The sequence below is a fragment of the Motacilla alba genome, chromosome 1 (genome assembly GCF_015832195.1).
Source record: "Motacilla alba alba isolate MOTALB_02 chromosome 1, Motacilla_alba_V1.0_pri, whole genome shotgun sequence".
Classification (NCBI taxonomy): Eukaryota; Metazoa; Chordata; class Aves; order Passeriformes; family Motacillidae; genus Motacilla; species Motacilla alba.
The window spans coordinates 27,071,127-27,143,215 of NC_052016.1; positions in this window are offsets into that span (position 1 = coordinate 27,071,127).

Sequence of the window (72,089 nt, forward strand, 5' to 3'; positions counted from 1 at the left end):
AGGAACCTGCCAGTGTCCTGCTACCTGGTGGGGGTTTCTGCCCTTGATTAGACAATATCATGTCTGTGCTTCCAAGAGATTGCCAGGAGACTGTTTGCCTACTGAAGTGGTACCTGAAAAGGATTTCCACAGGCCAGTCAGCAGAGTAGGGGGTAGCTAATGTAAGGGGAGGAGAGAGGGAAAGTAGGCTTCAGACTGTTGAGCCTCTGCCTTGTCTGGCTTAATCAGGCAAGTCTGCCAAAGAGCCCATTTTGCAACACCTGGAACTGGCAGTTCTTCCAGGCATGCCTTGTGTTGGTCATCTACCATCTCTTTTTGTCCCTGCATCCCCAGTATCCTTGTGCCAAGCCCTGTGTGTCTGTCAGTGGTAGTCTGCCTCTCTTATCCATCTGCAAGGTGAGACAGACATTTCAAGTGCAAGCTGTGTGCTTGACTCCTGTGAGACACTCCAGTTTTAAAACCCCTTTTGGCAGCTTCAACAACATCCTCCTAAAGAGTTTATTAGGTGCTGAAAGATGGTGGCATTTGTGAAGCTGCTTTTAAAATGTTTACTCACAGCAGCATAGGTGCCTCTGCTTGTTATTATCATCCAGCCCTCAAAATGGAAAATGTCAGTAGCATCTGCTTGATGGACTTATCTGCCTGATTCTGTGCCTAAAGTAACAAGCAGCAGATTTAAATGGAATTTAAGTGGTGCACAAGTAAAACACAGCAAGATCACTAATATTTGAAAGGATTCCTATTCAGTTACCTAGAGAATTAGAGCCTTCTGATATGGGGAGAAAGAGGAATTTGCTGTGCGCACCTCCACCCACACCAAGTCCTTTCGAAGGAAGAAGGCATGTGTGCCAGTGTATTTGGGCAGCTTGGAGTAGGGACAGTGTATTTACTCCATGCTGGGTTGCCCTCTGGCAAACAGCCCTGAAGAAGCAGTGCATGGCAGAGCTGTGGCGTGGTGAGGCCCCTTCTCGTCACAAGGTGTGATTGCCTGCTGCTGTTGGATGATATCTTCCTCCTTTTCAAAACAGTCTATCAGAAGGACTGAAGGACTGGAACTGGCTGCACCCTGCTCTGCCACCTCCTTTCCACCAGGTGTAGCTCAGGACTCCCATCCTCCCTCTCTGCTTCTGCAGCCAGGGTCTGCACACATTCCTCAGATATGTGTTCAACCATACTAGCTTAAAAGTAGGGTGGGAAGAGGATGCTATAAATTTATTCCACCCTTCTTTATAATAAAAGCTAGGAAAGGCATAGAAGATCTCATTAGCTCATTTCTACTGAGCTCATTTCTACTGTTTAGTGAAGGATGTAAACTCAGATAGAAAGTATGTCAGCTGATATGAAGCACACCTCCTGACACTGAGTTTCCTCTTAACAAGGCTGACTAAGAGGAACTGACAGCTATGCCAGAAGTATGCTCACTCTTTACATTAACTGAGAAGTATTTACAGGAAGAGGGGAGTTGTATAAATAACCTGGGAAAAGTAGTAATCTTTTTGTTTGTTTCTACTAAGTATAAGTCATATTTTCTCCTCTTTATGATTTTTTTTTAATTCACATGAAAAAACTGACATTTGCAGGGACTTTTTTTTTTTTGCTGAGGGAATGAACACGTAAGATATTGCCTGCGTTGGATCTATGAGTGCTACTGAATAGCCTGAAAGTTATTTTGTTGTATGAGGCAGAGAATTTCTTCACAAAATGCTGTTTCATAAATCCAGTTAACAGCCAGCTAAGTTACTCTCATGTGGCATGAAGATTCGGTTTGGGGTTTGCTAGCTGAAGCAAGTTAGGAAAGCTTGGATATTTTTAAAGGACATGAAAGGAAGTAGAAGATTACTGCATTGCTTAAAATCCTAATTGATTTTACAAGACTGAATACCTTTTTTTCTGTTTAAAGATAAGTGTAATGTGTGGAAAGTCACAAAGGAAATACAGTGATAAGGAGCCATTTTTACAAGATGGGCTCTTTTATTTCCTCTGCTGAAAAGAGAGCTGAGCAATACTATTTACAATATTATAATTGGTATTCCTGTGTTATTTTAAAGAGCTTTAAAGGATGAAAGCTGATCTGCTAGAGAAAAGTATTGCAATTGCAAAATGGGACATACATGCCTTAGCTTTGCAGAGAAGAATTTGCCTTTGTATTTTTGTTAAAGGCATTAAATAGTCTACATCTATGCTGGACACAGCATTAGATTTAAGGCAGTAATTTTCAGGCCTTGATCACACCATCTAGTGTATAGTTCCCAGTCCATGTAAAGCAAAAGTGAGATTGTCAGAGAATTGGCACAAGCCCAAGGGCTTTATATTTCTCCAGGGGGTCCATCAGCAAGGGGTAAGGGAGGCACAGTTTATACATCAGTTTTCCATCTGGAAACATGGTGGTGTTGACTGCAGGAAAGTCTCAAGCTAATTTTTCATCCAGAGAAAAGACTGCACCATGGTCCCATATTTGCAATCTTGTGCTCTAACTGATAAGTGGCTGTGGTGGCCTGAAGGAGACCCTTTGTGAGAGCCCTTCTGGGAACCAGCTGGTGCCCTGAGAAAGCAGCAGAAAATGGGAGGTGTGCCTGAGGCAGAGGGAACCAGTGGGTTTGGCAGCTTACCAGGATGGCTGTGATACTGAACACAAGGAGCAGCTTTGCTTTCCAACCTGTCCTTGGCCAAACTCTGCATGTACAGGGCCACTGCACAGTGGTTTTAGCACTTTTCCCATGTGCACTGAGGTATCCAAGGCAGTTGCTGCCTTTCTTGCAGGACTCACTGTGCCCCTGAGCAGCTCTGCTCAAGGAGGCCGCTGCTGGGGCCACCAGTGTGAGGTGCTCCTGTGCTCTCCCAGGGTTGTGTGTTGTTTTTTTTTCCTTTCCCTCTATAACCTTAAATACTCCAGAAGGGTGGAGCACCTCTCCTGCCAAGACAGGCCTAGAGAGGTGGAATTGTTCTGCCTGGAAAAGAGAAGACTCTGGGGAGACCTTAAAAAGCCTTTCAGTACCTGAAGGGACCTACGGGAGAGCTGGAGAGGGACTTTTTACAAGGTCATAAAATGATAAAACAAAGGGCAGTGGTTTTAAACTAAAAGGCAAGATTTACATAAGATGTTAGGAGGAAATTCTTTACTGTGAGGGTGGTGAAGCTCTGGAACAGTAGACGGCACAGATTACACTGTCATTACACTATCATTACACTGTCAATGCCCCAACCCTGGAAGTGTTCAAGGCCAGGATGGGGCTTTGAGCAGCCTGGTCAGGTGGCAGATGTCCCTGCCCGTGGCTGGGGTTGGAAGTGATCTCTAAGATCCTTTTCCATGATTCTATTAAACATAAGTTATTGTCAGGCTCTGTTCTATATATAAAATTACAGCAAAGCTGCAAAGAAAAGAGAGGGAGTAGAATAAAGGAGTCAGAATACTAGAAAATATGGACCTCAAAACTGCCTGGGAGGTCCTTTAGTTAACACATTCTATGCTTTCTGTTACCTCATGGTTAGGAACTGGAAGTTTTGATGGAGTACCTTATAAATTAGATAACTGTTTCATGTGTAATGGAGAGAAATTTAGATCTAAAAATAAGTGACTGACTGAGTAGCTAGAAACTGTTGAGCTATGGGCTGAAAGGACTTCTGAAAAGTAATACATAATTAAGTCTTCTTTCTCTGACATGTTCCAGTCCTTTTCCCGTAGACACTTGCATGTTTAAATGATAAACTGTAAAATATGCTTCATTCTGTAACTCAGCCTTATTTTTTTCTCATTCAGCAAAAGCAGTAAAAATATTGATTAAAAATGCTGATTAGCATACTGCTATGATTACGATCTGCAGGTTCCTAAACGTGGGGAAGGAAGCCATTTTCTCATTTATATCTACAAACAAAAATGAAAACTTCTGTTTCAAATTGTAGTTTGAATTACTTGTCATTATGTTTCTATTTTTTTCTCTTGCCTTTGAGATCTGTTCTCTTTATGAATTATCAAGTAAAAGGAACTTGGTGTAGCTGCATCATCTAAAGCACTTATCTTATGAAAAAGAATCAAACCATGACTGACTAAAGATACTTTAACTTATAAAATAGAACTGTGTGGGGAGAAAAAAAGACATGGTACTTAGATATTAACTTCCACCATTGCTTCTTTCTGTACACTAGTCTTCTTTTTTTATCCACTGATTACAGAAGTTTAATATTTTAAAGCAAATACGGAAATTTTAAAGACAAACCTGTCAAGTTCAACAGTTGGAGGTCTGGAATTTGATTCCAAAAATACTGATATTTGTTTAAAATTCCAGCAATTTATAGGCTTTTTTTACACCAGCACCCACACTGTGCCATAAGAAAAATCTTTGGTTTAAGATCTTCAAAATGGTACTTAAAGTCTGTGGCATTTCAGCTGGTAATTGCCCTTTGAGGTAAACTAGTTGATCAAATTGGTGAGGGAACCCTAAGATTCTAAAGATGATGTTTTTATGAAGGTCCAATTACAGCTCTGATTCACTCCTGTTCTCAAAGAAAATTTTGTTAAAGTCTGTTTTTGTCATCTGACAACAAATCAAAGCATACAACAACAGACATTTCCAGAACATAAGTAAGGTGGAACAGACCAGTCCCAGGTACTGATGAAAGACCTGGATTAACAGAAATAGGCACGTCATCAGTAATGCAAAGCCTTACATTCTCAGGATATACAAACATGTTTGCCTCATGGCATTAGAACCCTGACCTTAAAAAAATCTTTCCCTGGGATTTAGCATTACATAAGTAAGAAAATTATTAAGGCCTTTGAGGGGCGTGCACTGGTGTAGGCAGGAATAACAGAAGTGAAATCTGTGGAGCTACCTGAACAGAAAATTGGTATGAGAACTGGGGCATAGGATCCTGAGGGTATGTCTGTACCACTAAGGAGAAGTGCACACGGAGGGAGAGCCTGCACTCTTGTTGTCCCTGCTGCTTTGTTAGCCAGCTCATCCCCTGGCTCCCCATCGAACTATTCCAAATATTTGTTTCCAAGACAAATCTGCTGCAGAAAGGGCAGCTTTCTGCCCCTGGGGATCGAGATCTGTTCTTGGCTGGGTTTTATTTAGTCATATCAACATAACCTGAATGACCAGTGCATTCAATTATATGCTCTTATTTATCTCTTGCCAAGGAAGCACTCAAATTCCTACCTAGCTTTAGGCACAGAATTCAGTGCTCCTGAAGCTTTTTGCATGCAAAGTAAAAGTGCATTCAAGTAACCTGGAGTCAAGATATGTATGTTTTAATGTATAGATGTATTTTACGTATGTAATGTATGTTTGAAGTGCTACTCAAGTTGTGATATTCTTTTAATGAAGGCAGAAGCCAGAGGTCTTAAACATTTAAAGCAAAGCAGATGTTATTTTGCTAAACGAAGACCATTGTTTACACTTTCTCTGAAGTATTTAACATTACTGGTATAAAAAGAAAGATACCACAATATATGGATCCTGGTTTGTTTGGGTAGAAAATTCCTTGGCTGCTAAGAAACCTGTCCCGCTGCCTTGCAGACTTAAGGATCATAGTGTTTAATGAAAGTTCACCAGTGGGACTGTGGTGAGCTGAGCACACAGGATAATTTTTAGAGATTGCTACACACACCTTTCCAACACACAGTAGTCCTACACATGGTATTTTCTAAAGCTGCTTCCTTTTTAACTTTCTGGAGACACAGGAGTGAATCTTAAGGAAGGTCACATGTAAGACAGAGGACACATGTAAGACAGAGGACAAGACCCAGACAAGGCTGGGAGCTCCTGCTACATTAAGTCACTAGAGGCTGTGGAAAGGAGACAAAACTCACAAATTCAGAATGAATATTTAAATTAATCTCAACTTGACTCATTAAAAATGTTTACAGTCTGGTTTCCAATGACAGTGGGGTTTGGAACCACTTTAATTTTTTTTTTAAGCTTAAAAAAGGTCTTACATGTATGCAGCTATTTACAATAATTTGTTCATTTTGTTAAGTCTTGAAAAAGTTGTAAGCCTACTATATAGGGATTGTATTTGAGAACCTAAAGAGGATGTCCATTTTTTTTAAATCCTGAACTATAGCAAAAGGTGATGTGTATATAAATCATAATTAACACGGTTTTGAGCAGTGGAGTAATGCAACTGATAGTGGGTCAGAATATTCTCCTTTTTCCCTCTAACCAGGTTATTTTTACTTCTTTGGAGGATTGTGTTTATTTTTTTTTTCCCTGAACTCCAAAAATATTATCAACTAACATATAATTTGGCAACAATACTAATTTTAGTTTTGATATCCTTGAAGATCTTGGAAAAAGACAGAAATCATCTAAAATTTTGAGGGACATTTTGGTAGATATATGTATTTAAAAACACATAAGTTTATGCTTCAGGTGAAACATTATTAAAAATCTACCCCTATGACAGAAGTAACAGTAAAAGTAGGAATATTTTGGATTCAAGGAAACTGTACTAAATTCATTGTTTTTCCACTTGGATGGATCAAAGTTGAAAGATAGCAAGATAAAGAATGCCCTGCCAGTACACGATCCCGCTGCAGAGTGGGGCATCAGGAGGCATTCCAGCAGCAAGCGGATGATGGAATAGTCGCATGAAATCCAGAGGGAGAGAGGGTGGCAGACTCTGTCTTGACACCGCAGCCCGTCTTCCCAGTGCAACACTAGACACAGAGGTGGTATGTGACTACACTCCTAACACCTCACTGTTAAAAGAGAAGTCTAGAAACTTCCTTGTTCACTATTACAGTGGCTCTTGGCAGGAACAATGTCCTAGGTTATCAGATTTGTTTGAGTTAGCCATGATTGTGCTGATTTAAATCCCTGAGGGGAATTTCCCCCCCCAACCTGACACAAGGATGTGTTACAGAGAGGCTACAGGACAAAATCATGCAAACAAATTCCTAACATATTATTCTGCTCTCCTTTGTATGGTGGTAAATCAGGAGATCTAGTGATGTCTTTTCATTCCTTGAACACAGGACCTGGGGTTCTCTCCTCACATGCAGTTGAACAGCATTACTGGGTAAACTACATGAGCATAAGATCTCTATGAGCATGTCATAAGTCACAGGATGCTTGGAGTTGGGAGGGACCTTAAGGATCATGTAGTTACAGCACCCGTGCCATGGGCAGGGATGCCACCCACTAGACCAGGCTGCTCAGAGCCCCCTCCAGTGGGGCTTCCCCTTGAACACTTCCAGGAATGGAGCATCCACAGGTTTTCTGGGCAATCTGTGTCAGCCTCTCACCCTGTATACAGTCATATTTAGGGCATGTGTTGCCATGTAAAACCAGCGAAACATCTCCTCAATGCCACTACAGCCTCGAGAAGGTGGAGGAAGGCCTCCTTTCCATCCAAAACGTACATGTGGTGAGGCATTACCTTTTATCTTATGTTTCCCGTGTGTAGGCTTTTTGTCCGCAGTTCTGATCGTTGTCAGGGCACTGCTTCTCCCCTTGGGTCTGTTGGCTGGTGTGGGGTGGGCAAGGTGCTTTTGCAGCGGGTGGTGGCTGCAGCCCTGGGGCAAGGGTGCTCTGGGAGCCCCAGTGCCCGGTGACACCGTCCTGGGGCTGGGTGCCACGGCTGCTGCCAGGCTGGGCCAACCAAGCACAGAAACCAGACTGCAGGCTCGAATTGCACTTCTGGGATGCTTGTGCAAGAATGGGCATGGAAACACCCAAGCCTGTAAGCTCACAATGAAACCAGGTAGGAAGACTCCTGTGCCATTTTTTTACAGTATCCTGGGGGAAAATGACGTTTAGAGGCTTCTGGGGCATTCACTGTGTCCTGACATTTTCTGTACTCCACAGATTTACAACATTCTGTAAAAATGAATTATTTAAATCAATCTTCCCCAAAGTTACTTGAAGAATTTCTCTCTTTAAATATTTGAAGAACAGTCTAGAGCCTTTATCTAGCAAAAAAACCCCAAACCATAAATTGAGATATTTCCTTGCCCATCAATAAAAAAAATAATTTAAAAAAAGATAAATAAAGGATTCTGTGAAATCCAAATCACAATTTTGCAAATGCTGGTAGGACAGCAACCTTGAAACCAAGATGCACAATAACATCTGGTTTTCACGAATCCCTCTGTAAAATGGGAGAAAAGGAGAGGATGGGGAAAATCCGAGTGCTGGAGTGACTCTTTCTTCCTGCATGCAGCTGAGGGTTGTAAAAATTTGTCAGGTGCCTCTGACAGGCAAACATTTACAGTTTTATAACCTCAGTATTTGCAACATTTAAGGCATTTCCTGTCTTAAGTATTGGGAAGTACAAGTAAATATTGCCTGTTTGGAGGTTAACTGCTCTGCTTAGTAGGCTTTTCATGGTCAGAACCAAAGAGCAGGAAAACCACAAAAATCCCAAAGCTGCTGTCACATTTTTAATTCATTAGTAACAACTCATACCTATTCCCAGAGCTACCTTTAATAGTGGGGCTTTTCTGAACCACAGGGGGTTTTGTTCATATGTGGAGAATCTGAGGCCGGTAAGACAGTCCTGGCTTGATGCTGAATCGTTCAGAACAAAATTTCTCCAAGTCTTCCTTTTATAAGGAAAAGGGGAAGCTCATTTGTTTTGTTCCCTTTTTTCCCCTTTGTTTCAAAAACTATGCTGAATTTCCCCACACTACTTCATATGCAAATTTTGTAGATATCTCTGAACCTTTGCATTTCCCATCTTGGGCTGGCAGCCTAGACAGCCTGCTGGAAAGCAGGGAGGGTGTGAAAATGGGTGGGCTTAGAGCAGAGGCTGGAGTACGTCTCTTCAACTGCTCCATTGAAGCCGGCAGAGCTTGATCGATTTAAGGCCAGTTTGGCTCATGATTGAATTTTTTATGTCTTCAGAGCCAACATTGTGCATAGCACATGAAGCAAAACAGAGTACAGTTTCTGCTTTTCATCTCAATCTATTTCTTGCTCTTCCAGAATTAAGAGATAATGAAAAGCATGTACATATGTGCCTGCACACACATACACACCCAAATCATTTTCTTATAAAATTATCAATGCTTTTTTTGCACACTCAGGAGTTCTGGATAGTTCAGATAAAGCTTCAGAGAAGTGTATTGAGATTTAGATACTTATTTTAACCAGCCAAAACTTGGATTTTTCCCATGTCTCAGGGAAAGCTTTCCCTAGGGAAGCCTGCTTAGGGGGCAGCATCCATGCAGGGAACTAACTGGGTTCAGAGCTGTGGCTGTGAAGCATCCATTACTTTGGGGAAGAAAGCTCACCATATGGCTGTTTTGTTTCCAGTAGCTATAATGTAATTGAATCAATTGCCCTCACATGATGTGGGTGTACTAACTGCACATACATCATTTCTTTCTGGGTTTTGAGGCTTGTAAAGAGTGGAGGGTAAGGCCTGTGAGGATAAATCAGTCTAGTTTGTCTTCAAGAAAAATGGGTTTAAATCTGACCTGTGGTACAGGCACAAATCAATTCAGTGCTTCTGACAGTCCCACGTGGATACTTTCCTCATTTGGAAATTATCCTCTGATGAAGGTTGCTGTCAGTCTTTACACAGTAAGGCTACAAACAGCAGATCTCTTCTGAAGTGAAGGTCATCAGTAAATAACATGCAAAATTCAAATACAGCTAACCTAAGCTAGGTAAAGGGATAGCAGCAATCCTCATGATACTGCCAGAAAGTAAATCATGAGGTGAGAAGAGGGGAAAGAGAAGAGGAGAATGCCAAAGGCAGATTTCTCATGATGCTGAGATGTCCAGCAACTAAGGCAGTGGGCTGTGCCTGTCTCCCATTTTCCCATTGCAGCAGGACCCAGGTAAGGTCAGTGTCTAAACCTAATGTGCCCTAGTTTTCCCAGTCCTGCACTGCTTCATCTCAGCTTCTCTCAGTAAGATAACAGGGGTTTGTGGGGTTTTTTGTTTTGTCTCTGCTCTCCTCCAGCTCTGTACCAAGAGCTGGGGTAAAAGCATTGCACTGATCTCTCTGGCCAGGCATCGATACTGCTGCCTGCTTTGTGTCTGCTTCAAGCTCTGTGAATCTTTCCAACAAAACCAAAGTGAATTTCACTGCTTTTCATTCATTGAAAAGACAAAATTTAGACCTGCAGAGAAACAAGGCCAAATCCCAAGAAAAGATGGGACAGCTTTTGGAGAGTGAAGAAATGAAATGTCTAAACATGTCTTATCTAAGCTAACCACCTGGGCCTTGGGCATTAGGCAGCATGGGATGAGTTTCTTCCTGCAGGTGCGCTTTTACTGGGGTAGGAGAATGTGTCTTCTGGCATTGCCCATTTCTTTATATTTACAATTCATCCTGGATGACTGGCTTCACAAACTGCCAGCTAAACAGTTGGGCTAGTTGCATATATCTTGTGGTTGCTGATAAAGGGGGTGTTCTTTGAAGTCGAATCATGATTTCATGGGATTTTTGTTCTAAAGGTGAAGAAAGAAATCTGGGCTTAAATTTTCATATCCCCTTCTTTAGCATTTAAGGGACTCCAAATTTGGAGTGGACCTTTTTAGAGCTGGAGACCATTTGTCAGCAATTCATCACATTGCCAGAGAGTTTGGAAAGTGTTTTTCAGATTTTTCAGCTATTTTTGTGACCAAAGGATTGTTTTCTGCAGAATGTGTCCTGAAGCAGAAACTGAAAATCTGTACTTTCAGTACTATTATTGAGTCTGTCCTGCCTTTTAATTTATTGACATTCTTGCTTTCCTAGATGAGATCTGGAAAAAACCCATCTTATTTTTCTCAACTCTTCTATGAGCCTGGCTCTTCAAATACACTTCTTCCATTTCTTGCTTCTTTCTTGCCCTGGTTAATTCCTTTCAGACCTTTGAGTTTTGTAGCCCAACAGCAGCAATTTGCCAACTGGCAAATATCTGTACAGCACAGAAGTCCTTACAGAAAAAAAAAAGTTGAAGGTCATTGTGGAGAGGAGACAGCATTTCTGGAGAGATGGGATTGAAATACCAGCATATGGACAACCTCTGGCTTGGAACACAGCTGATGCTGCAAAGCTGCTGAGTAGGAAAAGACAGAAGCAGGGGAAGACAGAGTCAGACCCTCTGCAAGCTTGTGGGAGGCTAAATTCCAAGGTCATACATTACTTCAGGTCAAGCTAATTTAGGTTGTGCCTTCTTGGTAAATTTATGCCTTCACACCATTTCTTATGTTTATTTCTCCATTTCACTTTCCACCAAATTGAATTTTTTTCTATTTCTGCTTCTTGGAAACTTAATTTTCTGCCATCTAATACCATTTTAGTGCAATCCCTGTACAGACACATTAGGTCAGAACAGAATTACACAGATGCCAGACACAAAACCTGTATCAAAAAATTCCATTCTAGCTGGTTGTGGACAAAATACGTTGATTTAAGGAAACAGAAAAGAAGTCCAGTACCAACTTATGGCAGTGAATGGTGTGTTATTACTAAAAATTGCACACTGCAAAATTTTCTGATTTTGTGCAATGTGTTGGTTGCTTTTTTTTTTTTAACAAAAGGCAGCATTTTCCTTTGAAACACCTTCCCTTTTCTTCATCTCTTCTGTCCTCTTTTTTGTCCGGTGTAGCTCAGACTGTATCTCCTCTAATAGGCCTCAAACCCATCCCCAGTCTCACTTCAAGACACTCACCTGAAGTGTCATTGTTCACAGTCACTTATTTGACGCTGCACTCTAATTCATCTTTTCTCGTTTGTTCCCTACCTATTGATAAGGAGTAGAACAAGGAATGGCTTCTTTCCCAAGAACAGGCAAATAATACTTCAAAATCAGGCCTGCGTGTCTTCAAAAGTCTTTTCTGGCCAGGGATCTTTGATGTGCCCCAGGGTATTGATTGCAGACTTGCAGTGTAGAGTTTTCTTAGAGGGGTGAAATAAAAAGATGGATTAGTTATTTTTTGGGGTTCTGAGTGTTAATTGGCTCCCTTAAAACATCATCTAGTTTAACTTTGCTCAGTAGTATAGCACTAAAGTGCAGGAATTTTTGAAGGTACTCTGCTAAGTTGACTGTGATTCTAGAAAATTAATTGAAATGAGGAAAATAAGACATACAAAAAAAATTAAAAATCACAAATTTCCAGCTGTTCTTTACAGACAAAGTTACAAAGATTAATTCACCTGATAGGGAAGGAAGTATCCCACTGAATAATGGGTTTCTTTGTCTCAAGCATCAGGTTTGGCAACCACTTCCTTTGGAAAGCCTCACACTTCTAAAGCTGCAAGAAAGAATTTTAAAACTATTGAAATATATTGAGCAAATATGTGGGGGTTTTATGTACATTTCAGTGCGTTTATAGACATTCTAGATGGTTTTATAGATGTTATAAACTTTTGGAAACATAGTTTTAAAGCAAAACACAAACATTCCCATTCTCTGCTCTTTATTACTTGTGGCTCATGTTTGGCTTTTGTCTTCACGTACAGCAGTTCCTTTGACATTGATCATCCCAGGATCATTTAACATTCTGTGTAATTGTTTTCTAAATGTTTGTATTTATCCCATTCGTAATCCTGTGCTAGAAACCCTTGTCCATACTAGGTTATATTCTAATATTGATTTTATTTCCCTTCTTTCTGGTCTTAGTTACAAATTACACCGTCCTTTTTGCTTGGAATGTTTTAGGGTGATTGATTACTGAATGAATCAAGTGCACCCACAAGCTGATGCTTGATTTAATCCCCTTAGTGCAGGGATTTCAGAGCACACAAGCTGAAATTATAGCACCCTCTGGAAATAAAGGGCAGTGGATGTTTTTCCTGGATGTCGGCGAGCTGTGCCTCTGAGTTCCCGACTTGGGCTCAAGTATCCTTTGATGGAACAGAGCTAAACTACAGTTTCTGTCATGTCAGAGGATTTCTGTGGCTGTCAGAAGAGAATGAGGTGCTTGTTTGCAACTCTGTGGGAAGGAAGGAAGGAAGGAAGGAAGGAAGGAAGGAAGGAAGGAAGGAAGGAAGGAAGGAAGGAAGGAAGGAAGGAAGGAAGGAAGGAAGGAAGGAAGGAAGGAAGGAAGGAAGGAAGGAAGGAAGTGTCGGAAGGAAGGAAGGAAGGAAGGAAGGAAGGAAGGAAGGAAGGAAGGAAGGAAGGAAGGAAGGAAGGAAGGAAGGAAGGAAGGAAGGAAGGAAGGAAGGAAGGAAGGAAGGAAGGAAGGAAGGAAGGAAGGAAGGAAGGAAGGAAGGAAGGAAGGAAGGAAGGAAGGAAGGAAGGCACATGTATATGAAACAGTGACTTGGGATCAGTTCGAAAAACATGTTGCTCCAATTCTCGCCGAATTATCCTCTGGAGTCCGTTCCCCAAAGAAAACTCTGCTTGCTTTTATGCAAAGGAAGTTATTGTGACCCTGACATTGCAAACAGCGCATTTGGAAGAACTCAGTCTGCTTCCAACCTTTGTTGTGAGGTAGGGGACAAAAACACTGAGTGTGTGCTGAGGAGGACTAGATCAGACACACAGGGATATGCAGCTGTCTCTGAACCTGAGCTCACAGGGAGGCTCGGATGCAGAGGCAAGAATTATCTGGGGAATCCATTACTGTGGTTTCTGTGCTGCAGCATGTGAAAGTAGAAGACCGCAAACAGAACAGCTTGTGGGGACTTGTTGCTGATACCCCTTTCCTTCCTGTGGCTTGGCAGACTCTTAAAAATGTCATGTAATGTGCATGCCTTTTCCTAGCCTTTGGCTTGTTGCAACCACACTGTACTGAACCTTCAGTTGCAAGTGTCATAATTACCTCCATCTCCTCCTGCTGCTGCAAATGAGCAGAAAGGAAAAGTTCATTATTCAATTATCTGAATTTTGGAGAAAACCAGAGCTGTGATAGTCTCCTGTTTCCTGGAGATTTAAAATATGTCTCCTTTCTTCGGAAGCAGATGCAGCCACAGCTTAAACAGAGAGTGGGGAGAAAAAGGAGGGGGAGAGCAGTGGGTACACACACTTGACCTAGCATCTTGCAAAATGCTAGGACAGAGAAAGGCCTGAAACTACCTTATTGTGAAAATAATATTTCTCACAAAAATCTGATGTATGGATATATGGGCGAGAGAAAGATCTTAGGAAATAAAACATCTCTGAAGAGCTTTCATCTTGTTACACCTGATGACCTGCCTTTGGGACTGGTTTTATGCATTTTACTTGCCAAAGCCTCTTGAACTTGGTGTCTTGGGAAGCTCAGCTTATTTTACCGGTTCTGTGAGTACTTTATACAACCATTTCCCAGACCATTTCTCTCCTCCCAGCTGCTTTCTCTACCATTTGGCTTTGATGCTGTATTCCCACCTTTCCTTTGGTGGCCACTGTTGTGCTCCAGCCTTGTTGTAATGTCCTAGCCTGCTTTGGTACCTTCACAGCATCCCAAGGATGCATTTACGGTGGAGGGTTTTTAGAAGAAGTTGGAAAACTACAGCTAAAAATTCAAATGGGCAGTCTCAATGAAGAAGTTAGGAAGAATTAGGATATTTATGTATCTCTATTAAAGAAGAATGTACTAAAGCACTTCAGTGGGATTTCTGGTTTTAGAGTAATATTTAAGGCCACAGTCCAGCACACTGTGACTGGAGGCAATGACAAGTACATTTATCGATATTAACAGCAACAAACCAAAGTAAAATACAGTGATTACTATTTAGTTCAAGTTTTAATGCAGCAAAATGCATAAATTAAGCATGTGGTTAAGCCCTGTAGGGCTTCAGCCAGTGCTAAAATAGGCACGTTTTAGTGATGGGTTGAATTGATGGCTGTAATAGATACCTGCAGATACCAAATTCTGCTTTTTTGTCTCTCACTGTGTTTCTGTAGAGTCTAAATCCCCTTTATATTACATGCCAAAAGAATTGGATTAGGCTACACAGGTAATTACAGAGAAGTTGTAGAGAAAATTCTCTTTTTTCATCCAATCATTCTATTGTTACTGAAATAGGAAGATATACAGTGCACTATGATCTGAGAAAACATTATATGCCTTAATACTTTATATGGCCAAAGGAACAAACTTCAAATCTAAATACAAGAAAAACAAGGAGCTATTAGAGAGAGTGCCGTGGAGGCAACAAAGATGATTTGGGGTCTGGAGGACCTCTCTTATGAGGAGACTGTGAGAGCTGGGCCTGTTTAGTCCAGAGATAGGAAGGCTGGGAGGGGATGTCATCAGTGCATATAAACATCTCAAAGGCATTTGTCAAGAAGGTGGTGACAGACTAATGTCAGTGGTGCCCAGTGACAGGAGAAGGAGCAATGGCCATAAACTAAAACACAAAGTTTCACCTCAATATGAGGCTGGCTGAATACTGGAACAGGCTGCTCAGGCAGGTTGTGGAGTCTTCCTTTCTGGAGACATTCCATACCTGCTTGAACAGCTTCCTGTGTCACCTATTCTAGGTGACCCTGCCTTGGCAGGGACAATTGCCAGATCCAACTTTAACAATTCTGTGTTTCTGAATCTTATTTTCGTAATTTTCAATCTCTCCAGTTCCTAAGTTTATCTTATATTCATAGAACAATATGAGAGAATGAAAGTAACTAATTTAAATTGCATAAATATGCATAGCTATTAACTAGAAGACTTTTTGGGGATAGGGATAAAATATCAGCCTTAAATTTCAAACATTTCATAAGTGTACAGTAGTGAGTTCATATAGGGTTTATTTTTCTTAGTTAAAATTCTTCAAATCTTTTATATTCTCTGTATCAAATAGATCACTACATCTTTAATTCTTAATTATTTGCACTAAAGAAAGAAATCCCACTTAACAGTTGAGAAAATATTTAAACAGCTTTTTTTTGTTGTTGTTGTTTTTATTATAAATGAAGCAAAACATGGTGTATGATGTATAAGGTAATCACTGATGTGTACATGGAGGTCCAAATAAGAATAAGAGAAATGTGCTTTCTCTGATCTTTGCAAATTTGTATACCATTTTTGCATCATTTTATGAATGGTTTGGGAATCCAGATAGCTTTAGTTACATGAATTTATTTGCAGAGTCATGCCATTACCAAATGGTAGCTGCATTTCTTTATTTTTACAGAAGAATGTAGGTCTGTTAGACCTAACATGAATACCAATTTCTCATTCCTGAAGTCATAAGCAGAAGCTTTTGAAGTTGGTGAGGATGGGATCCTTACCTGAAGTCTGTGGTGAGACAGGAGAGCTTTTTCAGTTCAGATATTCTTGGAGGAAGAGAAGCTGTTTGCTTCCCTGGGGAAGCAGAGGAGTCTGAACTGAATGGGAGTAGGACAGAAAAGTGGAACTTTATTTTTTTCAAGTGAAATCTATTGGTAGAGATATCTTAAGGAGACTGTGGTAGAAATATTTTTTGGGGGACGTAGCTTAGTTCTAAGGTATTTAACATATTTAAGTTAGATTTGCTGAGAGTCTGAGATGAGTGGAACATCAGCGAAACTTCTGGGAAGTTTTCCAAGATACACCGCGATTGTTCAGCCAGCTTTCTTTGTTTCCTTCAGAAGTGAATGATCTCTCCATCTTGTATGTATCCTCATCAGCAGGACAGGATTTCCTGTTTAACCTGCTGTGTAACCATTTCTATGGTACCTGACATTCCCTCTCCTTGGCACAAACCTTTCCTGTGTAAAATGCAGAGCACAGGAGTGGGTCACAGGGAATCATTTCCAGATGTGACAGAGGATCCCACATTGACTTGGAGTGGCTGTGATGATGTAATTAAAAGTGCTTGCTGTACAACAGGATGTCAGAAAGAGACTCACACATACAAAAAAAATAAATTAAAAGTTTGGAGATGAAACTATGTGAAATTTGATCTGTGGACAGTGAGAGCAAGTGGGTGTTTTGACATAAATTCAGGTTTCCAAAGAAACATGGGTATCCTCTGAGAAAAAGCCTGTGCTTATGCATTTGGATTTCTGTGCTTTCCTAGTTCTGCATAAATGAGGTGTCAGTTTATCTGGGGAAGAGAAGAAGAGAAAATGCTAGAAAGGGGTTAACTGTGAGAGCTTCAGGCTGTGTCCTCCCAGTGCCTCCTACAACAGCACCTGTGCAATATGGGGAGAGGCTTCCCACTGCTGCTTGACTTGAGGTGTGGGAAGACACGTAAAGGTGTGCCTCCAGCAAGCCAAGAAAGTGGTGGGCATTCTCCCTCTTCATAGCACTGCATCCCACTGTGCAGTTTGGGACATGTCCCAGCAGAGCAAAGGCTGCTAGAGGAAAGGGATTTCCACATTCTCACCGAGATTGCACCTACTCATGGAAACAACCAGTGTCCAAATAAAGTTCTGTAACCTATTATGAAGCTGTGTGGGGGTTTGTGTTGAAACACCCTCCTCACAAGAGGTCTGAAGCACAAACTATGAGTGTTCTTGAAGACCTGTTACTCAACAGGCTTTGCTATGATGTATGATGACTCCCTGGCATAGAATGTGTGGGGCAGACTTGCCCATGTGGGATAACACAGCCCCCTTTTCTTGCCCTGAAGACTGGTGCCCAGGAGCAGAAGGCAGCTTTACTAAAAAAACATTCCTTGCTGTGGGACATCCTTGTAAGTACTGAAATATTCTATATAGATTTAAGCCACAGGGAGCCTGACACATCTTTTGCTACCCAGAGCATGGGGGGCAGCCAGGGGAGTCCTCTGGGATGATTTTCTCCTTCTCACTGCTTCCAGTAGTGTGTGCTGGTGTGTGTGACCTGCAGTTAATGCCCCTCCCCAGGGGACAGCAGGAGAGGCAGGATGACACTGGGTAAAGCTGCCACATAGCAGAGAAGTGCTCTGGCATAGCACTGGCAGTGAGTGACTTGCTGGCCTGGAGACAAGGGAGAGTGGAAAAGGCAGGGGACTGGCAGGAAGGGAACAGAGTGGTAAGTGTCATGCAGCAAGGAAGAGACTTGACAGATCTGTGCTGGCATTTTGTGTTTATAAGCCATACTGTGACTGATGAGCTCCACAATAAAATCCTTACTGACTGCAGAGGCTGCAGAAATGACCCTTTTTGTTGGGGGGAAGAAAGAACAAACAAAAGAGGTAGGGGATGAACTTGTATTTCTCAACTTTTCATCTGAGAAATGTCTCCAATGCATTCTTATGAAAGAAAAAGCTCTCCATCACTCAGTGCTGCACTGGATCACCATGACACAGAGTGAAGGTGACCAGTGCAGGAAGAGCCATTCAGCATTTCCAAGCCCCAAGGAATTTCTCTATGTGCCATTTTCTGTGTAAGGCCAGAGAGGAAGGGAAGGTGGGGTCAGAGCACAGAACACAGTCTCATTTCCAACAAGATGCAAGGATGGCCTCTACCAGTTTTATCATGATGGGCTTTAAATTGGGGAGTAGCTCTGGGATCTCACTTCTCATTATTAGCAGTGATAGATAGTTCCTACTCGCAGGGGAATTTCTGAGAGAAATTAAATTTGTGTTTGTTCAAGCAAGTACCAGAGAGGGAGGTGTTACTGCCATGCTGGAGAAGACACCTTAACCTCCATCTTCGCCGCCATCCTGCAGCGGAACCAGCTGCTCCACTCCCAAATGCAGGGGGCATTCTGAGGACCAGTGCTGGGATTCAGGGAGGCATCCTGAGGAACCAGTGAAAGAGTAGCAGTTCCTCTGAGCAGTTTATCTGTCTCCCAGTCACTACCCTGGAGGCAAAATACCCTTCCTCTGACTCCAGGGCAGAGCTAAGTTACACTAATGCCTTTGGTCTGCCATCAGAAGGGAAAGAACTGTGTCAACACAGAAAATGCTATTTGCTGACAGGTTGTTAGAGACAAAAGAGATGCAGTCAAGAGCAAGAATAAAAATAGAAGTTCTCAAGTAAAAAGATGTGAGAAAAGAGAGAAGATTGATTGTTTAAGTCACAAAAGACAGAAAAATGAAGGAAAAAGTAAAAAGACTATTAAATCAAATATGCCTGCCCTTTAGAATAGCATTGATAAAGACTGTGGTTGTGAAGTGTAAAGGTTGAGACACATCTGAGGTTCTCATCTGATAATTTATGGTTAGAGAATAAATAGATCGTTTAGTTGATGCAGATATTGTTTCTAGACCAGCAGATATTAGAGAGCTGGAAGGAACACTTCACTAGAAACATGAAGCAGGTGTCTGAAGACATTCCAGCTATGGAAAAAAAAAAAAAAAGTGCTTCTGTTTATTGCTTTGCTTTGCTTGCTTCCCTGTCCCCTCCTGCTTGCTGCAGAGAAGTCAGCTCAAAATTAAGGAATGCAATACACATTTTGTGTTCCCTGTTATAACTGGCAATATGAGAAAAAATACTTTAATGATGTCTTAGATTTCTAATAAAGATGCATGTTAGGCTTTATAGTATAAGTGCAAAAAAATATTTAGGGGTTTTCCTTCTTCAAATACAGCAGGTCAGCCTGGGTCAGAGAAGAGTGAGTGCAATTAAAAGAGGGCAAAAATTGTCAGAAAACCCTGGATAGAGACAGAAGTAACCAAGAAAATGATGATTATGCTGAATGAGTGGACTCCTCTATATAGATATATCAATGCTGTAAATTGTGTCAGCCTGTGCAGTGGCCCAGCCTCTTGGTAGCTGCATCTGTTTCTTTTCTATCAGCTGCAGAATCAAGTGCAGTCATCAAGAAACAGACACATGCACTGTCATTTCCAGAGTGCATTGTACCATACTGGCTGGAGCCCACCAAAATACCTGGATCATTCCCTCATTGTCCCAGAGTTCCCTAAATCTCTCCAGTTTTTTGCCTGCCACTTTTCAAGTCTGTACTTTTCAAGTACCTGCTCTCTAAATCAAACCCAACTTTTCCTTGGATTGCTTTTTTTTTTTTTTTACTGAAGTGTTTTCTTTGAGGCCTATTCTAGGCAATTCCTTCATCCCATCAAATAGAGAGAAAAATGCAAACCTCAGAGTATAATTTACAAAGACAGACTCTTGAATCCTTCTCTAAGCTCTTTTGCTTGAAGCCTATAATTGTATTCTCTAGAAAGCCAAACTGATTTTGTTCACCCTGGAGAGCATTGTGTTGTAAAAAATCAAATCAGCAGTTGATAATGGGAATAAATTTCTTTACCTGATGTAGAAGAGATTTATACTATGTAATGTATGTGATTACTATGAAATTATGTATTTATAATATGGGAATTCAGAGCCTTCAATGAGACACTTTCATTACAGTTTTTCCAGACTCTCTCAATTGTTTTGGAGAAGGTATTGGACACGTTACTCTTTTAGCCAGGGTCCCAGCATCACTGAAAGAAACAGACTGTAATTAAATGGAAATGTGTACCCCTTTTTGTCATCACTGAGGACCCTGGGGTGGTGTTGGGGATTCTGCACCAGCTTGTCTTTACAAACTCATAGAGGAAAGCCTGATGGATATGTAAAACACATGACCTAGTGAACTGAACTGGTCTATTATCCGGATACACCAGTGATTTCCTATGTGGCAACATTTGCATGTAATTACACCTCTCTTAATTGGTACTATGGTTTCTCACCTTCATACATCTCTGAGAAGGACAGGGAAACACTCTAACCTCTACAAGTGTTTGGTGTTATTGATAAAGGCAGAGCCTCTGCACTCCTGAGTTATGGGCTCTTCCCTAAGGCCCTGAGCAGTAGGTGATGCTCATATCTCTGTCTGACCAGCACTGCACTGAAGGGTGCTATAGCTCAGTGATGCACATGGGCACCCTTCTGCATTGAAGGATTAAGTGTTTGCTACAATTTATACAAGTTTTGATCCAAAGAAGCAGAAGTGTGTATGTATAAAACCTGTATTAGTTTGCAAATTCATGCACACGTGTGTGTTTAAGACAGAGAAGTGATGAATAGCACACCCTTCTTCCTTGGATGACTCTAAGGATTTTCTGTATGATCTTCTAGAGTGACTGTGAACTTTCACATTTCAGAGTTGGGATTTACATGGTGGTCAGTGGCTTTTACTTCTTAGTCCTCTGGATTTTCTTTTCTCTTTTCATTAGATGGCAGACCCTCTGTTCTCTTTCCTTTATGTTCACCTACAAATAGCAGGGCTAACAGCCAGAAATTGCCTGAAACTGACTTGGGTCTTCCTGAACTAGTAAAAAAAAACCCCAATGTATTGGCTAATCACCACTAAAGTATATTTTTTTTTGCCATTCTTTGAGGCCTAAAAGTAAGCTGACTCCTCAGCACAGGATATTTCTCCTAGCACATAAACTTCTTACTTGATCTTAGCTCTGACCAATTTGGTGTGACAGATATTTTTTGTAGGGAAAAACCCTGGCTTCCTGGATTTTATGAAGTTGGGCCAATTTCATTGAAAATATCTCCCAAAGGAAATTTTTCTCCCTGAATTCTTTCTTTCGGCTATGAATCGTTCACCTCTGGGAGCCCATTTTCCCCAATGTTGGAAATTCCGGCATCTTTCAAGTTATTTCATGCTTTTGAAAGTAGCAACTCCCCTTACTTCACTCTGCTTCTAGGACTTACCCTGTGAAATTCCTGGAGGCTTCCTCCATTGTGTCATTGTTGTCCTGTCACAAGGGAGTTCTCAGCTGCTGTGTTATCCTGCTTTGAGTTATTATGTGCTTTCCAGTATGAACTGGTTTGTGTCTCAGGGAAATAGTACAAGACCTCTAGAGAAAAGAGTAACCTGCTCAAGGCATGCTGCCAAAGTCAGTTGCCTTTATTTCCAAATAAATAAGAAAAGGAAAAAAAACAAACCCAAAGCCACTGTGGAGAAACCACAAGCCAGTCAGTTCTGAACTGTGTGAGAAAGAGAACTACAATTTCAGAGGGGGATGGAGTAACACCCTGACTACTGATTGCAGCTTCTTTCAGCATGGGAGGAAGGTGTTACTTGTCATTCAATCATATGTGACAACTGGAAAATATATGTTGCAATATCAACTATTTTGTGATGAAAAACTTGTGACTGAATAATATCTCCTGGTGATACAAGCCAGGTACCAAGAAGTTCCCTTTATGTATTTGTGCTCTGAGGTCAACATGTTTGGGTTTTTTCATCCTTGAACTTCTTTACCACTTTCAGTACTGACAGATATATTTTTCTGCTCAAATCTTTGTCCTCCTACAGCCTTTTCCCACAATATGCCTTTCCTCCTCTCCATTCCTCCTCTTCCGTGGCCTTACCTCTTGCTCTCCTCTGGAATCTCAACAGCCCTTCACCCGCATCCACTTCATGATATCCTAGTATTGGAGCATCTCAGACCTCTATGACAGTACATTTCAAATTACTTTCCCACTTCTGCCTCTCTCCCTAATGTCTGCCTTTCTAGATACTCTGCCTTTCTAGCTACTATTTGCAGTCACTTCATTGTGGCAAAAAACCTGTTCCTTATTCATAATCCTCACCCATGCTCTTTAGATGCATTACCTTGATGTTTCCCCTCCCTTTAACTCTACACCTTCAGGACACTGCTAAATCCTAATCCCCATTCTTTTACAACTAAAATTTGCCTTTCTACTCCCTACTCCCCACTCTACTTCCAAAACCCACTGTTTCAGTCTGGTGTTTCTCAGAGTAAGGTTTTGTTTAAGCAATACTTTTTTTCTAGAAACATAGAACAATGTGATTGGTGTGACTCTTGTGGAACCCCAAAAGAACCTTCGGATTACTAATTAGGAGGAAATTGTAATAAAATAAAATATAAAACAGAAAACTGTTTTATTTGAACACAAATTAAATTTAATCCAGCATTAGAAAAAATCCCACAATGTAATTTTGGAATTCTTCTGTATAACACAGAGTCTTGGAATAGTTATAACCCCATTCCCAATAATAAACTGTGCAACAGATGGATGCACCATAAGAAAGAATGGGGAAGTTGCTTTTTTTCATTCACACTAGCTCAGTTTGAACTGTGCCCCAAGGCCTCAGTTCCTACGCCAGCAGATGTGTAGGTCACTGCCAGATAGCTCTGGGTCTGGTTGCTTGTTGCATTGTGCCATATGTCAGCTGCTGTGCCTGTGCAAAAGCTGATGTAGGCTTTTGCTCTCTCTTAATGCCTCCAAGGTAGTTCTCCCCTTATGCCAACTATGTTTAGCTGCATTTTCACTGTTGAGCTTTGCAAAATTGAGCTGAAGAGAATGAAAAAAAAAGAAAAAAGAGAGTGGTAGTCAAGTCAAATGGGAAGTAGTAAGCAGCAAGGAAAATATCACTGTCTCCTATTATGTACAAATGCAGATGAAGGCTCTGAGGCTGCTGTAGAAAAAGGAGTGAAATTAATGCCTCGGGATTATGCTAAAGGCCAGCAGTGCAGCATGCCTATGGATGCTGTTCTGAGCTTCCCAGAGAGACGTATCTCTGATAGTCACCTCTGCTTCGTACTTTCAAGGTCAGTTGTTTGGTCTTGGGATGCGGTTTAAAGCAGAACATGAGGCAAGGTTTGCCAGTGAACCAGGTTAAGGTGGGAACTGCGATGTACTTGGCTCTGAAAGGGACTTGAACATTCCTGGGGCTGGGAGATATGACGAAGAGGGAAAAGCAGCAGTTCACTGAGTCATTACTCCTTGGAAAATGCTTGGTTAGGAGAAGGCAATCCCCACTCTGCTTGCTAATGTGTTGTCAGTGCATTATTACAGACTGGGAAACTCAAAAAGGAAATGACTTCTAAAGCTGTGGCTGTGCTCCTCACATGCAATCTGCATTTGCTTTCAGCAGATCTTTTGGATTTATTTTTCTACTCTGCCAAAAGGGGGTTTATTTCCCTCATTATGTTTTATGAATTCCTCAAATCCCAGCAAGAATCCCAGCAATAGCCAGGAAATAACAATGGTCCTGCAACCCACTGATGCAAAAACAGTGAGCTGCATGGCTGTGTGCCCCACGTTGCCCGCAACCCAAAGAAACCAATTCCTGTTCCCACTTATGCAGCTCTGGCTGCATATCCCCTTTTGTAAACCACACCAGCTCTCTCTTACAACTGCAATTGTTAAGGATATTTCTATTCTTGCAGTCCAAAATAAGTCCTCTACCTCCTGCAGATATCCCCTTGCGTAGATCTGTACATCCTCCTCCATTAATTCAGTTTTATTATCTGCATTCATCCACAACTTTCAAAAGCCTGATGGTAAACTCACTTTTCCTCCCACCTACTCACACAGCTAGGTGCTCCTAGAGAGGGAAAAATTTAGATTGGCAACTGCTTCCTGAAATGCTTCCTATTATTTTGCTTATCTTCGTGCAAGTGTGTTCAGAGCAAATGTTCAGTACGGAGTAGATAATGTAGTTACCGATAATGGATACTTGATGCTGGGGGACTTGCAGTGATTTACCTCCATCAAATTAAATCAGAACAGGTGTTGCCAGCTCAGTTCCAAACCAGAAGGTGAGCAGGTGCCACTAAGTTGCATCTGGCAGTGGGAGCAAACAAATCTCAGCCAGAGAATTGTTGAATGAGATGGTTTTTAATTTAGGTACACAACCTAAGCAATTAGAAGCAGCTTTTCCAAGGGTTCTTCTGCACACCCCTCTGAACCTCTTTAAGAAACAGTGGCAGAGGGACACTGCCAGAAAACAGTATTTGGACAAAGCAGCATTGCAAATATTGCCTCTGCCACTTGAGGCATTTTCTCTCTCTTTAGTAGGGAGACATTAATATGCTTCAAAGTAAGTTTCCTCATGTTGGAAAGGCTGAGGAGGGCAGACCACTGGGGCAGAGAAGGGAGAACACTGATAAGTTGCAGTGATTCTCCAAATTGTAGGATGTGGGTCTGTTTCTACACTGCAAACAGCCTCCTGTAAGAATGAAACTTTATTGCAGAAATGGAGCATGTTACTTAGGAATGCTCTGACACTGTCACAGCCTGTGGGTGGTTCAGGGCTAGATCTGAAATGAGACATGTTTCTTCCTCAGAATACCTTGGGCCATTACTTTGGTAATGAGCACAGTGTCTCCATATTTGGCTAAAATCAGTGTTCTTGAAAGCATGGATTAAGTCCTCTCCCAGCTGTATGTAAAAACGTTTCTGACTAAGACTTTTTCAACCAAACAGTGCTCATCCAGGGCAGTAAATCACACAAACAATGTTAATCACTTTTCATCATGTTAATGGCCTTAAATCGCCTCAGAAATTGCTTCACTTAATTTTATTTCACTGGGGCTCTGCAAGGGGGTCTAGCTGCAAGTAACCACTCTCAGAATCAAGACTGAATTACTACAAATAACACAGTAAACATAAGAAGGCAGATCCTCAGATCATATAAAGCCATGCAGTCCTGCTGATGTCTGTGATGTTCTGGTGATTGATACAAGCAGGGCTGGTTGATACACGTAAAGTAAATGGTCTGCAGTTTTAAATGCCTACTGCTAATGGGTCCCATGGTAAAGCAGTGGCTGACTTGTTAGTTTTTCTTTAAAATGGACTCAAGAGGTACAATAATGGAAAAAAAAAAACAACAACAAAAAAATCAGCTTAGCAAAGCAGTGGCCAGCACAGGTAGCACTGCAGTCAATAGAGTTTAAATTTGCATTTAGACACAGGTCTTGATTTGTTATCAGTGAGATGCTTGTGCCAGTACTCCAAGGGTCTAGATAAGGCCTGACCCCTACACGAGCCATGTGCTACTCTGGTTGACCCAAGCTGAGGATATGACCTTCTCTGGTTGGGATCTCACCTGTGTGTCTCTGGTCTCCTGAGAATTAAAGCCTGCAATAACTTCCTTCCTACTTTTCAGCCCTTTTAAGAGTGAAGAAACATATGGCCTTGAGCACCCTTCCAGTGAAACTGGCACACGAGAAAAATACTGAACCTGGATGGGGATGAGCTTCTTCACCCTGTCAGGGTTCTCAAGAATTCCAGTATTTTTTTTGTGTCCAACCAGGGATCAAGGGACCAAAAGGTCCTTTTTAAACTTGGATGAAGATTTCCAAAATAAAATCAGGATGGGGCCAAGGTAAATATTTGACTTTAATAATGTTCAGAGAGTTTATTTAGATTGTGACCTTTCAAAGCAGTTGCCTCTTTTTCGTAGAAAAGGAATGTGGGGTTTTTGCTTGTTTCCTTCAATTAGAAAATAAAACTTTTCACTTTTAAAAATGTCAAAACAGCCATCCTTCATCATTCAATGGTCCTTTTGCAGTTTTTTTTAAGCTGAGAGACTTGTTAAGATCAAACCATTGCTATCAATCAGCTTCAGTTTTGACAGATGACTGGGTTTTTTTCATTGTATGTGAAGAGAAAAGAAAATTTTAGTCCAAAAATTCCTGACCACTGCTAGAAATGTTTACCTCAGTTTTGAAAATCTTCTGCCTTACGTAGGTTTCAGCCCAGTTAAATGTGGCTGCACTGGGCAGTGGAAATGCAGGAAGTGTAATTTTTTTCTTTAGTTCATCTTTAAATGAATACTTTTACCTTTTTCTTTTTCTTTTTTTTCTCCTTCATCAGTGACCAACATGATTTATAGAATTGCTAAGTGATTTATATTCTGTTTGCATGATTTAGTGTCCTGCATGAATGCAGTTTGGTTGAAAATGGCCTAATGAAAAATGGTTTCTTTATAGCATAGATGGAGCTTAATCCATGTTTTCAAAAATCATTCTGATTAAAGCCTTATAAGGATCAGACCAAGACAGTGTCTGTTGCCAAGGTATCTGCTACAAATATGGTTCCCAGGGAAAAACTTAAAGGCTTTATGTCATGAAAGAAGAAAGACTTTCTGAAAATGTACTTACTTTCTGAAATATAGTGTTGATGAGAAAACTTCATGGATTTCCAGCTCAGAAAGCAACAAAGCAAGGGATTTAAGGGGAAAACAGGGAAATAAAACCAACCTGATTAAAAAATTAAGAAAGCTTTCAAAGACCAGCTCACCTGATATTTTATGCCAACACTGATCACTGCCTGTATCCTACTTTTTCAAATTCTATATGCTTGGCCCTGAAGACAGGATGTGAAGGTCCTGACCACAGTTTCTGGCCAGCTGTCTTTGGATGGGTGTGTGAAATTTTCAAATAACTTTGGGTAAAGGTTTATAAAATGGGTTGCACATCCAATGACTTTCTCAGGGGGTGGTGATTAGTGACATTTCATTTAAAATTGCCTCATCTTCATTTGAGTATTTGTTTACACCACTTCTCTGCTAAATGCCACAAATATTGAATAGTTCCTTGGAGGTGTTTAGGCTTCATGAGGTGAAATGGAGTTAGAGTATTTATGGTTTTCCTTAAGTTGGAGGCTGTCCTGCAAGGCAGGATTTTCAGACCCAAATATACCCTACACTCAATGAAGATTTTACTCTTTCTTGATAGTGCAAGCCAAAGTTTAAGGACATCTGAGCAATTGCAGTTCTTCGGCTGGGTCCACTGAGAGCAAGTTTGATGCAGGGGTGTCAGCACACTGCAGTGCTTGATGCTGGCAGGTTTTGTGATCATCCCCCATGAGCAATGTTCTTTACCTCCTGGCTTCATTTTTGTACAACAACTTGATGATGCAGGTAGTTGGTTTTTTTTTTGTTTGAGTTGTTTTATTGTTTCATTGTTTTCAGGTCAAGCACCCACCCAAGGATGTTTTAAATGTGTATCTGATTTTGTAACAGCCAACATAAGCTGTAATTCAACTGATCTCAAATAAACAACATTTCTGTGTATAGTGTGATGGCAAAGTAGCAGAAGGCTCTTCTTAAGGGTTGCTGCAGACTGCCAGGAAGCAAAGCTTCCAGAACGTGGCTCTCCAAAGCAAGAGGAGCAGTATTCCCACAGTATTCCCAGCTTGCAGTGGCTGCCCTGCTGCACCACTTTGGCACAGGCTTTGCAAGCACAGTGCCCATTCTAATGCCACAGCCTAAATATTCTGCTTTTTTCTGGACTTTGCTGAAGAGAACTACAAGACTCTCCTCCTTTCCCACACCACAGATGAACTTCTGGGCCCACTGAACATGGATGTGTTGTTCTGACTGCATATGCCTTTAGAGCTGAACTTATCTGCCTTTATGCATAAGTTAAGAGAGATCCATGTTTCCTGGTGTTTATCAAACATCACTGAGTGTCCAGAAACCACAAAAAAAATGGGCCTCATCTGCTTTACCTCAGAATTTCAAGGTGGAAAACAAGATATAGCAGGGAAAATGTGGAAGAATGGTACCTTGTCCTACTGCACCCTTCTGCTGTCCATGTCACAGGAAAGGAAACCTCTGATCAGACTTGCCAGAGTCATGTCACACGTAAGCAGGGTGTGACTGCATGTCCAAAGACACCAGAGAAGCAAAACACTGCTCATCCTGCCCAAACCCTGTTACCACTCTGCAAATAAATGCAATGCTCTTGAAGCATTTGTTGGGGGTCTGCTGCCCAGTAACCCACTCATCTTTAAGTCTTACTTCAGCTCCAGGTAACGAGGGACATTCTTCCATCCTTGGAGCACAGATTTCTTCTCCTGCAGCAGTCTGGAGAGGGGGCAGCACTGCCAGCTGCAGAGGGGTGCCCACCTGCCTGCCAGTCATACCTGCTGCTTTTCCAGCCAGCATCTTGCTCACCTAGCTGCAAATCAGAGTGGTTCTGCCAAAGAGTAATGTGCAGCAGGTAACAGGAATAGACCAAGGCTTCATGATTATTGTATTTTCACAGTCTTATAGCTTACTTTGCCACTTGCATCTCTGCAAAGTGATTCAGAGCAAAGCTTGCAGAAACAGTGTTAATTCTGTGCATTTAATGAGGTGGTGGTACAAGTGATTATGCAGGGTGCAAGTGGTAAAGAGAGGCTGGAGCTTGTATTTGCACTTGGTTTATGTGGCTTTCTATTGTTTTTACAGTCCCTCACCCTACAGCAAATGCAGCTGGGTGACCCTTGTGCACAGTAAGGGAAAGTCACAGAGTCACAGTCAGACAGTGGAATTACATTAGCAGGTCAGACATCTGACGGATATTTGTGTGGTCAGGGGAGGACAGTCAGGCGCACAGGTGAGTTTTCCACAGGTAACCAGGATAAGCAACAAATAGGAGGAATTAAGTGTCAAAGAGGGCATTGTCTCCTAAAATGGCTAGTGAAAAAAAAAAGACAATGCAGTAAAAGGATTTTAAAGACATTTAGGTATAGGCCGCAGTTCAAAGGAATTCCTTTAGTTAAGTTGCACGCCTGCTGATCTCTAAGCACATGTTTAGATGTTCTCAGTAAGGATGAACATACCTGCCTCAGTGCTGTCCTGAGGAGAGGATGGGATGATGAAGGAAATGGTGAGATTATTTTCCCTGTGCAGCAGAACTTTGATTCACTTTTCACCTTCTTTTTCAACAGTCTGTTTATTTTCATTGAGCACTGGTTTGAATTCTTGTGTTTTGGCAATAACAGTCATGACCGTTCCTCACTCCTTGTGTTGTTCTCCCCCTCCACTGCCACCTCTGAAGTTAAGTCTGTTTTTTGTACTTTCTGTGTTTGGAAGTGGGGGAGTGGAGGAGTTGCTGACAGAGGTAGCCAGTGATGGTTGCTAAATGTGTCTGCTTGGTTGGAAGTAAAGAAGCACATAACAAACGTTAAAGGGAAAAAAATGGATTATTTGTTTTTCTTGGGGGGATTCTACCCTTAAAGTGATGCCCCAGAAATCCATCTGGAATGTTAAATAAAAGGCAAAAGCCCCCCACAATTGTGTTAGCAGAGACAAACCTCTCACAGTAAGGGCCTTTGAAAATTAGAACTCAAAAATAATATTCCATAAAGGAAAAATTCTCCTAAGAAAACATAAAGCAAGGAAATTTATGGCATAATAAGGACTGGTCACAGTGCTTAGGTTGTGTAGGATCTATCAAGCAAAGTGCTGTTGACACAAACCCCTGACTATTTTCACTGTACAAATACACATGCTCACACTTTATTTTGAGTGGCCTTAGGTTTGCCTTGAGATCACCAACTGAGCTTTTAAATTACCACAGGATGTTCACACTGCCATGGGCCATGCTAATGGCTTACCAGAAAACTGCTTTTTACATACAGAAATGGATGTGGGAGTGCTTTCTATTTCCCTTTCTGTCTCCTTGAAAGGCATCAAGAAAGTTAAGAAAACATTAGGGAGAGGAGCAGCACTAGTCATTATTCTGAAAAAAATATATTTATTTGTTTTTTGGGGTATTTTTCCTATGCTCTTGAGGTTACCCTATCTGTCTTCTTCTCCCTCCTCCCAACTGATCCTCATTGTCCATTGCTCTACATGTCAGAGCACTTTCTTTAGTAAAGAATAATCTTGCTATGTTGATTTAACACCAGTGAGGCTCTGCCCCATTAAACTCAGTGAGAATTCATTAGTAAGATACAAAGGACATGAGTCTTTCCTTTACAGGCCAGAGGATCTGCATGTCCTAAACACAAAGCTGTGAGATGTTCAATGAGTTTACCCAATGTTGACAATTCAGATGTTATGTCAGTGACCAGATAATTGGATTGGCCATAACAATCCTCACGTAATGAAGCTTGTCCCAGTGCCCTGAAGTCTTTGAACACAACCTTGTACTGAGTTTTTCTTCTGGATACAGTTCTCTTCTTAATTATTTTCTCTCAAGCTTCCATGAAAAGCATTCATGCATTTTCAGAAGGTTGCACAGAATGATGGAAGGCACATAAACCACTTGTCTCAGCCTCCATGTCAGGTTCCACAACTGGGAGGTAAAGGGGAGAAAGTGCATTCTTTCCTTTCTATTAGCTGGTGCCTCCCATCCATGCCTTTTTAAAAAGACTTGTTAGACTAGATTTGACTCTGTTCCATTAAAAATATCTATTGTACATGTTTGATTTTGAGAGAAAATGAAACGGTCTATAAGATATCTGTGCAGTGGCTGCCAATGACTGAGTATGAAGGGAGAGTCACATCTGCAGGCACACAGATTCTCTTCAGGCTGGAGTGAAATTCGCTCATCAGATGAGCCATAATGATCATGACAGTGGATCTGGACACATTCCTACTAAGCAGTGAACTGACACTATTGATGCATTTTGTGTGAGTCATGAACAAGTCTGCAGATTGCAGGGACATTTCATTAAGGACTGAATTCAATCAGGTGACAGAGCATTTACGAGGCCTACTCTCCATTTCCAACCAGTTGATGACCAATCTGGACCACTGGAATTTGTAAAGTAACAAATACCTGCATAGTAATGAACTTAGTGCCCTCAGACCAAAATAAACAAAGGGTATATATGCTAATTGCCTGCAAGTAATGCTATAGTAATTTATTAGTTCCTCAGATTTGCAAATTAAAACAGACATTCTGGAGAGAAAGACAGATTATCTGTCCACTTCATCATAGCTACTTTTAAGAGCCTTAACCAGGATATTATGGTTGTGCTGTGTGGAAGACACAATACCCCAGAGTCATAATGACACTTTATATGAAATTAAGTGTACTTCAAACTCTTCTTGTGCATCAGCTCAAATCTGTCATAGAACTTGACGTGGAAACTATCCTGAATAGTAAAATGCCTTCAGTAGTATAAAATTATAGTACCCATTCAACAGCCTTTCAATAGGTCTAAAGAAAAATGTTTTAATCTACTTTTTAGTGTTTAAAAATGAGTTGGTTATGCATGGCTTTTTTGTTCATAAATTAAAATCGGTGTGTCCTCATCTGCAGAACTCATAAATGGATCAGAGATTTTATAACAAAATAAGAATTTGAACAGTTGATGTCCCAGGGAATATTAAAGTGCTTTAAGAATACTTGTTGGTTATTCAGTGAAATGCATCAATAGTCTGCCAAATCTGTAAAGAATCAATGCCTCAGCATGAGATTAGGAATATACATATTCTACAAAACATGCAGTGTGTGGTCCTTTGGAGCAGGCATAAAATCTATGAACACAATGACTATTGGTCATTAAAGAACCCCAGGAAATTTTAAGTATAAAGATCTTGTAACAGATGGCCTGGGTAAGAAATTCTTACTCATGTCTGATATTCATCAGTTGATATAAATCAGCATTGTTGCTGTGGCTTTGGTAAATCAGCAGAGATTTTCATCAAAATGTTACCTGGCCCTGGCTGCCTAAACAGTCCCCTGTTCTTTTAATTGGATATGTTATTTCTTCTCCCATCCTCTACTGAAAACAGAAAGCAGCTTCCAGTGTCTGCATTTATGGATGATGGGAATCAAGGAGTGTATCATTTAAATGTCTCCTTATTCCTTGTGGTCATCTCCCATTTTCTTTATGGTGTAGGAATTTGCACAGGAAAAAGTGATACAAATACAAAGGCATAATCACCCAAGCTTAAAGCAAGTTGTTTTTCTTTGTGCACCAGCAGGGAAATAGAGGCTTGAAGTGAATGTCAATTTCTACAAAATCACAATGTTGGGCATTGTAATACTCAGGTATCCTGGGGTATATAATTCAGCAAATTGCAGAGCAATACATAGCCAGGCTTCAAGTCTCACTTACTGCTACTGAAAAATTGTCACTCATAAGGAGCTACCTAAGTGCTGGATATTATGCTGGAGTATTTAGGATGTATGGTTAATTTCAAGGTAATAATTATAGACAGTATCTCAGACACTATTCCTGATTACTGAGCTCAACTTTTCAATAGCTGGTACATCTCTGATGAAGTGATGCCCAACTACAGAACTGAGAACCATCTGAAGATAAAGCCACCTGCACATAATTTGATGCTAAACCATAACTTAGCATTAAAAATATTGCCTTCTGAGGTTCCAGCAGTGTGGTGTCATCTGGAATTGTCTGTCTTCTGCCAGTGCAGAAGTTCCTAGTTTTTTTTTCCAACACTTCCAAAGGGAAAAATCAACTTAGAGGCATTTCCTACAGCCTAGCTTAGACCTGCTTCACAGCACCAAAGGAGCTGACCCTTTCACAAGCATATACAAGTTATAGGTTTATGTATGCTTATTCTATTCCTTTTCACTTGGGTTTGTTGGAACCTTGGGGACCCTTCTTCTAAGGAAGCAGATTCAGATACAGCCATTTAAATCAGTAAGATAATGGACTGATGTTTGCCTCAATATTCTAGACAGGAATTTACAGTTAAATTAATCATAAGTAATATCAGTAATATCATCTTAGCACTTCCCATGATAATGAGTTTGCTCACTTTAAATGACTGATCCTGTTATCAAGGCAGCATGTGCAGCTGCAGTGGGTGCTCCCCATGGTAGGGCCTCTTTTATATGGCCTTTGGTGATTAGGACCAGCACAGTCTCACAAGGGCTGCTTCCAAACAAGCAGAAATGGGAACACAGTGGTTCCAAAAAATGGAAAACCTGCAAATGCAATCCTGCCAATGTTTGGCAGCAGAAGGGAGGAAAGTTACTACCTTCACTTTATCACATTAACTTTTATACCTAGTTATTATAAAATGCATCCCAAGAGCTGCATCAGTAGTGCAGAAGTTGCTCATGCCGTTCTTCTCTTCATGTATGACATTGTTAGGGCCACTAACAGTGGGCCACTAACAGCCCTCTCCACCCTTCTGGAGGAGAGGTGCAATTCACCCAAGAAGACTTAACATTAAATAACTTTCACAGCATTATTATTTTTATTTCTGTAGTGTGTGGAATTATAGTAACAGAACAGACCCCCACTGTGTTAGGGACCTTAACAACAGAGTATAAAAAGACACTGTTTTCCCGAAAGTGTTTCAAATTAATTATCCTTCTTCATTCCGGACACAGTCTCTGTACCTACAGCAAAGAAAAATCTTGTTTGCTTATTTATTTTGCTTGATTCAATTTAGAATAGACAGCTCAGTTTATTTTTCCATTAAAAAGATGATGCCAAGCTGAGTGCTAACATACATGAACTACAACCCCTTTGTTTTTAATAGGGGAGGAAGGAGGTAAATGCTTGTGATTAATTTGGCTCATCCTGGTTGAAAAACAATAAAGATTTGTCTTAACTGGCCATAAGTAGAGTGGATACTTTAAACACAAGCAAGCTACCTCTTAAGCTGTGGGTGACAGATTATCTCGGATATGGTATGAAAAATTAGCCAATACATTTACCATACCTTCTAGGAAGGCCTGTGATTAAATTTAACATAGCTGACCTTGTTGCCCTAAGTCTAATGATCCAGAATGGATAGAAATGTCCTTGATCCAGCTGGTGGTTTTTAGCGTTAGGCTTTAGTCTTATATAATTTATCCACTTTAACCCCAGCACTGGTGCAATTGCTTAATGCACTGGCCTGTCACCTTGCAAATGGAATTTTTGGTCTGCTTGATGTAAAGTGGAATTAGACTCAACTGCTTGCTGAGGCAACGATACATGGCTTCAGCCTAAGACAGTAAAGTCAGGGATTTACTCTGAGACCTGTACTGGTACAAAGGTGAGGGCTGAGCACTACCCAATACACTGACATTTGTTTCAGAAGTGGAGGGAAGTGTCTTGAATATAGCTTCTGCAGGAGCTGCCTGTTAGAGCAAATGCTCACTTGTGCTGTGATAATTCTCTTTTGTGACTGCTCTTTCAGCTAATGTATCCAATTTCTACAAATTTGTGCATGACTTAACGTAAGTATTGTGCATCATGTATCCAGCACATGCTACCCAAACAAGCAGAAGAAAAGAATTCTCCAACAAAAGAATTACAAAATGCATTTTTGCTGCCTGAGTTACATTTCCAGTCTAGAGCTGTAGTCTTCAGTCTGTTAAATCTGTCTCTACAACCATGAAACAAGCATGCAACTTTTTGTCGCAAAATTTTAAGATCTTTGTGTCAGATCTTTCACTGTGAAAAGAGATTCAGCCCTGCCTTGTGCAGATCCTTTCCCAGAGTTGCAGGAGATAGCTGGCTTTGCCCAAACAAAACTGGCCAAGGACCCACAGGCTGTGTTTAGCTGAGACTCACAACAACACACATTGGGGCAACTCTGGGAGGAGCTCTGCAGAACTGCGAGGGAAGGAAATCAAATCCCAGCAGATGCCCAGCCTTTCCTCCAGGCAGCTGGGACACAGGAAGGGGCATGAAAGCTGCCACTCAAGCCACCAGGAAGTGTCCCGTGCTGACACTTTATTGTACTCAGGGGCCAACAGACAGCAATGCAGGATGTGCTTAACTCATAGTGTGGAGGATATTCCTTCTAACAACAGAAGAAATCACACCTGTGTTTTTACAGGCCACAGGAAGCTGAGTGAGGCACAGCACTATCATGGCCACTTATGCAATTTCTTCTGCTTCTTACACTCAAGACCAGCAGAAAACTTTAATGAAACCCCTAGTTTCTGTCTTTTTTCCCTGTCTCTCATATCATGTCTTGATAGGATATTTCCTGAAGAAGGTAAGGGTAGTTTTCCAAAAGGCTTGACCAAGGATGATGCAAAATTGCAAGGTTTTTGGGTTTTTTTTTTTTTGGTCCCAAAGCTGGAGTAAGGATGTCCCTCCATTCCTTACCCTGAAGCAAATTTTTAATGACTTCTGAAGTTGGGGACATTCATATTTAAAGCTAAAGCTGTTCACTTAATCATAAGAGCAGTTGTAAGTTTTTCAGTGGGGTTGCATTTCAACCATAAGCCATCCCCTGGACACTTTGTATACCAGATGAGTCACAAGGGAAAATTTGACAAACTTTTCGGCAGGGGGAATCAAAGCAACAATAAATTATCTGGCTACTAGAAATAAATATAGTTTCTGAGTGCACCTCTATGCTGGAGCACTTCACAATGCATACGAAATGCTCACACATCCTTCTTGCTATTCCACATTTTTGCACTCAGAACTGACTCGATATTAAAACCAGGTTCTTCCTAATTCTTACACCATCCGTAATTGAGAACACAGATTCAAATAGAAAAAAATCTGTTTACTAGAATAGTAAGTTAGTGTTTTTATAAAAAATTCAAATGGATTCAAAAGAGTTTGCTCCTATATATTTCCATGCTTTTCTGCCTGCTGCTGATCATGTGATGGTATGAGTAGGCGTGTGCGCGTGTGTGTGTGTGTGTGTGTGTGTGTGTATCGTATGTGTGTGTGTGCATATATATATATATATATATATATATGTATATATATATATATATATGTATATGTGCATATATATGTAGTTGGGTTCTTTTCCCCAACTATTTGGAAACATTCCCTTAGATTTCTACAGAGTATAATGGCCCAGATCAGCGTCTAGATGCATTATTGCATAAAGCAGGGAACAATAACATAGCAGAAGCAATATAAGGCATCCAGTGTAACAGATAATTAAAAGACCATATTTTTTTGCCTCAGGGGATTGTACTGTTTGAAAGCAAAACGAGGCAGAAGTGGGAGTCTTCACAAATCTGAATGGCAAGAGAAACCTCTGAGAAACACCAAGGTGGCCCTCTCAAGCAATGAAGGTGATGATCAATAGCCTAACATGAAATTCTCACTGACAGAGAATTGATGGTCATCAGTTCAGTTGAGACAGAATTTCTTTCTTGTCTTGAGGAGATGATCTTCATAGAGTGGGCTTGAGGCATTTGCAGAACATTATTTTAAAGATATTTAGGTGTCTGATTTAATTTTTAGATGTAGAAATGGCTCTATATGTCTCTGACCTTGCAGTTTTGAAATCATCGATGTTTAATCATTGACATAGTGACTGTGAGATTAAAGCTTTGCAGCAGAAGAAAGATGAAACTTTCAGTATTGATATTAATGTGCTATCTACTCTCCATTAAGTCAAAATAACACTTGTAGAGCAGGTTTGCTGCTCCTATAGTTTTTTGTGTAATGAAGTTATGTCAGGAACAAATATGTCCAGATCCTTGCAAAGGTATAAAGCCATAGGTGTTATTAGAAGAATTTTTTCTCTATTTTTTGGGAATAGAAAATACTCTGAACAGTATTGCATCTAAGACTCTGGTTTTCAGACAGTCTCAGGCTCTGGTAACATAATTTTTCTAACATTTCTTTTAAAATTGTGTTGGTTATGGGAATCCAAGAGTGACTTTTTGTTGTTGTTGTTATTCTCATTGTCTTCCCTTGGCTTGTTCATTTTACTTTTTGGCAGTCAGTAACAGCAGTGCACAACTTCCCAGCAGTATTCTTGAGCCTGGGTTTAGATAAAGCTTCAAGACCCTGATCATTTTTGTTCTTTGATCCAAGAGGGGTTTCTGTCTGAAGCTGAAGAAACTGTTCTTACCCTCCCAGACTCTAAAACACTGCAGCAGGGTTTCCATTCTTGTACATAAGGACCTGGCCAAACCTCCTTAATTCAGTGTAAAGACTCTCTTTGACTTCAACCAGATCTGGATCAAAAACGAATGAAAGGGGTATTTTTCTTGCTAGGCAACATTTCAGTGTTGTAACTATCAGACTGAAGGAGATGATGGGAGGATGGGTATTGGAAGTAAATGTCAAAGGGATAAAATATAGGTAGAAGTAATTTAATTTTCCTTCTTTGTTGGGTCAGTTCATTTCATGTTGCAACTGAATACAAGCTCAGCTCACAGATCTTTGCAAAATCTTCCAGACATAATGTGATTTGGGAAAATAAGTGGCCCACATTTGCTTGATGTGACAACATATGGGTATTAGCATTTTTTCATTTCTCCAATCAATATATGTAAAACATCCAGAAGGAAAACAACTCATGCAATAGGACTTGGATTATTTTTTAATACTGTCAAGATTTTATCAGTCAGCAAATGAGATAAAGAAAGCATAAGTCAATTTGAAATTACGTTGGACAGCAGTGAAGCAGACTCTCTCCTCTCAATTTGTGTCAGATTTTGGATTTCTTTTGTAAAGAAGTCCTAGTATTTTAGTAAGCACATGGAATGGAAAGAGAGAAGGACTCTGAATTGCTTCTCTGCAATCCCTTTGCAAGAGCTGCTCTTTTAATTTCCCAGAGGTTACCAGCATGCTAACATTTTTTTTTGTATTTTAATTTGTATTATGAAGAGTGGGAGCAGAGAGATCTCGTTCAAAAATCCTTTTATTTTGCTCCTTGAAAATTCCTCACAATTAAGAATGTCATATTAAAAAGTCATTGTGTGTGTGTGCGTGCATTGTTTTTTTTCCCTTTCCCTTATCCACTTCATACATCAGTTTCCCTGGCATTGCCACAAAAGATGAAATTTACTGTACAATTGGATTGTGGCATAGGAAAAAAGGTAGCGGTCTGTATTAAGTTATTATTTTACAGTGTTCCCAAACATTTGTCCACCTGAAATGGTTCAAGTGTGGCAAAAGAATTAAGGGAATATAATTTGACTTTGCTGTAAAGAAAACATTAGAACGCTTTCGTGCTCTCCAGCAAACAGTACAAACAAAAAACAGAGGCAAAAAATACTAAGATACAATTAAGGAGATACAATACATGTATCTCAAACTTGTAGTTAGGGTTGACTTAAACAGAATTTAATATAAAGACACATTGCATTGCAAGTGAATTCTCATTTCAAAAAACACTAACAGATGTTTAATCAATAAGATGGACCATAAAGGGCCACACAATTAGTAGGTCTGAGAAATGTTCTTCTGTGATGTTAGAAAGCTGTAATTATGGACCAGATCTCATAAGTGCTTTGCACAGATGACACATAATACCAGTGTTCTAGCTTATAGAAAAGGCTGCATGGCACTTTTAGTACAATTACAGGCACGAAGACACAACAACCCTGATCTCAGAGAATCTTTTCAAATAAATATCAAAATTGCCACTGAATTAAAGGAGAAAAAAAAAGCTAAAATCAGCTCCTTTGATCCAGTTCCCTGCTGCATTTTTTGTCACATTCTTGCTCAGATGGGCACTGAAAACAACCCCACTTTCCCCAACATGCCTCCCCTTATACCTTAAGGTAGGAAACTCAAAACTGACATCTCCCTCCTCAGGATGGGAGGTTACATACAGCTGATGCAAGCCATGGTCCTGCCAGCATGAGACAGGACAGAAAGAAGTAGCCAAAGCAGATGAAAGCATCTTGAGGGAGTTCTAATTTTGCTTGAGGAGCAACACTTCTATGTCTCACCAATAACGTTTTATATTACATACTCCAGTGTGATTGGGACCCCAGCTAAACAGCAGCCCATCATAGTCCCTCTACTATCTGTTACTTAGCTTCCATGGTAGGAGGGAGAGGTTCCCTGCTCCTGGAGAAGCACAGAAATGAGAATTATTGAAGTGATTTTTTTGAATCCTTGAGTCCTTGATTTTTTTGACAGTGCAATCATAATGATGAGCAGAATTGCAGCTGGGAACGTGACTGGGCTCACGGCTGTGGTGAGAGTTCTTTTACCCTATCTTCCCTTCATAATTCTCTGTCTTTGTCAAAATATGACTAAAAATAGTGGAGGAAGTTAAAAAAAAAAATTATCCCTCTAAAAATAAAATAAAAGTCCTGGTTGTGCATCCTGGTCTTGAGTTTCTCCAGCAGAAAGAAGCCATTAGTTAGATAAGTGTTCTCCTGTCCACACACATTTGGAAACATAATCCTCCTAAATTGCTGGTGTTTCAAAAATGTTGCCTTTGTGCATGAATTTGAACTTCCATATTTAATGGTTTAAAAGAATCAATATAGCAATGTTGAGCAGTCGGGATTTGCCATACTTAACCTGTAATTACAGCTCCTTACTGAAAGTTATAGCTGGGCTGTAGCCCTTCAAATCTTAGATTAATCAGACTCAGCTTAGCGTCCTTGCCTATAAATTCCAGAAAGTTAGATTTATTTCAATATAGTTAATCATGAAAGTTTTGGCAACAATCTGAAGAGTATATTTTTTCCATGGGAAAGTGAAGGAAGAAATATGGTTGGATGGATTACGTAGTGAGGAGAAAAAGTCCCCTTCAAAAGCATGTTTTACAACTTAATTAATAAATAGTCCACTGATTGGCTGGTGCAGTGATAGGCTTCATTGTAGCTAATGAAGATTCATCAGTGTATGCCAGATGAGAATCTAAAAAATAATACTTCATGTAAGATTTATAAATATTACAGAGGAAATATGTTGTCAGAAAATGTGAACAGTAGCCCTATTAATGTATTCTTTTAATTTAGTTATTCCCAAGGAGCATACATCTCATTGCTCCAGGTCTGACGCGGTGGGGGTCATTTTATCCCATGATGGATGTCCCAGGCACGTCCCATAATGTGCGTCCCATGAAGTGCGGCTGCAGGCTAACCCACAGACACACACGAGTGGGTCAGTGGGCAGCAGGGCTGGGACAGGTAACAGCACCTGAACCTGCTGGGCACAGATCCCTGCACCGCACCCTTCTCCTGGCCAGCAAGGACCCCCACCTCTCCCTGGGATGAAGACCTTCATTCCCACCTCTTGTAAGAGTGGCACCTGAAGGAGGGGGGACCTTCGTACCATGAGACAAAAACTGATACAGGAACAGGTGGGGAGGAGGACTGTGAGTAGAACAGGGGGAATAGAATGCCCGTGTAATGAAAGCAAACTGGGAAAAGCTTGGACTCTTTAGCCTAACAAAATGAAAGCTGAGATGGGGTCTGTTTGCTACCTATAAATACATTACGAGGGTAAACACCAGGGTGGGAGGAGAGCAATTAAAGCCAAAGGACAATGCTGGCACAGGAACAAATGGGTCTAAACAGGCAATGAATAATTTTTGGCTGTGTAATAGAGCAAAGTTTCTGAGCATTGGAAGAGGGAGGCTCTGGGGCAGCCAGAGGGGACAAGATGGAGCTTAAATCTTCTGAAGACAGTGTACTGACATGGCACAGAGACATGTTCTAGCTATGAGCTGGACCTGGTAACCTAAATCATCACTTTCCACCCTCTCCCGTCCCCTTCGGAGTCATCAGCAGATGGAGGGATCTACCCCCCAGCTTAACCTCTTTGTCTACTCAGAGTCCTGTCCCATGCACTGCTGTCTTTCACTGGAAATGTCAGCAATATTCAAGTGTGAGGCATGCTTGCTTTGGGTAGGAACTATGCTGTCTTTTATATATTTTCTGTAAGTCAGGAATTCAACTTACCCTGTGAATGTGTATATATATTTTCAAATAGGATGCCTTTTTAAATTGTATCAATTTTCTTCAAACTGAAGTAAAAAAGCAGTGGAAAAAGTCAGAAACTTGAAAAACTTATGAAGAATTTGATGTAATTCTGCTGCTAATTTGTTTTCATAAAAGCCTTTATGGAAGCAGTCAGACTAACTACAAAAATATTTTTTGGATTATTTTTGATTGTTTGTTTCATGACCTTGCATTTTTTCTTTCCAGTCAGTATATGAAAACATAATCTAATTTGATGTACCTCATGAGAAGAGACTTAAATCCAATTTTTGTGTATGGCAGCATCTTCTGATACTTGAGATGGCATATAGTACTTAGGCAAAATGGCTGGGATTTTCTTACCTCTGTTTTGTCTTTGATAGTCTTTGCTGCTCATAACTACTAGCTGGTAATTGCTTGTATGTACATATATGTGTGTCTATACATTTAATTAGATTTTATTTTATGTGTTAATTTTTTTTTTTCTGAATGCTTTCAAGAAGACACAAATTTGTTCTCAACTGTGTTTCAAATTTTCAACTATCAGCAAAAGACAACAAAACCCAGTTCAGATTTCAGCACTTTCTTAAAGCCATCAAGACCCCGTTTTATTCAGTAACTCTCTGTTTAGGACATTTACCTTGTAGGATGTAGGTACAGATTAAGTCCCTCTCTGCACGAGGGCATCTTAACATCCCAGCACCTCCTTTTCCAGTAACATGTCCCAAGGCTTAGATTTGCACCCTGCTCAAAAGGCTGGGAACAGAGAGATGTTCTCAATCCTTCCTGTTGGTGTTACTCCACTTTGGATCAACAACTGGGTCCCTGATGTTTTAGCATTCTGACCAGCAGCTGCAGAATCACTTGTGCTCCCTCACCAAATATTTAAGTATGCTATCCAAAGTGGAGCAGTTTGAGCAAACCTGCCTGAGGGAGTCCAGCTTCAGTGTGCACTAATAACTTAGCAGCTGAGAGAGAGACCTACTTGAAAGGTAAGAAACCTTGGGTCAAATCATTGCTTTGAATCTGTAAAGTGCAAAATAATAATTAAATTACCTACTTTAATCTGGACCCTATTTTCACCTTTTGTAAGTGGGTATTATTTATTATTTTTGAAAAATTTTATTTTATTATTATTTAATTGAACCAATATTTTTTTCCTGGCTCAATTGCCAAATTGAACATTTCCTGCTGATTTGTGGTGGGTTCACATGGAATATTTCATGATGCTGCAGTACCATTTTGTCCCATTGATTGACTAAGCACAGCAGCTCTATGCCACTCCATACATTGCAAATCTCAGGACTTGCAGGCAGTACACCACATTGTAGAGTAGACAGACATTTGAACTGGTTTTAGTTATCTTGGGTACTGAAGCAGAATAGCCACATTAGCATGATACAAAAGTAGAGTAAATTAGCCCTGGAAATGTTGCACCCATTACTGTCACTACCAATTACAATAATTAATGTTATTCATCTCTAGGCAGCGAATTAAAACTGAACTAACCCATTAGTAACTGAATGTCACTGCAACTGGAGGGTTGTTGGATTGCCTGCGTGAAGGTGGTGATTTCATTTCAGTTCCTACTGGCAAATGGCCATGTTCTTTAAATGAATAATAAATGAATACACAACAAGCAAAATCTTGGCTCCCTGGAGCTCTCCATTAACTGAAATGGTGCTGGACGCAAACACATCTGTGTCAATTATTGAAAACTTTATCATGATACCAGATATTTCTAGGGTTTAGTACAGAAGGGAGCTGAGGATAGAATGAATCATGGAGACTGAAGGTCAGTATTTCTCCTTTAGAAAATCCCTCTAGAATAAGGGTGCTCACGTGCCATTTATAAGTTTTAGTAGATAAATGAGTGCCTGCTCCACTGCTGTTTGTTTGCACTATTTCCTGTTTGTTTATTAAATGATCACTTACAATGAAACACAGGACACAGTCTGGGCACAAATCACCCCTCAGTCACAACACATTGTGTTACTATAATGAGATTATTTTATGGATTTCTGTGTAAGCACACACTAATCAGTTCTCCAGGACTGTTCCAAAAAATAAAATAGAGCCTAAGTTTTAGAGACCCATTAGTTGTAATTTGCTAAGCATGGGAAAGAAAATCTTATATTCAATTCTATAAATAGCTACTACAATTAGACAATAGTTAAGCCTCTTCAGCTGATTTACTTCATTTGTCGGTAGGGTATTTTCCAAATCTGATGTTTTCTAATCCTTATACTCGTAATTCCTGTTTAACGTATCCATTGGCAAGCTGACACACTTGACACCCAACCTCCCAATGTGGTTTCTTCTTGCTTGCCCCTTGGTGAATGAGAAACAAGCAAGGAGAATTAAACTATCAAAGGAAGAAAACAAGACTCATGCTATTTATTAAAGAAAACTATGAACAAGCTCCATCTGGAGGGGTTTTTTTGTTGGGATGGCTTTTTGGGAGGGTTGGGCTGGATATTTTTGTTCTTGTATTTTTTAACATGACTTTTTCTGTGCAATGTACAGGACTAGAAATGGGCCAGAATTTTAACCCTAGTGTGGAACTGACAACATCTAGCTACCAGTCTGCAGAAACATAAATATTTGTTGTGTCTGTTGCTAGAGGCCATAGTGAAGATGAGAAGTTAACCTTGTGGTCTTGATAGAGGGGAGCTGAATGGGAAAGAATGACTTATCTGAGCTACATAGGATATAATTATATTTTGGATGAACCCAGAGAAGAAACAGCTTCCTCTGCATCACACTTCTTGGATGCCTTGCCTGCCATTCCCCTGGGAGCAGATAAACTCATATGGAAGAAAATGCAATTTTCATTTTCTTTCCAGCTGTGGCACCCAATTACTGTGGTTTTTGTCCTCTTCTTTGAGCTCCTCAGCATATAGCCATGTCTTATTCCACTCTAAGCTGTCATGTAAACTGAGCAAGATGCTTTCAGGTGTGGAATTTGAGGAAAAATCAATTATGCAATGAGTAGAGCACAAGCCTCCCAAATGCTCAAACTTCCAGGTAACGAACTGTCCACGAACTCCCAGCACAGGATAAAGGTGTAAATAATTATTAGACTCCTACTGCTTCTCAGAATCTTATCTGTGCATTTTGCCCACAGCATTAATAGAGACACAGCTTTCTAATTGCATTATATACATTATGTTACATTTCAGTCTTGGTAAAGCAAATTAATCAGCCGTGTCTAAAAATAATGACCATGGCTCTTTAAGCTAACTGTGCATCATAGCCATCTAAAATCTAACTCCTACGTGGTTTGCAGTCTCGCCCATGCTCATAGACAAGCAAGATGTTCATGCTGCAACATTTAGACTCTGTAATTCTTTCAATATGTAAGGTGCTAATCTGGAAAAATGTTCCTGATAATCATTTTTTCTATGCTTTATTTGTCCTTATTAAATTACTGAAACTCCTAGGCTGAGACTTTGGAATGTTTGCCTCTGTCCTACACAATCCTTTATAGCTCTAGGAGCTGACCCATGGGATGGAGCTTTAGATCAGGGTTTTGGATATTGAGAAAGATTTAGCTGCGTCAGTCAAGGTAAGCTCCATAGGTCTGTCCAGGAGGCTACACAAGAGACAAGGGCCCTACAGCAGGCAGATGCAGAAGCGGCAGAGAACATGATGGTGACAAAGTTACACACATCTCAAGTTCCAACCAGAGGAAGAGGGCTTTAAACTCTTTGGGGAACCTCATTTGTGGAGGCTGCTGGAAAGGAAATGGTTTGTCTCCCATGTGCCCTGCATTCATCATCCCTGCACAGGTCCTGCAAACCTTCAAGATAGATCCAGCTGGTAGACAGTGGCTTTGCCTGTGCCAGTAAGAACGTATCAGATTGCTGAAGGGGATATTAGAACATAAGTGTATTACTTTTTCTCCCTGTGTTGCAAGAAAAGGATATGCTTCGCAGTTTGTGCCAATTGGAGAACTCTCCTGAGACTGTGTTTTATAAAGGAGTTTGTTTACTCTCCAGCAGAAGAGTTACCCAGCAGTCAAGACTCCTGACTCAGCTCTGCTTTTAGTGCTGCCGATTTGGAGTTGCAAGTTTAGTAAGCTGCAGAGAAATCTCACTAGAAAGATATAGGTACAGAAAGGCATACTGAGGCTCTGTCAAAGACAGGGAAGTTTTTTGTTCTTAATGCAGCAGTAAATCCCTCATTGTACAAACTGCAGTAGGAATAACAGCATCCCATATCTCTACAGAGGGCAGTGGCATGACCTAGTAGGTGGGAAGCTCTCAGTAATCCTTTTAGCTGTTTTCTTCCCTGCAGACCCCAAAATGTAGCTGAACTCACAAAGACCTTGTTGGGATTTTCTTTTTCTGTCGCCTCTTTTTACAAGACACAGCTGGCACTTCTATTCAGCGTCCACCAGTACACCAGTTGCAATGCCTTACTGCAATCTCTCTGTCTCCATTGTCGCCCTGTTTTCTGTTGTGCTGCTGTAAATGAATCAATTGGTGCAATTCGCAATGGAGCTGTAAAGTGCCTAATAACAGGGAAAACAGGAGCCTGTGAACTGAGAAACTAGATGCACAACCAGACTGGGTGGTGTCATGTTGCACTTTCTTTATGAAAAAAATCAGAACATAGTCATTGCAGCTTCAAGGTATTTGTAAGTATTATAACAGTAAAAGTCTCAGCCAGAAGATTCTGTAAGTAGCTGGAAGGTACCGCAGATAGTAAACTTAACATAGATTTTTCAGGGTGTGCCTTTTTACTTGAGTGTAATGTGCTTGAGAATCAGCAGAATTGCTGTTCAAAGTGGTCATTGGCTAAAATAAAACTTTACCAAGACTGTCCAAGGACTTTTTTATCAAAATAAATGGAAATGTTCAGTCTTTCTCCCAGTGAAATATGGCAGTCTAGGCACTTTGCTGGCACAATGGAAACAATGTGGGAGAACACACAGGATGCAATTTGACGGTGACTAGGCTTGCTTTTAAAGCCTGCAGTAGCTGGAACTTAAAGGGGCCACAAGCTAGATGGAAGTTGTACATGAATGATACTAATAGCATGTGGCAGAGATCCAAACCTTCAAAAACACATGCAGAAAATGCAGGGCCACAGCTCAAAGTGATGGAACTCACCTATATTTTGCCCAGTTTGGTGAGGATGAGGAAGCTTGTGCTAAAATGCTGTCCTGACCTTTAGAGAGGATCTCAGACTGACATATTCATGCATGGCTGTCTGCATTTAAAGGACACAGCACCAGTATCCACTAAATAAGATTTTTCATGGTTTTCCATTGAATCTAGTGGAACTGCTCAAATGTGTAAATGTTACTCGGCTGTATTTATAGTGTCAGAACCTCAGACATGATGGACAAGTTCATTATAAATAGATCAAAATATTGATGAAGCTCAAGTTGCAGTTGTAAATTTTGCATTAGTTTTTGAATATTCAGACTTCTTTCATACTTGGACTAATTGCTCTAAGGTAATAAAGCAAGTCTAATATTGATGACATGTCTGTTCACTTCTTCTTGACACTGTGGAGATGAACTGAAGGAGACAATGTGATGGATTTTTTTCAAGCACCTATTACCCTTGTATCTTAATGTTGGTATATTGCAAACATGGAAAGCAAGAATTTGAGGACATCCACTTTAGGGCTACAAGGCTTAGAACCAAACGACTCTTACTTAGTGGTAGAGATACACATACTCCGCACAGTGTGGATATTCACTCATTACAGAATTGATATCTCATGCTGTAATACAGGACCTTTTGAGATTTTTCTTGGTTTCTCTTTTCCTCTTTGTCCTATGCTATCACACAAGATCCATTTAACAAGAGATAATAGGAGTGAATGAGAGATAGATTCCTAGATTGAGCCATCATTTTTATGTCAAACATCCATTCTCTTTCAGCTTTTAAGAAGAGGAACAACCTCATGCATTTAGCCTTGTACTAACCCACAGCTGACACACACTGTCCTGCCCAGCACCACCAGGTTAAAAGATGTTCTGATATTTATGAATGCACAAAGTCACATGTCCCATTTATTTCCTGACCTGAGGCCCCACTATCAAGTCAGGTCACTTGCTCAACCTGAAACCCTTATGGAGAGAAATTAAAGAAAAAGCTGTAACAGAACAAATATCCCTTAATCAATTGCCCTCTGACACCTCTCACTCAGAGGCTGGCGCTTGCAAAATGAATTAGTCTAATAAGCGCAATATGTACAGCAGATGGCACGGACATGATAATAAAAGTAGATGAAATAAAACCTCAAATAACTTGTAATCATTTATGACTATTGATCCCACTAAAGCATTTCTCTTCCTTCAGGGATGGGTGTAAGGAAGGAAACATTAGCTAGATTCTTTCTTATATATTGTATTTTTCCCCCTTTGTACTGAGTTGTAAAAAGCATTGAATGTAGAACACTCTAAGCATTCAGGCAAAAACCCTTTTATATAAAAGTTTAAATACATTTTCTATCTATTTGAAGGAGTTTAAATAGGATTCCAATGTGATATTTTAAACTAAACTGCTTTATGAAGTGACTTTTTTGGGGGTAAACTACATATCTAAATCTCTCAGCTTTATGGGGCATATCCATCTGCATCAGTCACATTGCATTATGTTGTTTCACAAAATGTCATAACATCTCATAGGACATATTTTTTCTGAAAACCATTTTTACCTAAATGGTAGGGTATGCTATTCACAAGGAAAGTGAGATTGGCTGGCAAGGTATGACAATACAGAACTGAAGGGAAAACAGAAAAGCCAAAGACAAGAAACTTGAGACAACTTTCCCATAGAAATAATATATTTTGAAGAAATGGAGGAAACAAAACCTAAAAAACAGTGTTCCTGCACGTGTATTAACAGGCGATAAAAAATGCCAAAGCCTTGATTTATGCAAGTTCAATCTCAGATCCCAGCTCAGAAAATATTTTCTCCTGATGGGGGTTGCACGTATGTCATTGTGATTGCTACAGTGAGGAGTTTAATTTCCAAACCCCAGAAGATGAAAGAAATAACATCTATAAAAAGTTTAAGTATGACTGAGTTATCTTCTGGTTATGTGCTTCCCAGTTCAGGGAACTATTTACACAGCTTAACTCTGTCTTTAGGCTAGCATTTGTTTTTAATGCAACTGACTTCGAAACTACTCAGCACAGAGGGAAAGTTATGCACTAAATTAAAGCTGTCATGCAGACTTAGAACCTTGCTAAATTATTTAACCTATTAGTGTACCTGAGAATTCATTTAGGTAAAAGCAATCTACCCCTGTTAATTTACAGACCTGAACAATGTCTCATATTCAGCATACAGGTAAGTTACACGTGGCGCTTTTTGTCAACCAAACACCACTGATTTACACAAACAGCTGTAATTCTTTTCCTTGGTGAGAGGAGAAAGCCTTTCAGACCCCTGGTGAAAGGAGAGAGCCTTTCAGATCCCTTGGACAGGTCCCACTGACAAAAACATGGGATTACTGATTACTGGAGATAAAGGCTTTGTAAGATTACATGATTTGCCATACCATTTAGGACATCATGTGTGAAATTGGGTGGTGACTGAAAATTGCCAAAATTGGTATTAGTGGGTTTATTAAGAGTTTTAATAAGCATTTGAAGTTCCTAACTGAAAAGCAGCACCTTGTTACATTCAGTGCTGTACTAGCCCCTCAGAGGGTCATCTGTTGAAGGACACTGCTTGTCCGAAATGTATTTTAGACTCCCCAGTGCAAATGAAGGCTTTTTAAAGGAATGTAGCATACCTTCATAGAAATTTTTGGAGCTGTTTCCATCTTCCTTGATAAAGAATGGTCTCATGTTTTAAAAAAAAAAAAGCATCATCTCTATAATTTCATCAGTTTTAATCGCAATGGGATTTGAAATTGTTACAGAATCATTCTCCTTGTAATTAAAGTAACGAGAAAAAATGGCATTTTTTTCTCACCTGAAACTATAGCAAAAAAACCTTTCTTTAAACCTTTCCCTACCAAAACCAAACGAACAAAAAAAAAAAAAGGCTGTGACAGGCTGTCATTATAACTATATAGGAGAGGAAAGTGAATAATCAAAAGAGGCTACAACACAGGAAGGCTGAGGCTTTGCTGTGTTCACCTCCTGGAATGCTATTTTTACCTTGCTGCATGCTGCAAGCCTTGTGGTGGGCTGTGCTGGGGGGAAGTGAATGTCCCAAAAAGACATATCAGCAATGAGAGCAGCAAATCCAGCTGCCAGCATTGCCGCAGAGGGAGAGACTGGCCAGGCTGGGCACAAGTAGCTGGGGCTAGGTAGAGAGTTTGTCTTTGGGTGGGTGTCAAGGTCCCCACCCTGTGCACACAAAAAGCAGTATCAGCACAACCGACTCCTTGATGGGAGGTGGTGCAGCTGAGCCTCCCAGGCACGTACAAGGAAGACACAGCCGCTCTTTTTTCTTCAGGGTGGTGAGACACCCTCTAGGTCTTTGTGGGGAACTTTGCAAAACTGTTTACAGTATTCTGCCTGTAGAGATGTTTAGGTGTCTTTAATAGCATTTAATTTCATGGACCTGTATGCACCACAGCTTCCAAGCCCAAACACTAAATTCTTTCAGCTATCAACAAAATTTTGTTAATAAATGAAAAGCCTGCCCTTCCTTTTAAGATGAGTAGAGTGAAACCTAGTAATGTTTATCTTTTTTCATGCTCTGATATACATAGATATATACAGACCTCTTTTGCCCTTGCAGTCCCTTAGTGGCCCCCAGCCCCTTGCCATCATCATGTGGCACAAAGGTGGCTTTATAGGTGGTGCCCTCAAAAAACATTAATTGGGTTTGGTCCAAGCAAAACTTTACTTCAAGTAGTAACACTACTGAGAAATTGCAACATGTCATTTCAGAAAGTTCATTTGAAAACAGCTGGGAGGAAATTTGCTCAGGCTGTATCAAGCAGGCCTGTCAGACCAGTCAGCGTCCCTTCAGGAGGACTTCCATAGATTTTTAAGGGACTGTTTGAGTGAGACCAGACTACCTTGGTCTTTTAACAGAGGCCTGCTTTCCATGGTTGAACCTGGATTTTGCAAGTAGATTTTTTTTGCAGGACCTTGTAGTGTGTGTTTTTTGATGCATCCCCAGGCAAGCAATAAGATACCTGCTGTCTCATTTGTCATGGTATAATTGTTAACCATGGCATAGCAGGTTATGCAAGAGTTGCAGTGTGAAGGGGGTGTCCTCCTGAAAAGCCTTTCAACAGTACTTCTCATTTAGAAGTCATGGTGTGAGTGTAAGGGAGGGGCAGAATACTGCTTTTGACTTAGAAAACTAAAAAAAATCTAAGCAACACATAATAAATTCTGTCCCAAACCCAACAATAAAAAGCAGCTATAGATGAATCTCTAGAAGAGAAAAATTCTGCTCAAATTTGAAATGAAACAGACACTTTTTCATTTTTCATTGCCATTTTCTTCTCTTTTACCAAACATTTTAACTACCTTTCCTTCCACATATTTAGCCTTCTGGTTAAAGCTTTTGTTATTGAAGGTTTTTTTAAAAGTAATGCATTAGAGAAAGGCAAAGAAAACAACAAAAACCCCCACCTCAACATAGCCACATTTAGTCACATTTTATTGGGGCTGAAGGATGACGATTCTGCGAAAATCCTAGAAGAATGTCTCCTAAGACATCACTCTCAAGAAACATAGTGGCTGCAAGGGTGATAATCACTATGATAAAAGCAAAATAGTTTAGGTTGAGTGCTGGCAGTGCTCCGACTGCATCTTCCTGTCTCACTTGAACCCGCAGCACACCCACTTTCACACAGGTGAGCTGCACAGTGATACAAAAGGTAGTCACCCTGAGATATTCCTACTTTTACAGAAAGGGATTAAATAAAAAGCTCCTGTAGCTCAAGTAAGTGAGAAAATTGTTTCTGGGCTTTGGGATTCTTAAAGGCTGGGAAAAGCAGAAGTCACCAGCAGTTACAAACAACTGAAAATAAAGCCATTGAAAGAGACAAAAAGAAATAAGCTAAAGAAAGAGAATCATGTCTTGGGTATTTTTTAGATTCCAACAAGCTTTCTTGGCTGTTTTTGCAATCTTGTTTCTCAGACTTCCCCCTCCCACTGTGTTAATGAGGCGGGAACTGACCTGCTTACTTATTTTCTGGCTTTATACTTAGCAGTAGCGCAACATGCTGAACAGCTGACTGCATGCACTGCATTGTGGATCAAATCTATGCTCTTTTGTGACTGATGTTTGTTACATCTCTGAAAAAGTATACACCAAGTTCCACATTTGTATTTGCTTTGGGTAGATAATGGCATTTTCTCTCAAGCAAGCTTTCCTTTCTCCACAGCATGATCATCAGTCATCGAGATGAAGTGACATATATGATGCTAAGATTAAGGAAGAATGCCTCTGCAACTGCATGGAACTCCATAGAAATTTCCCATGAACTCCATACATTTCATTCAGTACTTGCAAGCTATGAGCAGCTCACAGATGTGCCAACTCTGTTTGCAGGGCAGCTCTGCATCCTCTCTTGGGCAAGGAGTTTCCCCCTCACCTCTCTTTCTCTTGCAGCCTGTGGCCTTGGCCTCCTTCCCATTTATGAATGTTACTGGGAAGCCTTGAGTACAGCCTGAGGTGACATTGCCACTGGTGGTACATCTAAGAAAAACTGCTTCGGATGTCGAAGCTGTGAGTTGGCACCACTTATGTGATTCCATGCCCTCTGCAGGTGATGGTTTTTTTCTGTCCAGCGTGTTTTCATCATACATGTTTAAAGAGTAGCCCACGTTTGCCTTTGAAGTATCTCTTAGAACACAGTAAATCGAGAGAAATGTGGGACTGCTGGTGGAAGTTGCAGGCAGCTGATGTGGACATAGGATGAGGTGTGCTTATAAACAGTGTGAGCCAGGAAGAATGAGCAAGTAAGAAACAGAGAAGGATGTAACCCTCGATTTGGAGTGATATTGGATTTGCCCCAGTCTGGACACAACTGCATTTTCCTTTTTCTCTTTAACAAAATCCCACAGGGATTCACCTGGAGAGCACAGTGGGCTAGGTAGAAGAAAAGCCTCAGCTGGAAACCAATTTCTTTCCAGTTTTATGAGCTTTCCAGCTCCTTTCTAGATCAACACGGTAAAACAATACAGCTGCATACCTGCAGACAATATAATGGCAGAGCAAATTGCTCTCACAGAATAAAAGCTGTGTTGCTGTACCAGAAGACGCTTTCAAAACTCCGTGGGAGAGCTGTGTGGATCGCTTTGACATAGACAGGAAAAGCATTTCTTTGTGCAGAAGGTGAAATGACAGCTTTTAAACTATGAAAGCAGCTACAAGTTACATGTATAAGTTTCCTGAGACATAACAGGCTTTCAAATCAAGTAACAAGCCTTAAACTGGGGAACATAATCAGACATAGTTGAGACAGGAGCTGAACCTAATGCAGGATTTCTCTCCCTGGTGCATACTAAGTTATGTTTCACATCCACATAGCCTGAAGCTTCAGCATTTCTCAGGAGGAAATATATGTAGAGGTGAAGTTCTGGAAGAACACTAACTTATTTCAATAATTTTCTTTGAAAATATTAACTATTTCAGACCGAGTTTTGTCAAAGAATATGTACTTGGATGTGTATAAATGCTCAGAGCACCATGTACAAAACAGAGTATACACCTTTGGCTACATCAGACAGGTTCCTGAAAATAGTTAGTTTCTGTTCCTGGCTCTTGCTGCATTGTGTCACCTTGCAGAGGGCACTGGACATTTTTTTCTCCTCAGAGGTTAAATCCTTGGAGATACTGTGACTAACTCAGGGGAACTCTGATCTCCCCTGTCACACCACAGTGATGCTGTAATCTGAGTAACAGCAGCCACATCTCTTAAATGAAAGACCACATTGAGCCACATGGGACTGCCACACATCAAACTGCTGCCGTGTATAACTCTGGGTGCTGCATACCCATGTATGTGCTGCTTCAGCTTTTCAGCCTCCGGACCCTGAAGTACAGCAAAGTTGATGACTACATCGAATCTTTGTTAAAGACCAGCAGAAAAGATCCCTGAGGAATGCCAACTTCATGTGAAAAATGAAACATCCATTGTGTTAATTTCGTTCAGTTTAACTGCACATTGGCAAGGCATCATTTGAGTTTTTTTCCCAGTTAAAGGGTTCCATGTGCAGTGCACCCAACCAGCCAGGAATTAGGGAGATCTACCCTGGGACTTCTCACAGACAGTGAAGGTTGCAAGCAGGTCTCATTAGCATGCAGCCTACTAAATGAAGTGTAAGTGAGGCTTTGCATTAAGAAAGGAAAGAGTCTGTGCCCCAGAATACTAATTGCTGTGAACAGCAATGCAACAGTGGAAAGCATTAGATGGGAGAATGCTTTTGAGAATGGAGTATAAAGAGGGTTTGGCTGTTTCAGGTCAAGCACTTGATTTTAAGAGATTCGTAATCAGTTTATACCCTAAAACTGGAGTAAGCATCTTTCTACTTTGTACAAGGAAGGCCTCTTCTGGACAAGTGTGATAAAAATCAGGGGTAACCTTGAGCTACCTAGATTGTATATCATATAACTGAAGCTGAACTTGCCTTGCAACATCACTTCAGGATTTTTGGTGTGGCTCTTTCAGAATGTAATGGGATGGGGACAGAATGCAAACAACTGCCTGCCAAGCAGGCATGAGGTTCAGATCTCAGCTTTTTCTCCAGAAGCTCACAGCTTCAGGGGCTTAGGCTCCCCTTCCTCACTGATCTCCAAGAGGGGATGACTGTGTTCCTCTCAGTCAATCCACAGCTTTCTCATGAATGCAATCCAGCAAAAAAGCACTCACCACCTCACATCTGAGATCTGTAGTCAATAAATACAACTGCATACAAATTGCTTCCCCCCATGCAGTGTGTTCTTGCATCTGTCAGAACTGATGCCTCTCCTCAGATAATGCTGGAGCTCCCTGGTGACACCAGCTCCCAAGAGAACTGAAACAAAGGGGAGGGCAGTGGAGGGAGTCATGCCATACACATTCCGACTCTGCTAAGCTCTCAGACTCTCCTAGAGCCACCAGGAGTGTCTATTGCTTGTTTCAAGACCTAATAGACATTTTGGATGGCACAGTTCAGTGCTGAGTCTCAAAACACACATGTGAATGAGGTAATATATTTGAAGAAGTTGTGATAATTAATTACCTGCTGCATTGTACTTAGCCTTAAGGTTACTCAGGCAACCTAGATAACAATATGCACATAACCAACTGGGTACTGGAACAATTACTGTTTTCCACACAGCATTTGCAGTCTGTACATTGTTATGAAAGTGATCTTCTGGCACTGTCAATCAGTACTCGCCTCGCCTACATAACCCTATTAGTAGAAATAGAGTCTTGTAATTATTACCTAAAAGCATAGGTGTTTGAACTACTTTCCCATTGTAAGGCTGGTTTTTAACTGGTATGTTTTTGGTTCTTATTGATATACTTCTGTAGCAGAGGATTTTCAGGGCTTCCTTTGGATGTATTATCTAGAGAATGATTTTATAAGATTTTTTTGTATTAAAAAAGGAGAGTCTGCAAGTCTTGCTCAGAATTTGTTCTCCATCATTTTCTTTAGCAATGATGTTGAAATGGAAAGATATGGTCCTTGAAAACGCTCCACCCCACTCATTTACCAGGAAAAAGTTACACATATTATGGGTGGTTCTTCATAAGCCTCCTACAATTGCCCTCTAAAGCTTTTCTACATACCAGTTTCCCTCAAAGGCCACAAAAAATGTGACAGTGTTTGATGTTTGAAGATATCTAGCTGACTTTGTCCTGGAAGTGTCCTGCTGTAGGATCCAGATAAAACAAGCTGCATTTTTTAGTTTCATGGAGTCATGGGATAATAGAAAGGTTTGAATTGGAAAGGACCTTGAAGATCATCTCATTCCAACCCCCTGCCATGGGCTGGAACACCTTTCACTATCCCAGGTTGCTCAGAGCCCCGTCCAACCAGGCCTTGAACATTCAGGGATGTGGCATCCACAACTCTTTTGGGCAACCACTTCCAGTCCCTCATCACTCTCACAGTAAAGAATTTATTCTATATAAACCTAAATTTCCCCTCTTTTAGCTTGAACCCATTACTCCTTGCCCTATCACTACAGTTCTTGTTGAAGAGTCCCTCTCCATCTTCCTCACAGGCCCCCTTCAAACATTGGAAGGTTACTGCAAGGTCTCCACACAACCTTCTCCTCACCAAGCTGAACACCCTCAGCTTTCTCAGCCTCTCAGATGGGTTTGTTTTTCTCTGGCTGAGAAAGCGCAGTAAATATGTAATAATGTGCCTATGTGGTCTGAGATGCAACAGGCAGCTGCAGACACATCAGCTTAGAAAGTGACATCTTCAGCTGTCATCAGAGATGGGGTCTGTGTTTTATTAAGCCCTACAAGAAGTGGCAAAATGGAACATCCCTCTGCCAGAAGGGGTAAGGGCTGCCTACCCATGCCAGAGGTCCTGTGCTTCTCCATCTGTGCTCCAGGGGAAACAAAGTGTATTAATAACACCCAGGCATGTTCATTCATCTGGAATACATTACTTGTTTTTCCCCTCCAGTACTGAGATGTATTTTTAAAGAAGATTGTTAATCTTTCAGGGTCATAGATAGGTAAATGCATAAATAACTCTTTCACCCTCTACATCTCAGAGCAGAAACAAAGCTGTAACTTAGTATAACCTGGTTTCTGTATTTGTTCAGTCATTGCAACACAATGATTTGCAATTATGACAGTCTGAAGACTGTTCGTAGGCCACCATTAGTGCGGTGCACAGCTTTGGAGGTTACAGGTTTTGTCAGTCCAACAACACCTTTGAGCTGATTGATTTTCAGATGGCTGGTAGCTTCTTAACATTTTCTAAAACTGGACTTCCATCAGTAGGGATTTTAGGGAGTCTCTAAATGGACAATGTGGAGCATCAGGGGTTTCCCCGTTACAGCTGGAACTACAAACTGAAACAGATGAGAGACAGCTATAGACAGAACAATTTATTCAACTATATTTATCTTCAGAGACTTCCTAGATATTGCCATCTTAAAATTTTCCTGGTGCTGGCACTTTTAAGACAGTTTTTGCCTCGATTAAACCACTTGAATAAAGAAATTGTTCTAAATATATCAGGAATGATCAAAAAGAAACACCATGCTTTCATGCATCACATTTTTTCAGTCTTAAATTTAGTAGGTATTGAGTACTCAGGTTTTGTTCACAGCTGTTAAGTCACAAGGAAAGCAGTGAAAAACAAAGCAGAACAACAAAAAATAACAATGTGGTGGTGAAGCAGGTTAGCAGGTAGGATAGGGAGACCTTGATCGTCAGGAGAAAATTGTTTGACACATTGAATTGTTTGGTTCTGAGCTGTGCAGTTCAGCTCAGAGCTAAGATGGTGCTACAGAAGGACTCTGCTGGTCTCAGTTGTCAGCAAGAGGTGATGAGGAACACCCAACGGAGACAATGTTAGTACAATTGATTACAACTAATCATTACCAATGTTATTTGCTCTATACCCTTTCCATCAACATTTCCCTAGCAGTAACAAAGGAAATTATTGCCCCTTTAGTTTTGTACACATGCTCTGGCAGTCATGCATACTTGAGAAAGGGACACAACCCCATAAAGTGTCTGACTGACTCAGTGCTGTTCATTCAGGGCTTGAGGTTTACTTTTCTGAAGCTAAGTTGCCTTGTGTCTTTAAATGCTCAGAATGTGTAGCCCTGTGCTTAGAGATCAGAATTTGTAGCTGATTGATTTTCCTAGAGCTGGTGAAATTAGTAGTCTCTATCAGTTACCCAGGCAGGAAATTACCCAATATTTTGTAATTTATATCTCATACTCCACTTGTATAATACTTTGAAGTAATAATAATAATAATAATTTGACAATAACTCATGCAAAGAAATATTCTCTGCAATTTGATTTTGATTACTCATGGCTTGCTAATATTTTTTACAAAGTACATGCATCAAAATCACATCCTCTCTTTTTGCTTCCTTATTGGACACCTAAAAAACTTTGTGTGTTTGGTCTGAATTTTCAGGCTAATCAGCATAAATATCCACAATATGGACATTTCAAAGGTTTTGCAAACGTTTCCAGAAAAAATATTAGAAATTTAGAAACTCTAAAGTACTATGATAATAGCAGCTCAAAATTCTGAATAAGTGTTGTAGGAAGTTCAGAAAGAGTGAAAAGTTTGTTCTTATTTTGGAATGAAAATCAAAATATTTACAGCTGCTGAATGAAGAGCTAACAAAAAATATCTCATCTGAGAATTGTTAATTATGAAAATGAATGATCAGCACTTCTTTACTTGTGTTGTAACCTTGGCCATACTGAAAGACTGAAGAACAGCCTGAAGAGCCTGCAAAATGAAGTGAAGTAGCTAAGTGCTCTCTAAATCTGAGACATGACTGCAGTTTTTTAGGCTTCCAAAATTCCTTCCACAAAGTCAAAAAAACTCCTCTGAGTTTCTGAAAGCTTTGGCTGGGTGAAAACTGATTGAAGTGTCACAGATTTCAGCTGTGTTTTGCATTACAAAGTTACACATGCTTTATTCCATTTAAACAAAACAATCCCAAAAAATGGACCTGACAAGATAAAGGTCAATGGCCAAAGATGCAAGCTGTTTAGTGAAATTTACTGCAAAAGGAAAAATTGCTGATTATGTCTCTGTGCTTCTCTTTCATTTATTTATTTTTTTAATGAAGTAAAATCTCCTGGAACAAAGAAATTTCTTTGCAATTTTGCTTGGTATGATTTGGCAGAGCCCTGAGATAACTGGCTTTCTAACCCCTCATCAGCAAAGTGAAACTGAGCTATTTCTGCAAACATTTTACTTTCAAGTGACATTGTTTTCTTTAAAGAAAACATTGAAATTGTTTTGAAAAATATATTATAAACTCTGATGAGTGATGTCAATCCATAAATAACTATAGCTAACAACTTTGTTGTCTTGCATAAATATTGACTGTCAGTGTAATGAAAAATTCTAGTTTTGAATGTGCATTTTAAATGATATTTGATTGATTTCTACAGGTTCTTTAAAATTTCTGCTGCCCATTTCAAACTGTATTCTGCTTTTTGTGTGGAGAAACAACATGTTTTCTCCAGTAAAAGAGGATGGCCTTTGCAAAAGATCTATTTTCACTTCTTGAGGTATGGTGAATGAGTGTACTGTTTAATTATTTAGGAAGTGAAAGCTAATGGACTTCCTATAATGTGGGTTCTTATAATTTCCTAGAGCATCCTTCTCTGTATACCTGTGTGGGGTTCATTTCTGTCCTTGTAAATCAAGTCTCATCACCAATTGCAGGAATATTTGGAAAACAGAATGCAATGTTTTAAAGAAATTTCTTTGTGCCAGGATATCATTCACTTCATTTTAAAAAAGTAAGTAAATTAAAGAGAAGCACAGAAATATAATCAGTAATTTTTTCTATTGCAGTAAATTTCACTAAAGAGCTCACATCTTTGACTATTGACCTTTATGCTGTCATCTCTGTTTCTTAGGATTGTTTTGCTTCAGTTGAGTAGAACATGTGTAACTGCAATGCAAAACACAGCTGAAATCACTGGCACTTCAATCAGTCTTTATTGTGCTGAAGTCGCGGTTGGATATCCCTTACTTAAACTGTAGTGTCACAATAAAGCAGAGTTGATTTTAGCATAAGAAGGAATGGAAATCATATGCAAATATATAAATGTCAGTGCAAATAAAGGGCAATGTGCAAACATACTTGCTCTTGGCAAAATTTGTTTTAATTTTCAAATGTAAAAAAATAGAGAGGATGATTAGAAACACAGAAAAGAGGCATGATTAATTAGCCGTATCACCTCCTGGCTGAAGTCTTCAAAGTCCTGCTGTTCAGAGCATTGAGATAAGGTACCTGAAAAGTGTGAATGCTGCAGCAGAGCCTAAGTTAAGCTTTCTCAAGACATTTAGAAAACATATTTAATCCTAAATGTTCCTGATCCAAATGTTACACAATTGAGTGCAGATCAGTGATGTGAAAACAGTATGCTGGCTTCCATCCACAAAAGAAATTAATGTTCAAACAAATCAGAGTTTTGTATAAAATGCATGTTAAAAAAGTAAGTAGCAGATGACATTAAAGCACTCCACAAATGTATGTGATCAAATAATTTCAGAGGAAGCCTGCAAGCTTCTCAAAAAATGCTAAATTAGCCGCGTCATAGAAAAATATACAATGAAAGTAGAAAAGAAAATGTGAACGCAGTCACAGTCCAAAAATGGCAAAATTCAAATAGTATAAACAGGTGGAAAGGGCTCAGCAAGGAGCTCAGTAGATTAGTCTTGGATTACTTTTAAGTCTATGTTAAAATCCTCATTTTTACTGCAACTGAAATAAGCAACCAATGACGTTAAATTTGTCTGCAATGGAAAGTAATCCACGCGCTAAAGACTTCAGGACTCAGAAGAAGTTCTTCGTGTTTCTAGGTGACTTACAGCAGCCAGGATCTATATCCACGTGCAGGCCCAGATTCTCCATCTGTCTTTTGACATATAATCTCACCTCAGTAGACAGGCAAATCTGACAATTTTTACATACTTACAGCATATCTGTGGGAGAAAAAAATATGTAGGAAATGAAAAATATTTTCACATAACCTGGACAATAATACAGAGTCTGGGAGGATGTTGAATTTCAGATTTAAAGGGTGATCCAAGGTGTGATATTTACATGCAGTTCCTCAGGTCAAAATGGCTGCTGTGTCAGTGAAGCATGAAGAGAATGCATACACACACATATCCATGGATACACAGTCTCCAGGCTTTCAGAGCAACTGTGGATTAAGAGCTCCTCATCTCTGAGATGAACGCACAACCAGCCTGCCAAGTTGAGCTCCTGGTGTGGATAGACAGGGATCACACATGGGAGGCCCAGTCTATGTTATGGGATACATTTCAGTCCAGCCCTGGGGCCATTCCCATTGGAACTGCACTGGCATCCTGGCATCCACACTGCTCGCAGACAGAGATATCTTAGAGCTTACAGCTCATTCCAAGAAGTGACACACCTCTTTCAGCCAAGTATATTTCCATTTCACCTCACCATTTCATCAGGATGAGACTCACCCTCTCCCAGGGAGATGGTGCCATTTTCTGGGTAATTATTATATCATATCGTATCATATCATAATTATATCATTATCTTGACCGACCCAAGTGACAGAGGTGCTGCGAGAGCTGTGGTGCATGAGCCACGAAGCACACAGGACAGCTGGTAGCTGTTGGCTTGGTGACTCCTGCAGAACATGCCCTGTACACCACTTCTGGCCTAAGCAGAACCTCCCTGAGCCAGACTCAGGCCACTCCTTCTTCCCTTCCCTGCTTCTGAACAAGTAAGCATGACACTCCCTGAGCATTGTACAGGCCTCCAAATATATTTACCTCTGGGGATTTCCTGACCCTGATGTTGTTGGCCTGTAACTCCCAGCAGCCCGAATCTCCAGTGGCTTTTTTTATATGTGTCCTTGGAATCATGTCAAGTTTTGCATCCACAGACTTGTTTGCGTCCTTTGCAGTGGGCCTGTTGTGTTTTGACCCTCAGCTGCGACTGCTTCTTTTGATTTGTCTTCTCCTGACATTTTTCTGTGACCTAGCATAGGTTAGAAGCTGTAACAGGAAAGGCATAATTAAACAGAAACCTTACATGTACTGACAAGAAGTGGTGGAGGTACCGAATCCTTCATAACATCTACATGAGGCCAAGAGGTACAAGATCATGTAACCTGAGCTAAATTTGGCTCAATATTTGATGGAGTCTATTCAAAGCAGTGTAATAAACTCATAACATCTGCTTTTCATTGTCACTATTAATGTGGAGTTTATATGTGACTGGGTCATAAAAAAAAAAGATTCTGCTCTGAGGTGTTGTTGAGCTGAGGCACATGCCAGCTTTTCTACCCCCGATGCAATAAGAGCCTGACTCCTTTGCAATGTAGTATTTGGAACTTAAGCAATATTTGTTTATAAGCACTCACCCAACTGTCAATGTTTCCTAGCATCTTAAAAGTTACACAATTTCAGGGTTTTCTGTTGGCTGTAAAAATTATGCAAGTGCATGGTCCTTTTTTCATCTTTTTGCTACATTAATTGAGTGAATCATTACATAGTTATAACTTCTTTTAAATTTGGTTTCATAAGTACTTTGCTTGTTTCTTTCAGGAAGAATTTCTCCACTGAAAGGATTGTCAAGCATTCAAACGGACTGCCTCGGGAAGTGATGGAGTCACCATTCATGGAAGCATTCAAAAATGACTGGAAAAGAGGAAAAAGTGCCACAGTTTTGTTTCCAACATGGTATTCAGTCAAAGTCTGAACTCAATGATCTTGGAGGTCTTTTTGAAACTTACTGATCTTATGATTCTATTCTATGACCCCCTGTCTCTTTTCTTGAACTCTTATTCCAAATCATGCCAGGGGTCAATATTTTGTCTCCTTCTCAACAGCAAGCTTTACCTTCAGCATTCAGCCCAGCCTCCTGTCTCAGCTTTCATGTCAAACACCTGTGTAGATGCCTGATAAAAACAGGGGACTTCATGTTTTTAAAATGAAGTTGGTTCTTAAAACAAGTTTTTGTAACTGCCATTCCCACCCCTCCCATTTTGCAGAGGCAGACTTGCTGTTGCCTTCTCTGAACATTTCACACCTGTTGGCCCTGTTCTCTCCTTCCCCCATCAGTACATCTCTTGTACCTCCCTGGTGGTCTTGGCACGATATCAGTTCATGTGCAAGTAAAAATAAGCAAGCTGTGTGACAGAAGAGACTTGTGGCTGTATGTCAATTTTATTTTGTTATTTGCTTTCCTATTCTTTAAGAGCGAAAGGGAGTCAGAGTTACCCTAGCCAGGAATGTGGGGTTAAAAAAGCACTTGCTTTTCAGAGGGACATAGCTATTCCTGTATAGTTTATGGCTTTGCCATTGCTTTAGAAGCACTCTGGCACCACAGTCTTTTCCTGTTCATGCCCCTTGTTCCATATCTGCATACTTTAAGCCTTTCAGCATGCATCATGAGTGAATTACCAATCTAGAAGCATAAGTTCACAGAAGGGACAGTGTATTTTAGCAAAACTTCTCTCTTTATTCCCTCTTGTAAAAAACATAGCTAGCTAAATCCTATCCAATATCCTTTACAACATGGCATGCATACCATGTAGAGAAAGCTAGGCCATTCATTCCTTGGGTGAACAGGATTTTATGGAACAGAGCTAGATTATTCTTACAAATCAGTAAGAGTAACAAGATGAAAAAAAAATGAAGTCCCATTTAAGTTATCTGTTTAGAGGAAAAAAATGAGTCAACATTGACAATTTATTCTTCTTAATGAGGACAAATATTTATACCAAACAAAATTAACATATCAGAAAATGCAAGAGAGGCATATAATTAACAAAAGGCAAGGGAATTGGCATAACACTGTTAAATTCTTCATTAATAAAAAAAACTGTTTTAAAATGTCAAATGAGTATATTTTATTCATAAATTGTGTAGAATTTAGTACACTAATTAAAGACATAGACGCCATAGATATTTACATGGCAATTAAATCCACAATGCCAGTGACCCAGCCAAATTAGTGTTGGCCCTAACTTAAAAGTAGACTGTATAAATAAATAATTCACACCATCACCAATGTCTTTGCTTAACCAAGTAGTTCAGTGTAGAAAATTCTGGGAATTATGAATGACTTTGATGTGCATTAAAAAAAAAAAAAAAAACACAACAAAATAAAATGCAAAATAAAACACTCAAATATTTTATTAGAGACTCAGATTCCAATCTAAGTTATATCAACAGTGAGGGGAAGAACACAGGCACAGCAGGTGATAAGAGTCCAGCTGTCTTTTTAAAGCAACCAAATCTGCTTTACAGATTCTTAGGCAGCAGAAGGTCTCTGCTTATAGTTCCACACAAGAGTCCTCCAGATCCTCAGGCATTGTCATTGGTTTTGACTGGGCCATTTATCACTTAAGAGTTATCAGGCTTATGCCTTACCCTAATTCTTGCTCCTAGGAAGAAAGGGAAAAATCACCAGCAGCATGCTAAGAACAAGAAAAGAAAGGAATAGGCACATTTTAAATTACCATGTGATGGTTCATGTTCACGTGGTGGCATGTGGAGTTCCCTCTTTCCAGGAATTCAAAAATTGACTGTCAGCAAGGAACAGAAACATACAAAGGAGCTGTTTAACAGTAGCTTGATCACAGCTTCCTTGTAAGTAAAATCCTACAAGGAGATAACTACCCTGGCAATATTCCTGGAGAATCAGCCCCTTGTTTTTAGAGTTGGGTGCAAAGTAGGGCACTGCTTCATCCTCGGTCAGGTTGAGAAAGAATGGAACAGTGTCAGTTGAAGTCTTGGCATGGCCTGTGCACCCAAAGGTAGCACTGCTGATGCTCTGTATCTGCCTATGTTTAGTAAGAATCACAGGAAGAATCACTAGTGGATGAGACTGACTAACCAAAGGAAGCGTATTAACAGAAGTGCTCTGCCAAACACAGGTCCCAGAGCCAGGTCAGGTTGAGTTCAAGGTGATGTAGAAAAGGAGGGGCCTGGAATGATGCTTGGGATATATTCTTCCCATTACAACATCCTGTCTTGCTCCTTTCTGGTGCCTGACATAAACCATACCCCACAGGAAACATGCTACAAAAGAGGGAAGAAAAGAACCATAAAATTGAATTTAAAAATCAGTTTATTAGGTGCTGTGGTCTGCTTGCACAGAGGTGACTAACTTTTGTAAATATTAGGGGTAAACATACTGTTAGTGTAAAGCATGCAATCCATTTTCAGAACATGTCCCACCTCAAAACAGGTCTCAAAATGAAATTTAAGTATCATGCAGGTTATCTGCACAGAAGTGAATGTCACCACTATATATATTCTGTTGCAGCCTGAATTGCTGGTAGAGAAGTCCAGTGTAAGGAAGCAAAAACGTCCTTTGCATAATATTCACAGATGTTTAATTCAGCTGCCTGTAAGATGTTCAGGGTCCCAGGCACACTTATGTGGATGGTCCAGGTTTCTCTGTGTTCCCCCAGGAACTGGTTCAACTGTGCTCTTCAGCAGTACAAAGAGAATGGATAATAGGGGAATAGGGAGGGAGTGGCTGAGGGACATAGGAACAGGGGAAGGAACCAATGGGGTCATAACAGCTGTTTGAGGGAAGCTTCTTGTGTCTACCTCAACCTAGGGGATGCCCCCCAGGGTCTCTACAATATTCAGTATCTGATTTAAAAATTGGACTAGAAAATATCAATGACATGTTTATAACTTTCACAGGTCAAAAAGGCTGCAGAGGACCATGAAGCAGGTCCAGTTTGATTGAGCATCAGGGTTTCTTTCCCCACCTATGTCCCCTGTGAGGTACACAGTGTAGCTATACATGCCATAGAGAACAGACCACCAACATCTTATGGCTCAGGGTTACTGGATTTTTATTTTTTGCAATTACTTACAGGACTTAATAATGAAAAGTCATTCTGAAGTAATGATTCTCCTAAAACACTGGATATAATCCTAGGTTCTTCTATTCCAGAAAGATATTGATAAGTTGGAAGATGTTCAGAGAAAAGTAACCGATGTGTTTAAGGCACTGTAGGGACTGATTTGCGGAAGGAAATTGACAGAAATAAAAATGAACATTATTTTGAAGCTTTGACCAACCCAGAAAGAAATGGGAGGTCAATGTGACAACAATGTATGGGGTTTATGAAAGGTTCATTTATGGAAAGGAATTTGTATGCAGATCATCCAAGGGCTAAGATAGTAGGACGTAAAATAATGGGTAGAAGTATCAGGAAAAAAAAAAAAGAAATAACAATGCAGAGTTGCAGAGTAGCAGAGTTGCATCCCATGAGAAGCCACTGAATTACTTTAAATAAGCTTTGGTAATACACTGGGGGCTATACCATGAGGGAAAAGCCCTACATAATTAGGGAGAGAGATGTATTAATGTTTTCTCTTTCTAATTTCAGTGACTTCACCTCACTTCATAATATCTGCTGTCACAATTATCCTTTTCTTTTGCTTTTTCAGATTTTTTTTCATTCACACCTGCCACTCAGCCAGTAGTTACAATGATTTCATACATTATTCAGCAAATGGCTTCACATCTCCTACACACAAATGTCCAGTTATATGTCATAGCAGTCCCTTGACCATGAGGAGTTATATCAAGTCTCTGGGGAGAGCATGTGCAGTCAGATCCACCCCTTCCCATTCATCTCTCCTCTGCAAGTTTGGTTATCTGAGGTTAGCTCAGCTTCTGGGCCCACACCATTGAAATGCTGAGTGTGCTTGGTTTGGGTTCATCCTTCAGGACTGGCACTTCTGGTCATAGTTCAGTATAGAGGTCATGTCAATAAATCATAATATATCGAGGCTGGTACTGAATTTGTTCCATAATAACTCTTCCTGATACAACTCTGCTGATCTTGTCTGAATCTTTCTTGGGTTTCAATACTTTAGCTGCATGATTGAAAGCTCTCATTTTTGGGGCAGAATTTCTAGAATAGGAAAGTGATCCTGATATTGGCTCCTTCTCTGCTTTCAAGCCATCACTGCATGCAATTTTTCTTGTAATGTACTTTTCCAGTAATGGATTCAAGCAAACATCACTTCAGCCAAGGTCATAATTTTGGACTGAGCAAGGTAACAGATCTGTTTATACGCAATTACAACAAAAGCTCTTACAAAGACAGCAGTTTCTGGTAAGTATTAGCAGACCCAGTTGTGACCTGATCTTGCAAGCTCATCCAGACTCTATGACTTTGTCTGGAGTTTTTGATACACAAGGGAATATTTCACTTCACAGTCCCAGTTAAAATGAGGATCCAGTTCCTGAATGGATATTTTGAACATTCTTCCATCAGTAACAGTTTCAAACTCAATTCTTTATAAAAATTATTTTAGAGAATAAATTAATATCTTTGTCTCTATATCCCCTTAGGAATTCCACTTCTTGTCCTGAATGAAAGACCAGTGGCATTTTTTTCCTTCATCACACATGTTTTTTAACATGCCCGTAAAGGCCTCCAACAAAACTCATGTCCAGGAAATCTATTCTGTCATTTTAGTAGTCTCAATTTTAAAACTTTTCTAAATTGCAGCTAACCCGAATATTTCTGGTTGTAATGTAAGCCTGTCACTGCCTGTCTGTCTTGCTGGGGGCTTTGAAGAGTCAGCCATGCCTTTGCTCTCTGCTACAATCAGAACTTATTCAGTCTGCTGCCAGAGATTGTGCTTTTCTATATTTTTTCCATGAAGTCCACTGCATTCCTTTTCATTGATCCCTACATTTCTTGAGGTGCTCTGCCCAAAACTGTACAATTGTTCTAATATTCAGCTGAAGCTCTATGGAATTCTGAATGGAGGTCAAAGTCTATTTCATTTATTCCTAGTTATACCTTCTGATAGAGCATCGAACTTTTACAAAACAGCATGAAAATACTGACTTTTGTTGAGTGTTTAGATCCCCAGATCTGTTCTGTGGAAGTGTTACCTACAGTGTTATTTTTGAACCCGAATTTATTCATGGCAGTGATTCCTCTCCATGTACTATCTACTCGGCCCTACTGAATTACAGTCTCTTCTTATAACTCCAGTTCTACCCCCTTCTAGGGCATTCCAGATTTATCTTGTTTTCTGACATACTTGTAGGTCTACTTTGGTCACCATGCTATATTTTAATAATCTCCATCCTAGTAGTCATTGATGAAAATATTAAGCATCACTGCATTCCAGACAAACATTTCTAAAACTCCAGAATCACAGCATAACTTGTCCAAAAAACACTCATGTTTTCTCTCCAAATACAGCTTTCCTACCAGCTTTATTACTTCCCTGTGATGTGCTCATCCATTCTGTACTCCCCTAGCTTGTTCATGTGGTCTTCCTGAGATACCCCACAAAAAATGTGTTAAATTATATGATCTGTATATTTTCCCTAACAACAAAGTAAAAACATGTCATTATCTTCCTGAAATGAATGAGTTGTTTGGTATGGTTTCTCACTAACAAATACTCACTGGCTGTTGGCTCATCTTGTTTTCTTTCATGCATTTACAGATAGGTTGTGGACTTCTCTCTTTCAATAATTTTCCTTCCTTCCCTTTCTATAGTGTTAGATGCTTTGTTTGCCATTCTCCTGTCACTTGCATATGTTGTTTCTGTGAATTAGTCCTTCCTACAGTCTCTTTTGTAGTTCCTTTACATATTTTTTTTTTTTTGTCAGAAGATGTGATTTGTTGCATATAGACAAGAAAAGATATTGTATGATTTGAAGCATGTTCTGTGTTGAATCAATTTCTGCATGATTTTGAATAAGTAACCTTAATGGAGAAGACATCATAAAGCTGATTTGCTAGGATAATTCAGATTTTCCTGATATTTTTACACACTGGCTGAAACAGAAGCATTTAAAAATAATGATCTTTTAAGCCACAAGCATAATACTTCCAGATTATGCTCAAGCATAGCTAAGACTCTCTGAGTGCTCGGGTATCTCTTGGTTCTTTCAGTGTCTGAAACAAAGACAACAATTGTTTCCAGGAAAATGTAGACTCTACATTAAAGATAACTTTATGCAATATTTTGCTTCCAATATTTCACTAATTTCTAGGGAGGGAGTAAAAAATCCAGTAAATTGTAATAAAGCACTGCCCTTTTGACAATGAAAGCTGTCATTTCACCCCCAATGTTACTTTTATAGTTTCAAAACTTGTTCTTGGCTACATTTCAAATATTTATAGCTCTCGTATAATGTGTCTCAAGCAAATAGCTGGTCTTGCCAACTCTTGCACATGTGCTAAACTCTGCTATGTGAGGTAGTTAAGCATGGGAGTGTTAGCAACAGCAGAGCCCCAACATTAGAAGACTACAGCTTAAATCACACTGACAGACCAAAGCAACTGCTGCATGTTTCACAGACACACATGGAGATCTGTGCAGGACTGGAACTTTGACAAGGTGAGAAGAAAGGGAGATGATGAAAGATCACATGGAAGAAGTCCAGCATAAAGATGGGACACTGGATAAAATGACTTCACAAATTAGTTAATGCAGTCTGTACTTACGTTACTGTTTATTTTCCCTTTTTTTCAGTGGTTTAAGCAAGCTTGTCCTCTTTCAGCATCATGAGGTGCTCAGAGAAGAGCAAGCTCCATTTCTCATAAGCCACTGAGAATTTTGGAACTGACATTCAGGACAGTCAGGTCTCTGAAACAGAGAAAAAGAATAAATAAATGCATTTTTCTTTCTTATACATTTGTGACATTTCAAAATCAAAGTCTTTCCAGCAATCTTGGTAGTTGAAAAAAAGGAAAACAAGCAAATGGTGGCAATTTGCTTCCTGTTGATCTGGGGTGAGTTTGAGAAAGGGTAGCTGGTTGTCTCAGCTCCATGGGATTGAGGATAGTGGAGCTGGATGCCTGGCCTGTCCCTGTCTCAGAGGTCTCTGTGTTGAAGTTACTGCTGCCTTCAGCACTGAAGAATCAGGTCTGCACAGCTCCATTGTTTGGGAGGATCTAATCCTTCCTGGCAAACACACTGAGCAGTTCACCACCCCGTTGGCCTTGCCACGGCCGCTGGCTGTGGTCTTGTTCATTGATCCATGCTGTTGACCATTTTGTCCAAACAGCTGCTGCCCTCTCTTGGGATGTGGTGCAGCTTGGCCTGAGCATTGTGGGAAGGGTGGACACATCTTCCTCTTTTGGCCTGGAGGTGTGTAAGCAATTGACCATAATGTACTGGTTTACTTCATGGCTGCCCAGCTCAGTGGCTGACGAGACTTTGCATACCAACTTTGGACATCACTTTTCTGCCCCTTTACACAACTGCACTATCCCCTGTGTTTCCTGTGTTACCCACCTCCTTCTCTGCTGCCACCATGTCCCCTGTCGTATACCTCTGCGTGCTCTGCTGCTGCAGACCTGTCTCCCTATCTCCCTGCAGCCTTTGTCACAGCCTCTCCTGCCTTCTGTTCATGGGCAGTCTTTTCTGAGGTCGCGGGCATGCAGCATAGCCCCACAGCAGGCTGTTAGCAGACCAGGTATCCCCCAGCTAGCCAGGCTGAGCAGGAGAGCCTCCAAACCATCCCGAGACGTATCTGCTCCTGACTGCCTGTCAGGCTGTGAGACATGCTGCCACTCAGCTGCTAGCACACCATCTCCAGACCAGATGCCCTGCGGGTCTGCTTAATTTGGTCTGAGCTGTGGTGCAAGGTCTATTTTTGTGTCTATTTTTCAAGTGCTTCTTCATCCAGCTCTGTGATTTTTATACACTAGTTTCTGTTTTAACCCTTAATCTACCAGTGACTGTTCTGTACATACACTGGAGACTCCTGCAAACACTCTTACCACACCATTTTCCTGCATGCTGCAGCTTTCCTTTCTGTTAGTTTAATGTCAGTGTATAGTGGATTTCCATTTGCTTTCAAACCATGTCAGAGGAAAAGCAATTCCTGCAAATTTTTTGAGGCAGCTTAGTTTATAGAAGACTAAGCCTCCCTTAGATGCCCAGGGACTTGAGTGAATTTAGATGAGAAAAAGGAGAAAAAGGAGTCAGCTGCTTAAGGCAAAATATCTTCAAGATGTGTAAATAACTTTACTAGACTGAACAGAAGTTTTTTAGACCCATACCTCACATCACCTACAAAACTTCCAATAGGTATTTTTAATCCCACTAGATATTCATTTTTATATATCAACCTTCATTTATAAACCCGTCAGTTTTAAATGATCCCAGAATACTTCTGAAAATGTTTTCCTTCTACTTTTTTTACCCAATGTTTGAGGCATGACTTTTTTTCCCCCCAGGTGGTGGCATCTACAGATGTTTAATATTTCTTTGGTAGTAGAAGACTGACAAGTCTGATAACAGCAAGTTCTAACCTACTTATTAAATGTTAACCTCTTAAGGTTAAACAATTTCTTCTGATATCGTTAAAAATGCCCCAGGAATCCTAATGTACCCTTCTCACATTTGCATCACTTGTTTAAGGAGAAAAATATTGTAGTTCTTCCCACTCCAGCCACCTTGTGCAGAGCAATCAGACAAGAAGTCTTTGTGCCCTTAATTCATTTTTTCTTCCTGTTCTGACAGGACCCCCCGCCAGAAAAGCTCCCCAAACTGTCTGCAGTTTGCAGGGATTTGAAGGTATAAGAGTCCAGGAGGGCCTATTGTGAAACACAGTAAAACAACTTCCCTTTACCAACACTTAGTTCAGAAAATCAGGGCCACTCTCAATCCTTCTGCCAACAATCCCATACCAAGGTGTGCTCCATCCCTGAACAGTTAACCCCCTCAGAGATTTTGGAAGAACTGCACCCTGCAAGGTCAAGAAGCATTACAGCTGCTTGGTCTTTATGACTGCTGAGCCATTTATTGATGTGCCTGTGTTCAGATTTATGTGTCTCACTCAGATGGGAACAATTTAGCTTATTACTCACCCTCCCCAAAATGACATGTCTACAGACTGACATTTAATGGTACATTCACCCAGAAGAACAGATGAGATGTCCAAAGCAGTTAAAGGAAGAGACATTTTCATTTCTAATAGCAGTCAGGATATTGGGAACGGATGGTGCATCCATCAGCTAAGTCAAACTGCTGGATTTTCCAGTTGCAGTACAGACTTCTATTATAGCCTCATTGATAGTGTTCAGTAATCTCTCAATGAAGTGCACTGTATACAGTAATTGACGTGTAATCTTTCTTTAGGGTGAAAATGAAGTCCATGAATAAAAGCTGACTGTTTAGGGCTGCGCACCAAAGTCTGGGGTATAGTTCTGCTATCTCTCATTTCTCTGGTGCATGCAAAAGAGGGAGCACCTGCAACTGCTTGGCAGGAGGGTTTTGTGACTAAAATGTTCTTCTCATGAAAGTGAGAAGCATTTGAGTTAAAAAAACTACTTTTGCCCTTATGTAAGGGTCCCTCAATGGACTGGCATCCTCTGTAATTGCTTTGGTTTGTGCTGGGTTCCTTTCCTGTCATGCAGTGGTGTCACTGCTCTCCTCCTATCATGGCATTATGCCAGAGCCAAGGCAATAGAAGAAGGCCACATTTCCATGCCTGAGTACATGAAGGTGTCAGTGGAAACTTTGTGAGCATTTTGGGCCTAGCCAGTTTATTCAAATTTGCCTTGCTTCTGTACCAAGCATGTAGAACATACATTGCCTACTTTGAATCTTCAGGACCTGAATTAGCCTTGATATGCTGTAAAAATTGGCTTGAATTCCTTCCCTGGGATTTTCTCATTGTTCCTTTCTTAAGCAGGGATGGCTTTTGTCTGTTTTTTACTCAAAAAGAGTGTTTTAAGCTGCAGACATCATAGCTGAGAAGAGGACTGTAACAGAAACATGCTTTTTGACCAAATGTTTGTAAGATTGGAAGTCAGCGTAAAAAGTATTGCAGAAGTGTAGTTTGGCTGTCTGACAGAGAAAGTGATCACTTTTTACTGTTGCTGCAAAAATGCCATATAAGGTTATTTTAAAGTTGTATACTACATCTAACTTTCTCTTCAAATAACCAGGACATAGGGAGAGGAAAGCTAGAGGGTGGGGAGACTGCACCAAGGCTGTCTGTAAGAACATGTTTGATGATGTTTACTTTTTGCTTTTGAAAGAGAAATGAAGTACCTTCTCTTTAGAGAGAGGCAAGAAAACACTTCTTTCTAAAGTACCTGGGGCCAGGATCAACTTCTGTTCACAGACACTAGCACACCATTTCCCTTGTCTTCAGCAGGAGCTGCTCATGCATCTGAAGAGAGCCCCTAGGCTCTACAGGTTTGATAACTTCCCAACAAGGAGTGCATGTTTCTCCCTTCTCTTTTTATCATTTACTCACTATCCTCCAGACACATCCTTTGTTAAACTGAAAGCCTTGACAGAAAGCACCCGTCTCTCCAAGCCCCTGCTCATGTGTGTAAAAGGCAATTATGATTCTTCCATGTGGAGGATTTTAATAGACATCTTCTGCCTACAGCTTGATTTGTACTTTTTGCCTAGCATACCTGAGAAGCCCAGAAATGGAGAGTGCACAGCTGTGATTGCATTCCTGCATGGGTCTGTGCATGGGGGTCAGCACACTGTGAAGCAGAGTCCATGCTCAGTACTGTCAGTCTCTGTTTCTAAGGGACCTTTTCCCCACCTTTGCCCTTGTAGCTCTCTGTTACCTAACCTCTGAATTACCATTAGCAACAGCCAGACCCTTGAATTTTCAGTAAGGCAGTAGGGTATTTCTCTTAGTTGACAGCTT